The 60,753-nt window shown below is 39.6% G+C and overlaps 2 protein-coding genes and 1 long non-coding RNA gene across 3 annotated transcripts; 1 reads left to right on the top strand and 2 right to left on the bottom strand.

Moving 5' to 3' along the window:
* Positions 1-5,054: 5,054 nt before the first annotated feature.
* LOC110964436 (carboxyl-terminal PDZ ligand of neuronal nitric oxide synthase protein-like) lies at positions 5,055-25,919 on the bottom strand. Its single transcript, XM_022213163.2, has 10 exons — positions 25,442-25,919; positions 24,247-24,318; positions 21,036-21,128; positions 20,892-20,950; positions 20,665-20,773; positions 14,400-14,529; positions 13,815-13,942; positions 9,439-9,600; positions 8,544-8,712; positions 5,055-8,039 (listed from the first exon to the last, which is right to left on the bottom strand). Exons 1-10 carry the CDS (start codon positions 25,544-25,546, stop codon positions 7,507-7,509), a joined length of 1,560 nt encoding a protein of 519 aa, XP_022068855.1. The 5' UTR covers positions 25,547-25,919; the 3' UTR covers positions 5,055-7,506.
* Positions 25,812-29,147, top strand: LOC110964583 (uncharacterized). The gene is made up of 2 exons (XR_002596605.2): positions 25,812-25,934; positions 27,998-29,147. It is a non-coding gene; the product is annotated as an uncharacterized LOC110964583 (long non-coding RNA).
* A 13,820-nt stretch (positions 29,148-42,967) lies between these two features.
* On the bottom strand, positions 42,968-44,551 carry rgs5b (regulator of G protein signaling 5b). The gene is made up of 5 exons (XM_022213327.2): positions 44,397-44,551; positions 44,200-44,280; positions 44,041-44,102; positions 43,775-43,938; positions 42,968-43,681 (listed from the first exon to the last, which is right to left on the bottom strand). The coding sequence occupies exons 1-5, from the start codon at positions 44,438-44,440 to the stop codon at positions 43,505-43,507; spliced, it is 528 nt and encodes a 175-aa protein (XP_022069019.2). The 5' UTR covers positions 44,441-44,551; the 3' UTR covers positions 42,968-43,504.
* Between the last annotated feature and the right edge of the window lie 16,202 nt (positions 44,552-60,753).

Here is a 60,753-nt window from a genome sequence, read left to right as displayed (position 1 = left end):
ATCTGAATCCCATTGAACATATGTGGAAGGAGCTGAAACATGCCATTTGGAGAAGACACCCATCAAACCTGAGACAACTGGAGCTGTTTGCTCATGAGGAGTGGGCCAAAATACCTGTTGACAGCTGCAGAACGCTCATTGACAAATACAGAAATGGTTTAATTGCAGTGATTGCCTCAAAAGGTTGTGCAACAAAATATTAAGTTATGGGTACCATCATTTTTGTCCAGCCCTATTTCATTAGTTTGTTTTTTAAAATAATTATGTTAATCAACAATTCAAAAGTGATGGCTGATTTTGATTATTTAATTTTCAATAAATTTTTATTTATTGTTACTTTTGTGAGTTTCAAGTGATTTCAGTGAGAATTGTGGGTTTTTCCTTCTTTAACTGAGGGGTACCAACAATTTTGTCCACGTGTGTAGACATTTTTTGAAGTCCATTTTCCACATCTGGAAAGTAATTGTGAACACCTAAATTAACTCTGCACACCTTTAAATCTGAAGTAGCAGCTATTTTATACAGACAGATAAGAAAGTAAAGTTGTCATCTGCCTTGTTTATATATAAAATATATATGTAAAATATACATAGAAAACTACATACATAACATGGATGCATCCATTAGAAATAATATTCCACTCAACCAAGCACTTTTTTAGTGAATCTGATGACCAACACTGAATTTGCAGAAATCGTGCACAATGGGGGAGACAGCAAACTCCAACTTAGTTAAATGTAAAAGTTCTAAAGCAGTGTGGAAGTACTTGAAATAATCCCACTGTGCAGAGTTTTGATGGCAGGCCACAGCAGCACAGCATAATAAATGAAGACCTGAAGAGAGAACACACTATTTGCTATTAAGGAGCTTTACGTCTTTTAACTCCTCTCCTGCTCTCTGTGGTCAAATGTACCACAATTAATACAACTATATTCCCAATAAGACTGTTCCTGTTGACATATTTTTCTGTTTCTATTGTCTGACTGCGGAACGAGTACGAAATAGTAACTGAAACTTACCTCAGTAAGAATATATGTTAGCCATGTCACTTTCAGGTGCTAAAATCCTGCTTTTATAGCCTCAATGTCGTCCAACAAGCTCATGATACATGAGTTAAGGCTGCCATGTGAAAGTGGTGATATTTACATTGAATTTAAAGCCACAGCCAAAGCAAGAAAACAATTATATATAATAAGGAAAAAAGGAGTAGCTGTAGATGCTCTGTGTTTGTAAAATATCCACTCTGTATGGAACTTTGCTCTGAATACAGTCCAAAACTTTTTATTTTGTTAGGCGGCTTGATAGAAACTTGAATTTCTTTTGTAGTTGTCACGAACGAGGGAGGGCTGGACCAAAGCAGAGAGCCACACTACCAAGACCAGAGGGAATTTAGAATGATTTATTGCCGGGGATGAATAATGGCAGGGATGTGCAGGAGCGGCTGGTGTAGTGGGGGGTTTTGGCCAGGAACGGGGGGGTCCAGGCAGGGACAGGAGGGGTCCAGGTAGGAACGGAGGGTCCAGGCAGGAGGAAACCGGTGATGAGTTGCTGGGGAAAATGGACGAGGGTTCTGGGTGTCTGGATCCCGGGCAGCTGGGTCTGAGTGGAGGCAGGAGAAAACAACGTAAGAAAACAAAGGCAGGAACTCAACAGAATATGCAGGAGGCTAGAGAGCGAACTGAACTGCGTGGTCTTTGTTCAACAATCTGGCAGGGAGTGGAAGGATGAGCCGGTTCTTATTGTGGAGGTGAGTAATCAGTGTGATGATCGTCAGCTGTCCGGGAGCCGTAGGGGTGGTTGATTGCCTGAGTGGAGTCAGCTGGGAAGCTAGACTCCACTCAGGCACCCAGCTGCAGGGGGAGAGACAGGGCAGAGTAGCGGATGGGAGACAGCAAGACAGACAGGGCAGAGGAGCGGATGGGAGACAGCAAGACAGACAGGGCAGAGGAACAGGAGAGGGGGAGAGGAGCATGAGAGGGAGAGAGATGGGGAAAAGGGTATTTGGGATGCCAGATGGGAAAGACAGGGGATGAGAAGGGAGCTCTGACAGTAGTTGTATCACTGGCTTAAATAATCGGTCTTTTTATTTATTTATATCATGTTGGAGTTAGTCCTACAGTTTTACATTTTAATATAAATCTGTGCTGCATAACACAATGACATACAGTTTTTTTTTTAAAAATAAAATGAACTTCAATGAAATGGTCAGCTTGCTTTTTTGGAGGAAAATTAATCATTTAATCGACTAATCCTTAAATTAATTGATATATTCATCGCTAATAGAGCTTGTCAGTGGCAGCACGGCAACACATAAAACAAGAAAATGAACCAGACAAGGTGGTTCCACTGTTAAAGTCTTTATACTAAGCGAATATGAGTTTACTTAACAGCTAAGCATAGTTAGCTGTTTCCTTTGTAAAGTCCTTCTGCTAAGGTAACAAGATGTACATACATATTTAGCATACATTAGCTGTATCTACGGATTAATTTTGTTATTTTTGGACACGGTTGTGTTAGCTGATTTTCCCATTCTTAGTCTTCATGCTAAGCTAAGCTAAGTTGTTGCTAGGTCCAACTAGCCTCCAATATTTTACTGTAGAGACCTGGGAGTCAGATTAATATTCACCAGGGAATGAATGAAGCAAATAATTCTATTTCATAAGCGAACTGCTCCTCTATTGAGTGTTTGCTAAGAAATCAGTGTGTTATTAAATGCGACGTCAGTGTGAAAGCGGTGGAAGCTGCATCATGTACCCGTGGAGACATGACGCACAGATCACCCACATCAGTAGGAGAGTATTGTTATGATTCACACACATGAATAATGACTAATACAATGATGAAAGCAGGTTTATGAATGCTAGTCACAAACATGAGAGTTTGCGGCCATAATGGCTCTTAATTGTGCACTAAGATACAACAGCGCCTTGAGCTAAATGCTAACATGCTCATAATAACAATGTTGAAGGTTTCCTATGAAGTCTGTAACCTGTAGCGCTACATATGTGGCTGTTTTTAATCATATGCATTCTGTCTGTAGTTTCATATTACACTCATCAACAGGTGGAATAAACAGACCACTAAACATGATAAAATGTGCTGACGTGTGTTTAAAGCTGGAGTAGGCAGTATTTATTTGGGCAGCACTGGGCAAAAAAACTCACAATAACTCACACAAATCACTTGGTTTCTCATGTGGGAGAGAATAAAGGACAACAAAGTAAAAAAAAAGGAACAAAGCACAGTGGCATAATGAGGCAAACAGAAAAAAAGTGTAGAGTTGAAATCATCTATGAAGGTACAAATAAAAACTTCTACATTTCTGCCTTTTGCTGCTTTAAAGTATTTAAACAAACCGGCTTTTCAAATGTCTTTTGAAGAAGGAGCACATTTGTTGAAGCTCAAGGATTTCTTAAATGTAAACATGACAGGGTAGCATTAACTTTTTGTTGTTTAGTAGGCTGTACACAAACTGTATCTTGTGGACAAATATGCGATGAAGCACATTTTAAGATCCAAAATTCGTCCTGATTGGAGCATGAATGTCTGAAATCTATTTCATAGCAGGTCATCCAATCATGGTTGAGACATTTTACCACAAACCACAAACATCATTCTTCTAGGTCCCAGGGTTCCATCATCTGGTCACTATGAATTTCAACATAAAATTGTTTGCCAATTACTCTTAGAATTTTAGATATTTTCCAGAAGAATTTTTTTTTACCAACATGTGGCAATAAATGTTGACTGATAAGAAAATTCAATAATTGCATTGCATCTAAACCTAAAAATGGGTTCTTAAAATGCACGAAAATTTCCGAATTTATTTATTTTAAAAAGTAAAAATAAAAAAATGTATTGTATTTTTGAGTTTAAACTTTAGTGACAAGGTAGATAAATCATATATTAGCACTTAAACAGACCTCCTGCTGGCTGTTCTTTGTATTTGGATCGGATTAACAAAATACAATGCTGCCTTGAAGGTGTTAATTGGGTTGGCACCTTCTCATATATGTGAGCTACTACATGCTCCAGTTTTATGGCTGAGGTTGGCCAATCAGATGATCCTTAAAGTTCCCAGGTCAAGACTCAGAAACAGAGACGGCCGTGCCTTTTCTGTGGCTGCATTCAGTCTGATGAACCACTTACCTGTTGAAATTAGAATCACTCAGTCTCTTGGTACCTTCATGTGCCTACTGCAGACCTATATGTACTCTCTGGTTTTTAATTGCAATTGAGTGTTGACACTCGAATAAACGTTTTGACCAACTAGACCCTGGAGATCATTATTATCAGCACCAAATTAATGTAAACATGCCAATTCATCTAATCGTTGTCGAGGTATTTCAACATTTTCATCCCTGTGGCCAAACCAGGAGATACACCCCCTGTCAAAAGTTTTGAGACGGGTTCTAATTTATTTGAATGAGAAAGTGTCTCAAAACTTTTGACAGGGGGTGTACATGTAACCCTGCATGTACAGTAAAACAATGATTCATGAATTCATTCTACCTGCAGAGTACAAAGGAGGATACTTACATACAGCGGATTCAAGAGGGGGCGAGCAGAATGACACTACACACCATTTTTTCTTTATAATCAAGCAATTGAAAGCACAGGCCAACTCCTGGAGGCCGCCCACTATCTGTGTCGGCAGCAGCTGCGCTCGTGGAGCTGCAGGGCGTCGTGGCTGGATGTGGGTGGCTAATGGCCGATATTATTCATATTTTCCAACTTATCTGCTTATATCAAGCCGCTGCCGTCTGCAGACACTGAGCTTAATGGGCGCTGACCCTGTTTAACGACCACAGCTGGTGTATCTCTAACGATAATAGAGAGCCATCACCCTCACAGAGGACCTCCTGCAAGCCCACATCTCATTTTCTCAAGCAGTTATAAATACTAACGAGGAAAACATTTCCAAAAGGTCAGGCCCGGAACTGCTGTTGCTGCTGCTTATCGTTGTGTTAGATGCATCGGTTTAAATCGGCCCCGGACACATTTCAGCAATTTGTAAATCACACCAAATGGACTGGACATACCATGACACCAGATGGCATTTGCGAAAGGGCATTTAATTCCACAAGGAGACACATCAATGTAAGTGCACTTTCATTTTTAGCACACTTCTTGTGAACAGACATGACCTTGGAGAGAAATGCTAGAGATTGACAGAGTGGGGAAGAGGTGACGAGCTTCAGGGAGCAGAGAGGAGGAAGGTGAAGGGAGAGGAAAGAGGGCCAGGAAGAGACTAATCGATTTTGGAAAGAGCTCAAACTCACGTCTCCAATTCGGTGATTTAAAGAGTTGGCTCACATGTGTGACAGCTGGCCAAGAGGATATGGAAAAGTCCAAAAATCCACATCTTTCCCTGAATTCATACGTCAGGACTCTCCAAAACAATTCCTTTGAATGGTGGCGCAACAGTGACACAGCAGTTTATCACTGCTGCAATACGGCATTAATAAATAATACGTACAGTACGTGGTGGCTACATTTTTAAGCAGCAGAGACAAGACTGTAGCAGCACCTGCTCAGAGATATGCTCCCCTCTGAGACACAGAGTCATCTAATGAGAAAACGCTCTTCAACAATACAAAACAGGATGAAGAATAGCCTGAATAAAATCATGCAATGCACCAAATGTAATCCAAACTGTACACAATGTATTAAAAAAGAGAAAAGTCCTACTATGAGAGGTTCATGCTCATTTTTAAAGATTACAGATAAGTGTCATAGCAAGTGCAGCAAGGTTTTAATTCCCGCAATTTAAAAAAAATGTGTCAGCACGCTCACATGGACTCGGCAGATGGATTTCTTTCTAGAAAACAGCAAAAATGACTGCTCATGTGTCACAAATCCATAAGCACAGACACAACCACAGTGTAGTAAGCCAATGTAGAGGCCCACAGAGTCAAGGAGTCAAACAATATGTAAGGTACAACAATCATCAAACGCACAACACAGTATGCAACACACACTAAGAGACAGCAGAGATGAGAACAGTGTTTCTACAGTCTGACAGGGGTTTGGATAAAGCTGCACTGTACCAATGAAGCTGAGAACCAAATATATGTTTCAGTTTTCTGGATTACAGTAAGTAACGGTCTGTGTGTGTTTGTAGTGTAGAAAAAACAAAGTAACTGGACTGATAAATTTGGTCTCTGGTCAAAATTGAAAGGTGTTAATATCAAATACCTGCAAAACTAGTGGCAATCCAATGAACCCTAGCTGTGCACTGAGTGTAACACTGATAGTAAACATGATAACACACTAAACTAAGATGGTGAACATTATGTGCTAGAGCACTGACTTTATGTAAGAGGTGACGTGGCCACTGGATGTGATGTTATTCATTGGTTGTGGTCTTTTAAAACCAGATGTGATAAAACAAGGGCTGAGAATTTTAAGACAATTCATTGATTTCAAGTCCTAATCATGCTTTTGAAACAATCCAAATAAAAGATTGCCAAGGCTCTTATTTGGGATGTTCACGTTAATGGTCACTTCACCAGCAAAAGCCATATATGCTAATATTCCATCACATTTTAAATAACACAGTTAATACTGAACAAAAGCTTGACCTGAAAAAGTTACATTGCAAATCGATTTGCATTTGCAAGCTTTTTCAAGAAATGCAGTGAGAAATTTTCTTTGATACCACTCAACCTTAACAGTATTAACTTATCACTGGCAAAGTAGCCACCTCCTAAAGCATACCTGATTTATTGTGTATTTTACTCTAAATGGCTCCACAATTTGCTACATTAACATAAAGTTGCATTAAAGGAGACTCGAATCTACCAAATGAGACCATAAACACATTAGGATGATGTTTACTTAGCTAATAAGTTAAGTTAGAAGTAGGGTCATTTTCTCATCGATTTCCATACAAATGGAGTTCTTACTACGACCAGTGGAGTCACCCCCTGTTGGTTGTTAGAAAGAATGCAGCTTTAAGTCACTCCTGCATTTGGTTCATTTTTTAGAGGCAGAGGTTATGTCCATCTTTTATATACGGTCTTGGGGATTTAGACTCTTAGTCACGTTTAAAATGGTTTGATAGAGACATTAAGGGTTTGGCAGAAAAAACTTCATATGAAAATAATATGCTTAATTACTGTTCTGTAGGCTTTAATGACTATTTAATATGAACACTCGCTTGCTAATGTAATCATTTTTCATGTAGTCATTAATGATGTAACGAAGTCATTATAATATTTAAGATTAAAATGTATAAATGTAACTATATGTTCATTTCTATTCCTGATATTTAATGTGATGAGTTACAGCACTCATACATGTGGGATATGGTCTCAGTGCAAAGACAGTGACAAAACTTAAAGGCAAAATTTTAAACTTTTTTCACAACAGTGATGAGTGAGTAACACAGGTACGTTGTTCCAGCAGATGATGCAGTTTTCTGTCACAACACATAATTTCACATGTTTCCCATTGGGGTGGTGCATAAGAGCAGAGTTTCCTAATACAGCTTCCAGAGCACCACTAAACAGCCATCTCATCACTCAAGCAGTCCGGTAGGGTCTCTGCATTCAGAACATTCAGGAGCCGAGCGGCACCGTCGACTCCAGCCCCCTCCCCCTGACCCCAGCTGTCCCGGTCGTCGCTCTCATCTGTGTTTGACTCGTACTCTGATCCGATTCCCGATTCCCTGAAACGCAGCAGCTCCAGGGCTCCCAGGACCTGCTCTCCCAGCAGCGAGCTTTCATCTGGGGCTCCGTCGCTGGGAGTCTCCCCGGTGTCCTGGCCCTGCTCCTGGCTGTCAGGACCTCGAGATGAGAATCGGAAACACTCCAGGCGAACGCCGCTGCCGCTGATCCCCAGAGGGATGGTGTCGGTGCCGGTGGTGCCTGGAGAGCAGGGTCCTGGTACAGCAGAGACCCAGGCACTGTCACTAATCTGCAGCTGGGACGGAGCTGCTAACGGGCCTGTGGACGACGAAGGGGTGGGGGGCTCACGGGTAAGGCTGGGGGGCTTGGCACGGAAAGTTATCTCCAGAAGACTGTCCTGGGAACCCACTGAAGAGGAATAGAAAAAAATAGGGGCATCATATATGCACAAGATGAAACAAAGTACAGAAAGATCACATTTAAATTGGGATGAGGGACATATAGGAGGAGAGTTCCAAGCAAGACAGATAAGATTATAGAGAGTGGGATGATGTCTGTGCTGACAGGATTTGAGAATTCAGACTATAATGGCAGCGTATTGCCACCGGCTAAATGTAGAGAGAGGAGAACAGAGAGCAACGGTGAATCCTCTGAGAGGGCTGCCATGGGATAATTAATTGCGTGCCAGAAGTGGATAAGGAAAAGGAGCCATAACAACTGGAAGGAGAGAGGCAAGAAGGAAACTGATTAAAAGAAAAGAGATGAGGGGGGGAAAGGATTTTATGACAGCAATTAACAAAGGAGAAAGTAGAAATAGGGGAAGATTAAAGGCAAGTTGAAAAAAACTTAAATGTACTTTAAATGAGAGAGGACTAAGTGGCACGTCAAGGATAAAAGCGGATTTCCACTCACTTGATGATAACTGGCCTGCAGCTTTGAGCTCAAGCTCCTGGATCTGTTTGACTAGCAGTGAAATGTGTTGCAGCAGGTCGGTGTTCTGCTGCAGCAGCCTCTGGACTCGGGCCTGGGCCTCGGACCGAGCGCAGGCCTCCACCGACAGCTGCTCCTGGAGCACATGTACCTGAATGCACCAACATATGCACTTCATTAACAACACAGATGATGAAAACAGGCTCCAGGATCCAGTGACTACAAACGCTGCACTTCAAATAAACTAACACAGCATTCCACCTTTTCGTTGGAAGTCACTTTACGCACAAGAGGGTGAAACAATGAATCAGCGTTATGAACCAACCTCCATGAATGAGAGCATCCGAAGTGAGCAACAAATACAGAATACTCAGGAGGGTTTGCTTCAAGGCCACAGCACAGATGCATTCAGTTTGACGTCAAAATATACTGTAAAGGAATTTACTAACCCAAATATCACACCACATTCTATTTAACACTCCACTGACTGAAAATTTAAGTCAAAATAATCATTCCCGTGCTTACGTAAAACTGTAATTCCTGGGCTTTTGCTCATTTGTGTTTTTCCAGGAAGGTTTGTACCAAGTAACATAAATATTTCCAGTAATCTTACAGAAGATATTTGGATTGATGAAGTTATAATTGTGCTCTTGGTTGTGCATGAGGTGGATGTAAATGAGGTAGAAACAATGGTCTATTAAGATGATGGTTTGTTTAGGATGTGCAGTCTTGAGAAAACTGTAAACACTATGTGCAGCAGAAACCTCAAAAATGGAACAAAAAAGAAAAGACAGCTACATCAGGTGAGATTCCAAAGACAGAAAAAACAACATATGTCTTCAATGAGGTAGAAAAGGAAAGAAAATGCCATCAATACCTGCGCCGAAGCTGCCAGAGCCTGCTGTTCCTGCTGCTGCAGCTGCTTCTGGAGGAGCTGGACCTGATGCTCTGCAGAGCAGGATGCCCCCGCTACGGTCTGACCCGACACCGAGGCTCCGAGGACGGGAGAGCCCAGCAGAAGAGAGGGGTCATCAGACACCTACAGTAGAGATGACAGTAAAATGGGTTCTACTGCTTCTAATGGCATCTAAAAGCCACAGAGGCTGAAGCACTTTCCTCAGTCCAGTTCAAACACTTGGTGTCACTCACTGTCTGTGAATTATGTTCACCTTTTACTGGATACCTTGAGACACATTTAAGGCTGAAGACTGAACAAACCATACATCAAGACAGTATTCATCAAGTTGCACATTTTGTGAAAACAGTCGACAACACATCAAAAATTCCCTCAGTGATAGCAGTAGGTGAACGCAATGCCGGACACTGATTCAGGTTATCTATAGTTAAGCAGTCTATTCAGTTCAACCTGTATTTCAGTGCAAAAGTGGTCTATAAAGGACTGAACATCAGGCTAATAGGACAGCATGCTATTTTCCATAACCACATTAAGAGATCATATTGGTTCTGTTGGTTTTACTATCTTTATACTGATGATGATGATCTGTACAATCAGTTTACATTTATTGATAGCAATTTGTTCGCACTGAACTAAACGTCATTCCAGAAGAAAATCCTCCACTGTGATGGATGATGCCGCCAAACAACCAAAATCTCACGTCTTTCCATTTTAACTAAAGTAAACAGCCGAGTATGTATGCCTGTTGACGGTCTGTACAGTAGGCAGAATTAAAAGGAAAGTACAGGGTATAGGATAACCAACAATCCTAAATGATTGAGGAACAGTGGAAAGAAAAACATATGAATCCTTGTCTGTCTACAGAAGTGGTGTTAAAGCTGACAGTCTGCCAGTCGGAGCTCCTCTGGGAGGGAAACGCAAAGAGACAGCCATGAGCCTGTCTGCTTTCATCCCGACGGAAAAATCCACGCAAGGATTCTTAGATATCATCACCGCTTCACATTCGGGGGCTTACAGAAGAAATTTTGCAATAAACTCTTCAACTGTATGTATATTGTGTTTCCATTTAGTTTTAACATTCGATGCTGCGCTGAAGTGCAAGTGGGAGACATGGGAAGCTTTCAAGAAACAAGAAGGAGAGTGATTAAGGCTACATCTACCATGTCAAGCTGTGCAAATAAAGAAAATATCAAAGTGGGAACTATATTTCACAACACATGAAGATCAATACATGTTGCTCTATTGAGACTGCTTTTGATGGATAACTCTGCTGATAGATCTCTACTTGAATGAATGTTTGTCTTTGACTTTGATGGTCTGACGTCAGTACATGACATCTGATGTTTTAGACCTTTAAATCATTTCTGCTGCCCTCAGAAGCTGAAGAGGGAAATATCCTGAGAGAATGAGTAAGAAACAAACACCCACACTGAGGTTACTATTGTGGACAACATTAACATTCATTTGGAGTCGTGTTTCAGTGAAAGCGATTCATGTAATTTCAATATTCACTCTCCTTCTAGCCCAGCTTTGTTCTCCTCCAATCAGTGAGAGGATTACCTGCTTCTTTTAGCTGATAAAGATGTCAGATATTGGAGAAGTAACTGAAAGTCTTTAGAGCTCCTTCACTGTAAATAGCTGCTGGACATTTTTCAGATTATAGCAGTTTTTTAAACTGATTCCCAATAAACTGAATAAATTTAAAAATGTGCACCTTTAAATCTGATGCAGCTGCTGCTTTCTATCACCACACTGTGGGCTCACGCAATAGAAAAGTACCTTTTAATTAAACAGATGTAAAATATCAATAAGCAAAGTTTTGTTTTGTTCTATTATAAAATTTGACACCATGCTACAAATATCTGATTTCCTTGATCAATCCCAAATGAAATGGTTGACTCCTCCTTGGATTTATTACTAAAAAAATATTGTTTATGTTCGATAGTGTTATTTTAAAGAGGTATTTTGTCATTTAAATGGCACAACATAAGCACGATTACCCAGCTATAGTATGTCAAAGAACTCTCTTATATCTATCTATGAACATAAAACCAAGAGACATTATTTAATCTAATTGTCTAGATGGGGCTTTAACGGAGTCAGTGAACTTATAAATAGATCCATAGATTGATTGTATTGGCTGCTGCTGGGACGCATGACTCACACAGTTATGGTCAAGCACTTCTGTGGGAAGAGCAGCCATGAAGGACACGACTTCTCTGCCATGTCTCAGACAGCAGATCAATACGCCGGACTACATTGTCTCTCACACTTGAGTGTGAAGGACACTCGACCTTCGAATTGCACACAGGAGAGACATGTGAGATCTCACCGTATGGATTGCTGCTGTTTTATTGTGGCAGGATAAATAATGAAAAAGTAAAGATGATTTCCCCCGCTTCCAGGCATCCACACAATTAGACGTAATAACCACTCAATTCAAACCAATTAACTCCTCGACAAACCAGCACCGGGTTTATCTTGAGTAATGAAGCTGATGGGACCCGGGAGAGTCGATGGGAACCTGAGCAGACAAACGCTGGAAAGCAGACAGCGGCATGTCCAACGCTGCAGGATTAGCGGAGCAGCGCCAGGGAACCTTGCTGTGAATTCATCAATAAACCATACGATCCCATCAATATTGAAGAGCCTTGTGGAGCCCTTCTTCACAAACAACCCTTAAAGATGTGGTTGCTCGCTCTACCGTACACCCATCAATGTTGTTTTCTGATCCAAACTTTCAGCAATGCCCCCCCGTGAGCTCAAAGCTCTTGATTAGCGAGACATTTCTGCTTTTTAGATGTTTTTTCTTCAATCATTAGAACATATGCTCTGCCAAAGTACACCCTGTTTATCTTCTTCTGAAGGAATAAACATATGTAAATGCTTCAGGGACAAAGTGATTGATCTGCTTGGCCTGTGAAGTAATTACGTGGTGAATCAAGTTTAAGTGTTCAAGTTAGTTTTTTGAAGTGAAACGATTTCTCGGCTAATTATTCGAATTGTTGTTAGAAATATAATTCCTGATAACTTATTTCAATTTTTGTGCAATTTTTTGCAGTGAATGTATGCTAACTTTAAGTTTTGCATAGTAGTAAAGCTCTAAAAACATTAGGCTAACATGAAAGTGACTTAAATTTGCAGTTTTTAGGGATAGGGATAGGGTTAGTGGTTGGGGTCTTCCACAGGTTGAGCAGGCCTAAAGACTTGGTAGCAAAAGATCACGGCCACAAAAAAGCACGACAAGAGACTTGCTGAGTTTAACTCATTATGCCTGATCCCCTGTTGGAAGAAGTAACATCAGAGTCGATCTTTAATGAAAAAATTGAGACAGAAAAACTAAAAATCCCAGAAGCAGTGTAGGAATACAGCAGTATATTCAAACTATCACATATAGGGTTAGAGTTAGGGGACATTAGTGCATGTCAAATTAGACATGCTCAAGGATGGCACAAGTCTTTGTCTTGATTATTTTGTTTTTCTTTTTGATAGGGAAGCAAGCTGGGTAGGGTTAAACCTAACTCTAACAGCCAGCGAGGGTGCAACTGCAAAAATTAGCCTGATTGTATATGTTAACAAGAAAACAACCCAATTTCTCCCTTCATTTTTTATTGCAGTAAGCTTTTTAAAATGAATTTATGGTCTCAATCAGTCGTAGACTTTTTGAATACAACATGATGTTAACTTACTAAGCTATGGTCCCATTTCGAGTAAAAATAAAGCAGCTGTTGCTTGTAGTGTTTCAAGGTTTATGAAGCAGCGGTTGGCTAAATTCCAAAACATCAGAACAATAGTCCACAAACCAACTTCACAGCACCTACATCCATCTTTTAAACAGTATAAGGCCTCATCCCCAGTTTGTAAAGCAGATTTGCTGTCATAAATGTGTATTCTCCAAGAAAGTGCCGAGATGATAGATCACTAAGACATAGAAAGCTCCATCCACAGCCACAGAAGCATCAGTATTCTATACGTATTGTACAGTGTAGAAGTAGTAAGTTTCTGGACCACACAAAACCCGAGGGTTTAAATGGTAATTTAAGTTTTTTGGCAAACAGTGAGACGTATTTGTCATTATCTTCTATCTCTTTCTCGTCCAAATAACAAAGTTTTAAACAGTGAAAATGAATGTCAGCTTATTTTTAATGAAAAGTAGTCGTGGCTCTGCGTGTTAGTTGCTGTGTCGTGCAGAATGGTGCCATAGGCTTCAATAAATCACACTTTATTGTGCTAGCGTCATCTCCACAAGTTCTAGAAAGCCTCGTTTGTTTTAATGGAGCGAGAAAACGACTGCGTGAGCCGAGCTGAAAAGATGAAGGCCGGCTTCGGTACTCTACCTTCCCATCGCTACCGAGGGCCTCGTCCTTTTTGCTCTTCTCCAGGTCTGACGAAGACACACATTCAATGCTCTCCTCTGTAGTGGCTTCAAGGTCTGTCTCTTCTGACAATGCGAACCTCTTCTTTGCTGCAGAGAGACCAGATGCTTGAAAGTGATTTTCATGCTGTTATTTTTTTTAATACCTTGTGCTTTATACTTTCCAACATATCTAGAGGCACTGACGGCAGCAGCAGCAGCATCAGCAAGCAAAGAGCTGGCTGAACTCCACACAGAGAAAGGTCTTTGATCAATGGCTCTCACGACTCACCAAAACCAATTTGCAGCTTCAACATAGCAAATTGGGAAGAAAAGAAAAAAATAGGTGGAGGATAATGACATCTTTTCTCGGAAAGGTCTTACCGCTGTTTGTTTCTGCGGGGGTTTTGGTTTGCCTGAGAGAGAGGAAGCAGGAGGAGAGAAGAAAGCCTGGGGAGTTTGTGTGCTGTTGTGCGAGATTGACACTGAATGTGTGTGTGTGACAGAAGGAGAGCCGGGAGGCTTCTGTGGATGCAGTTTTTGTGCTTTGTGTGTAGGTGTGAGTCACCTGGCACTGCCTCCAGCTCCTCTGCCTTCCCCTCCTCGTCCTCCTGCTCATCGCTTTTCGGCTGCAGGGTCAGCTGGTGACACACATCAAAGGCCTGACCCACCGTCCGCACGATCCTCATGGCCTGAGACTGCCAGGAAGGACACAAAGAAGAAGAAGATGTGTGTGTGTGTGTGTGTGTGTGTGTGTGTGTGTGTGTGTGTGTGTGTGTGTGTGTGTGTGTGTGTGTGTGTGTGTGTGTGTGTGTGTGTGTTGGGGTTTTGACAACAGAAGGAAGCAGCAGCAGCAGCAGGAGCGCAGTAAGGGAGGATGCAAAAATGAAGGTGCACAGCAGGAGAGAAAATGGGGCGCCAGAGGAGTTTTGCAAGAAGACTGACAAAGAAAGCGTGTGTCAGCATTTGGTGCACGACTGATGAGAAAGACAATGAAAAGTAGAGAATGAGGGGGATGGAAATTATGACAGAGGGAAACAGGAGGGGAGATAGGAACCAAATTAAACGGAGAAGCTACCGCGAGCGCCTTCGCTGCTTGTCCTTGTCTGCTTTCTTTGTACACATTCTGCTGTCATGGTGATGCATCGGCTTATTTCAGCAGCAAGCAACTTTGATAGCAGAGCGACTGAAGATAAAACTTGTTATTGTAGGAGGCTCGGTAGGTGTGTCAGCTTCGTGCCATCAATTACTGTCCTTTTTTTTTTTTTTTAGCAATTTGCCATCAAATGCGGCTGCTCGTCTTCAAACGGGAAAAAAGGAAGTGTGATCAGATAGCACCATTGTTGGCTTCTCTCCACTGGCTTTCTTTTTGTTTCAGGGTCGATTTTTAGATTTCATTGTTTGTTCTTCAAATTTTAAACGGTCTGGTGCCACCTTATTTAGCAGAAGTCTTGCAGAAAACTGCAGTCGCCCAACCAGAAGCTCTTGGATGCTCCAAGCTCTATGGGGCGATGGAGCCCATAGCTGCTCCTAATCTCTGGAACATTTTATCTGTTCATGAAAGAACTGCTTCACTGCTGAAGACCCACCTCTTCTTGTTCTTCTTTTGAAGCTTGACACTCTGACTTCAGCTTTTACTATGTTATTTTAACTTTTAATCCTTATTTTATTGTCTTCTTTTATTCAGATTTGTCTTTTAGTCACTGCATTTTATGACCTGCAATTTTCATTCCACAGCGCTCTGGTTGAACTCTTGACTTTGACTGGGGACAGCTTCATTTGGATTAACCCCTAAAATCCCTACTTAAGACTTAAAATAAAGCTTTTGCTACTAAATATCTCATGCATAGTAGTAGATACATGCTGTTTTCTCAGAAGTAACATTTAGCGCAAAGGCATAGCTAATGAAAAGTTAGAGACTGACCCAAATACACTGAATAATTTATTTTATTTTTTACCTCCACATGGTGTTTTTTATATGCTAGAACAAGTATTATGAGTGCAATAAGCATTCAACACCACAGATGAGCATTTTCCATGTACAGCAGTGTACAGACAGTGGTCTCAAAGATGTAATTTTAGACTCCTGGGGTTTCAAATGTACATAAAAATATTTCATCTAAAAACTTCAAGACCGAATTCTGCCACCTGCAGTTTTGTATTTACAGACACGAACGTGTCAAAGCCTATCAGCGTATAACAGAAAGGCTCGTTTTCTTAGAGCAAAATAAGTTTGTTTCTTAAATATGTGTATGTTTCTGTTTCAGTTCTTGGTTTGTGGAACTGAATTGACCGGATGATTAACAGACACTCAATCTTCTGTTTCTATGCACATTTTTATCCACTGTGGACTCATTTTTCACTGCAATGTGAAGTCCTGTACCTCTATGGAAGCAGCCCAATCATGGCTAAAAGCACAGAGAGCTCTGTAATATTAACAAAGCAATATCGCCAGAAATCATAAAAAAGGAAGGTGCATTTAAATGATTATCCAGCTCAGAAAAATTGACTGCGTCTTGAGTCAACATACACACCATTTCTCCGTGGCGTTACCAATACTGGAAAAGCGTGACTTCAAATCCCATAGATATTTTACTACTTACATTTGTGGTTTCTGTACTTCTTTTCTACCTGCAGGTCAAGCCAGCAGAGCAGAAAACACTGAATTTTTAACAAAAATGTTGACCGAAGCTGAATTATTGATGAATTCTCAGTTGTGCCGAGGACTATAGAAGTTTTTGTTTTTTATAGAATCTTGTCAGAGCAAACCACATTTTTATTAAACAATTTGAAATAGCTCATGTAAGATAAAGTGATTTTGATGAAATATCTCGATTTAAAGCGTAGATTCAGTGAAGTTTCCTGGTGGAACGGCATTTCACAGATGAATTGTTTAAGGAGGATTAATCACCACTACTTTGTGAATAATCATTTAGATAATCGTCATTGCTTGAACAACAAACATGACTTAGTTGTTCAATTGTGCATATTTGCCAGTTTTCATGATCTTATGTGGTAGTAAACTAAACATCTTTGTGTTTTAGGCTGATGTCACATGAGGATTTGGGGAAGTGTGACTATTGTGACGACCCTCCACTTGGACACCAGGTGTGCCTGTTCAGAAGCTGAGGTTCGTCAGCTGATTGAGCCACACCTGAGATCGAATGGCTCAGACTGCATAAAACCTCCCTCACTTCCAGCATCTGGCTCTTTTTGACAGGAGCTGCTTCCCTCTGGAGCTCCAGAAGCCGGGTTTTGGTTTGTTGTCTGTAGTGCACCTTGCTGATTTGGATTGCATAACAATAAAACCTTTCTTTTAGTCACCACCCTGTTGTATGGAAGTAAATTGTCTCCCTGTTTTGTTGCAGCTTCAGAGCCGAGTTGTAACACTATTTTGTGACTTAATTAAATTGCCAGATTCATCACTAATGAAAATAATCCTGTCTTGCAGTCCTTGTGGACTCTACAAATCAGGTTCAGCACTGTTATATAAATTAAATACCGCTTTTTGTGTTGCTTCTTGGTGTCAGTGATTCTCAGGCTGAACACACAGGCAAGAAAACTCCATGTGGCCTTTAGGACACTAGCTCTTCCCTGATCAATTTCAGGGTTTCTTCTTTCCTAAAGCCCTAATATGCAGTCCAGTGGCACCATCCTAAATCCGCTGGAATTAAACTTTATCCACCATGTCCTTCCTCAGTCTCACTAAAGGTGATGTTTTCCATATTGAACACTGGCAGAAGCCACGTCGAAATAAATTTATTGCCATCTGCCTCGGGAGGATCATCCTGCCTCGAGGCGTTCAGTCAATATGTCAAGGTAACTCAAGCTTGAAAGTAGCTCAATCAGGTGAAATATCAAAATGCACCAACAACAAAAACATGGATACAGCGGGGAAATCGATTCTGTTGTCCCATCAATGCGGAATTTAATTTGGTTTGGAAATGGTCACGTTAAACTGGCAGGCCTCCCGGGGCCAGGCACAAAAGGCTGTGTTGATGCACTGAGCTGACATCTAAGCCTTGCTGTGCTGGAACATGATGAAAATAAATCAAATCTCCCCTTATCAGCTGGTCCATCTCCTCCTACTCAGCACACATGCTTGGTCTGCGAGTCCCAGATAAAGCTCAGCAGCCCCGGGGAGGTAAAGAGGCACCGCTGACCGTGTCCCTGGCAATGTCGTGGGTGTTTCATTCGGCGGTGGTGAAAATGTCTTTAAGTGTAAAGCAGAAAAGACCCTTTTCTTTTCTCTTCCCATCAGGATGATTAACATTCAGCTTCACTGTCTGTCCGGTATCCATGGTGAAGAGACGAGAGTCAACCTCACTGACGCTCCGTCTTTGTCGCGTTGGGAAAAAATTGGCAGATATGTGGAGAAGAACATGCCTCTCATTTTCATTTTGAGATTATGCACATCGCGGGTCTCTCTCAGATTCACTGGCAGGATGACAGCACATCACATTATCATGAGAAGCTGCACAAGGTGAAAATGAAATGCATCGATGGGCTCGCTGCGGTTCATGTCTGTTTGGGGCCCACTTAAGCAGGAGGAAATCTGTGCTTTCATTAATGTCAACGAAATCCACCATAAGACCCAAACCAACAATGTGTTTATCCGTCTCTTAGCAGCAGCTTCCAACTGTTCCGTTGTTCAGCCCCGAGCACATTCATACCCACTCAAGACGTGCATTTTGAAGCAACAGACATTTTGGAAAGCATTCTTCCAGTAACTGGGAAAGGGAGCTGGATGACAAGCTTGACAGAACTCTGCTGTCTCGACATTAAATCTGACACCACAGCGAGCAACCTGTCAACTTAGCTTTGCACAAACACTGAGAACAGGAGGAAACAGCTACCTACTCCTCATACACGCACTTCTACAGCACTCTTATTAAAACATTATGTCTCTGCCTGTGCAAAGCCTTAAATTTAACATCAGAGTGGGAAGTAATTGCACCTGGTGAAGAAATAGCTCTAATAATAAATCACAATGTGTCACTTTTACATTAAATATGCTCGAGATAAACTGAAAAAACATCATAAGCTGATTGGAGCACTTCAGAGGCTGAATTTTGCTGCGTTTGAACAGAGTTAGTCTTCTTGTTTCCCCTTTTATCCCAACTTTGCGCGAGGCGGCTGCTGCTGGCTGTAGCTTCGTGTTTACCGTCGAGATGTGAAAGCAGCATCGATCTTTTCATCCAACTGTCAGCAAAAAAAGTAAACAAGCGTCCCGAGATTTCTGACGATTCCCTTAAAAAAACAGGTCACAGATACACATGTTCATAAGGGTGAATAATTTACAACCCTACACTCCTAGAAAGTATCTTGCCTCAGAAAAAAATAGCAACAAGTATGCATTTGTGGAAACAGAACTGCGAGCAGATAAGCTGAGATAAAGTTGCAGATACTTTACTGATGCCTTACACACTTTGTCAACCTCATCAGTATCAAACCGAATGTGAATATAGTCACAATCTGTCTTCTTTTCCGGAGTTATAGTGTTGAATAATGGCCAGAAAAATGTGTTTAGCAGGACATTATAATATTACAGAGAAGCTGACCTATGACCTTTTGAATATTGCATGTCATAATTTTGCTCTATTAGACATTTGCGTAAATTTAGCGTATCAGTTCTTGAATTATGGCCAAAAATGAGGTCTGTGACGTCCCACTGGCCTCAACCTTTGACCATCAAATTCCAATCGCTTCATCCTTGAGTCAAAATGAATTTCATAATGAAATTCCCTCCAGGTGTTATTAATACGTCACAAGATAGAGACAGATGTGAGGCCACAGTGACCTGAGTCTGACTCACCAGATGTAGACTGGTTATGAGGCTGCTGCTGGTCTCTTATTTCATGCGACATTCTTCTCTCTTCTCTGTTATTCGCACGTTATAGTTATCAAAATCACTTCACACTCTGGAAAACAACACAAAAAAACCTCCAAGTGGCAACTTAGCATGCTGAAAATGTCATGTTTTGATGAAGATCTCCTTGGTTCTGATCCACCAGTTGTCGAGTTTCATTTTCTCGTACGGTGTTTTGCAGGGACACCAGCACTGCATCCTGGGCTTAGCAATGCCCAAGATGATTGTGATTGGTTTGAAGTGCATCAAAGTTGCATAACTACAAGGTTTTTCTGCCTCCAAATGGCTTAAAATGTTCCATCTAAAATGTTGTTGCCTGCAGAATTGGTCTCGTAGCTCTGTTACATATGAAACCCTGGAAGTCCGAAACCATGTTTTTGAGACAGTAATGGGTGGAAATGCTCAGCCATGGTGTTGACTAGTTATTTTGCTCATGTTACATCTTAAAGTCCATAAAAACACCATATATAAATGTCATAGAAGTTAAAGGTTCAACAGCCAAAGAGCTGGATATGACCCTCAGGAGTTGGCAGTGACCAAAAATAAAGCCACAAAAGTAAATATTAGACATAGCAGCGGGTTTTTACCCTGGCTATGTGGGGAATAAGGTTAATGATGGCAGTGAAAGTGGAACAAAACAGTAAAGTTGTGGGTAGGTAAAGCATACAGATGTGTGTTAACGTGGTAAAAATCTTCACCAGAGGGTGTTTTTAAAGACAAGCCAGAGTGAGCATTTATTTATTTTTTTTCTGCTTTGGTAGCAGAATGATAATGGGTCTAACGCTAATGGACCATTCTGTAGCGCTGACACAGCACTGATGAGAAAGGTCTGGCTATGCAAAACTACAGGGACCTCAACCTTTGACCGCCAAAAATTTAATGAGTTCAGTTTAAGCTGTTAATGAGACATCATGCTCACGAGAGCAGGACAGACGGAAGGACAGACTACAGGAGTTCGACCTACCTTCCTCTTTGACTTGAACACATTGCAGCGGAAAATGTTGCTCTGTCCGTCTCTTGCTATGTAGCTGAAAATCTTCAAGTCTTGAGCATCATGTGAGACATAGAAGATCCTGTTGAAGCAAGGAAATATATCAAATCAAACCAGTGTGTTTTGATTAGGTTGCAAGCTGCCGGCATATTTGGCTTCAGTCTTCTCATTTTTGATTGAACTTAATTAAAAGGACTCACCTATAAATGGGATCCTGGGTCACCAAGATGGTATTCTCATCCCATGACCACCCTTTTCTCTGTCACAACAAACAACAGAAACATTATATATAGTTCAAGGTTTAAAGTCAAACAAAATCAAATGCAAGCCTGCCCAACACTGACCTTCTTCTTTTTGCGCAGAATCACTTTGACAAAATCAGTGGACACAACGATGTTGACCTTCTTTTTCTTTATGTTCTTCAGCTTGAATTCATACTGTGGAGGAAGAACGAGAGCCAAATAAACCCTCCTGTTGTCTTCATTTACGGGCACCGAAAAATATTGCTTCCTTGTTTGAAAAAATTCCCCAAATTTCTGAAAATTTGCAAAACCTTCAGGAAGAAAGTTCCAATAATTCCTTAAAAATTGTATTTTAAAAAAAATTCCCCCAAATTTGGCAAGAAAAGTCTTGTAAACATTTTCAGAAAATGAATAAAAATCTTCAAAAAAAGTCCTAAAAATATCTAAAGTGATTACACATATATCAGAAGAACTTTTAATAATTTCTTTAAGAACATTCACAGAAAAATCAACCAAAATCCAGCGAAATTCGCTGGATTTTGGTTGATTTTTCTGTGAATGTTCTTAAAGAAACATTTTTAATGTTTCTTTTTATCTACCAAAAAATGTTCAAAAATTTCCCAAAATTGTTGAAAATGTGGACATCAGAAGTTTCACTGTGAAAGTCAGTTTTTTCTCCACATTTTCAAACCTTAAAACGGGTCAATATGACCCACAGGGCAACACGAGGGTTTACATTCAAGGTTGGCGCCAAAAAAATAATAAAGTTAAATCAAACCAAATTGATTGACTGGCACTGATGGAGTTCCGTACACAAGATAAGCAATGTACAGCAAATCAGAAAAGAGATGGGATCCTAGAGACATGGGGGATATTTTTGAACATCTTCGTCTAAGGGGAAATCTGAGATTGAGTAAACATTGAGAAACTGTCAGTTTCAGTTTCTGGAAGCTGTTTAAGCGCTCAAAGGCTGACTTCCCAGAGGGAGGCAGACATGTGTGGGACACTTTCATCCCTCTGCATGATTAATACTACAGCCTGTACCCTCGGCTTTTTTCCACTGCGGGCTCCGAATATTACGGCTCGGAGATCTATGAACAAGCGAGGATTCATACGCAATAACACGCCTCGCTTTGAAAACACAAAGTCCAACATCAGATGATTAATTGATCAGACGAAGTTCAGTGAAATCACCCATCAGCGAGCGAAACGTCGCCCACTCTGCGCTTGGATATTCTCTTCATCTTGTCTTTTTTCTTTTCTTAGGGTTTGTGTAAAAATAACAACCCAGAACTGTCTTTTATTTTCCGCAGGATTGAAGACGTCTTTTCACTCTTTCTCTTGACATTTCAGAACAAACAAAACTGTGAGCTTAGCCCTCCTGTTGTCCTCATTTACAGGCCCCAAAAAATACTTTCTTTGTCTGAAAAAAATCGAAAAATTCAGTAAAAAAAAATTCTCCAAATTTCTGAAAATTTGCAAAACCTTCAGGAAGAAAATTCCAATAATTCCTTAAAGGTTTTATTTTCTAAAAAAAATCCCCAAACTTGGCAAGAAAGTTCTTGTAAATATTTTCATAAAATGAGTAAAAATCTTCAAAAAAATCCTAAAAATATCTGAAGTGATTACATATATATCAGTAGAACTTCTAACATTTTCTTTAAGAACATATACAAAAAACATTTTGGTTGATTTTTTCCTGAATGTTCTTAAGAAACATTTTTAATATTTCTTTTTTTCCACCAAAAAAATGTTCAAAGATTTCCCAAAAATGTTGAAAATGTGAAAATCTATATATTTTTTTCCCACATTTTCAAACTTTAAAACGGCTCAGTTTTGACCTACAGGACGACATGACGGTTAATATATGTTTTGTTTTGTCTATACAGTATAAACCTGTGACCTTTGTTCTTGTCACCTGGGTTTTATTCCCTTAATCCATCTTGTTGCTGTGTGGGGGTTTTCTCCAGATGTGGACTAGATTGTAGATGCAAAGGTGAAGGACACAGATCCTTGAAAAGTGTGTGTGTGTGTGTGTGTTACATCCAGATTAATGCAGCCCCACATAAACTGGGACGAGAGCACCATCCATCTCGGCACACACCGCTGTCAGGGGGAGATGAAGTGGAACGCAGGAAGTGTTCACGCCACATTTTCATGCACATCAACCCCATACTAATTCAGAGTAACGCCGCCTCCAAGCGAAAATAATGCTACAGGTTGTGGCCTGCTCACCTCTCGTCTTATCTCTAAGCCACTGCGAGTAGTTTAAGGACGAGGAGGCTTTGAATATTCAGCCCTCGTCTCCTCCAGAAGCGGAGACTCCTAATTACCGAGCCATTACTTGCTTTTATGCTATCCATTTTAATCTCACCCACATTTACCATCAAAGTATTTTCATTATTTGTCTCTTAATGCATTTTCTCTTCTTCCATTATTTATGGACTCAGCTTTATTAAGTTTGCTTTAACGCGTTTTACAGTGTCTGCTTTTAGATGAGAGCTACATAACGAGGGTATTTCGTTAGTAATGTTTGTTTAAGCTCACATGGAGAGGCTGAAATGCACACATCGAGCCAGCAAGGTCTTTGGATGACCTTGTGTGGGTTTCTTTTCACTATCTGAGCATTGATCATCAGCTTGAACCTTCACTAGAGCGTCTTTATAGTTTATCATAAGGAAATCTGTACAAATCTGGAAATCCAAGCATACAGCGCCACTAAATCTATGCCAGTACAATCAAATGGCCATTATCCTGCACTGAGCGTGAGGGATCAGGATTAAGTCTTCGCTGGGTGTCACTGGGGACGCAGCCGACCTCCGAGTGACACAATAACTTGGTTGTTAGATTAGATCCAACAGCTGACAAGCAGCTAAATCCTCTCCTCCCAGCGCTGCTGTGTAAAACTGCAGTGACGGGCAATGACAAGGCAGCGCAGTGTTTCCAGGTCTAAAGGAAGGGAGGCTCGGGAGATGCTGGTTCCTCGAACGGCATCGCATTTAGACCTGCATGCTGTAGCTCCCCTCAGCCAGAAAATCCGAGCTGCCCTCTGAATCCTGCTGTGATTTAAACGCCTCCTGACAGCCCAATGAATCCGGAGTTTTACCGGCAGGTGATTTAAGCATAAAGACGACGGAGAGGATCCTCTAAGCAACTGCACACAGGGTGATGCATAAAACCCAGCAGGGAGGTGTTTAATGTGCACACAACAACATTAATTGCCGGTTTATAGCTAATGTGTTTGCGCTGTTGGGGTCACAGGGGTCAAGTTTGGCGTCTGGTTCAGAGGAGGTCACTTAATTAATTGCCTTACTCTGATTCTCCTCATCGCGGCGACGATCTCCATCCGGCTGCCGGGGCGACCCACCTCCAAACTGCCAATGTACTGCAGAGTGAGAGAGAAAGGGTTAAGTATTGGCTTTTTGAAAGAATAAACACTATTGATTGAGTGAGGAGCGCTGGAGTGTTAAAGTTGTTTATTTCTTTCTTTTATTTTTTTTATTTTTTTTACAGTTCTGAGAGCTTTTCACACAGTTTGGGGGGGAAAAAATCCTCTCATTGCACTCCAGATGTACAATCCACCAACACTGATCTACAGTACACATTAGACTGTAACATTTATGATTTCAGCCTCTCATATTTGAGATTTTGCTGCTGTCTTTATGATGTTACATGATATTAAACTGGATATGAAAGGACTGCAGATGGAAATTAGCTCTGTGCTAAATCTGGTGCAGGCATCTTTTTAATGTTACTGCACATTGTCCTTTTAAATAAACTAAACTAAACTAAACTGTGGCATAGGACTGACATTGAGATAGATAGATAGATAGATAGATAGATAGATAGATAGATAGATAGATAGATACTTTATTCATCCTTATGCAGAAATTAAAGGCATCCAGTAGCTCATGCATGCTACATTTAAGAAAAATAAGGAAACAAACATGCAAAATAATATGAAAATCGTGCCAGAAGAAGAAATAACGTGGAAAGTTGTGCTGGCATTTGCAATAAAATGGGAGTTTATAAGTAGAGCACAACAACAGAAACAACAATGCACATAGAAGGTATGGAAATAATAATAAGCATAAAGTATAATGACTTGGGGCTTCTGCAAAATTATGCTTTGCATTATGTTTTTGCTTTATAGTGCAAAATCAGTTGCTTGCACAATCATTTTTTGTTGCAGCCTTATTGCACTCAGACTGATTTTACTGTATGCAAGAAGCCAAAGAGTTCGGCTTTACAAAAAATGTAGCAACACTTTAACAAAATAAGTGAATTCAAAAGAGCCAAAGCCATGCAAAAATAAAAAGTAATATATTTACTATGTCAGAAAACATAAATGTAGCATAAAGTAGCAGATGCAATTGAAGAAAATAAAGTGATAAAGCCTTGCAGTGACAGGAGTAGCCACCACATCAGTGTTCATATGATCCACTGGTCTCCCAGCCTGAATTTCTTCCTTTCATCCACTAACTCCAATCTGTTGCGGAGGCTCCTACCTTTGCCTCGAAGCACACCCCATGTTTGAACACCTCCTCGTTGTGCATGGGGATCCTCAAATCGTGCGCGTCATCCACTAGATTGTACTTGGTTACTCCTGGCATCGCTTTAAATGACAGCCGATTCGCTCCCCGACACTTGTTTTACGACAGCGCTAGAGACCTGCAGATATGCGCATCTCCCTCCGCACCCTCTCCACGGAGAGACGCGTCACTCCGGAGGTCACATGCGGGTTGAGGCGCTCCGGTCGCGACCGATTGATTGGTTGACGGCGCTCAGTGAACGCGCTGATCGGCTGATCGGTGAGCTTTAGCCGTTTTACTCCGGTGTGGTTTGAGTCAACGACGGAGGAACAGTTACGCGCCGCCGCCGCCGCCGGGGTCCCGATGACGCACGGACCTCAGCGCATGATTGGTTTTCTTTTTTTTCCCCTCACAGCGGAGTTAAAGTGAGAGTGAGCGGTCACGATTGAGCAGCAGCAGGATCTTAATTGTGAGTAAACTGAACGTAGGATGTGGTGACAGATGAGGAGGGACTCTCCCTGGATGGACTCAGCTGCTGCTGCTGTTTGGTTTTGTGACATCTAGTGGCATCACAGGGAACAAACACCAACAAATATTTGTTTCCATGTGGATTCCAGGAGCCCCCAAGGCTCCCTGAAGAGCTCCTGGAAATAGAAAGAAAGAATCTGAGAAACTTATTCATCTACAGAAACAGAAAACTAAAATTCTCTGGCTAAAAAGTTAACTTGGTGGAGTTCCATACAAACACCCTCTGAGCTGTCAGTTCTCCATGTGTGAACACACAGACAGGTTGACCTTAAATTTCACGCTCAAACTAAACCTCTCACCATTATAATGAGTAAAGTTAACAAAAAGTAGAGCTATGAGCCAATTAATATTGGACTATACGTAAAGATATAAGTTTCTTTTGGGCACAGATTTGTTGCGAGTTATAAAAACCCAATTTTACAGATAATGGTTCAGTGAGCTTGGCTTTTAGGGCAAAAATACAGCCATTTTCTCTAGGAAATTTGCTACTTCAAAGAAAAATCACACAAAAAAAGAAAAAAATTGTACTGAAATGGTTCTTGTTTTTATTCCCTCTTACCGATCAAATTTCAGTTTTAACCCTGTAAAACCCACTGTTGCAGTGTCATCTATCTATCTATCTATCTATCTATCTATCTATCTATCTATCTATCTATCTATCTATCTATAATTAGAATTTTGGCTCTTTTTTTCTTTATTTGGGTCTTACAGAAGTAACTGTACCTGATCAGATGGGGGCAGCAGTCACAAGCTTCAAAAACAGCGCTCATTATTTTAAAGTTGCAGTTGCATTGATATTCTTGCTAATGTCACAACAGTGTGACAGTCTGAACGGGGCTGTAGACTACTATTACAGAGAACTATTACCTGAATTTGCAGCTCATCATTTAGAGCTTTATTGTGCCTAAAGTCTGTCTCTGCTCTTTGAATCAACCCCTAAAACCGTATCGCTGTGTATTAAAGCTACAATTTTGGACTTTTTCCTCATGAAAGTATTCCCTTCCTGATGTAAAATGGTTTACATGCAACCACACCAGTGCTTGCTCGAGCACACCAGCTCACCTCCAACTCTGCTCAAAAAACTTTAAAACTACACTACACGATGGCAAGTTGTGAAATAAATTCAGCCAAACATGTTTGAACCCAAAACCATTTTAAAAAAAAAAGGATAACACAGAATGGACAGACTGGCGACCTGTCCAGGGTGTCCCCTGCCTTCGCCCGAGTCAGCTGGGATAGGCTCCAGCACCCCCCGCGACCCTAGTGAGGATAAAGCGGTGTATAGAGAATGGCTGGCTGGATGGATAACACAGAATGCTGCATTCTGCAAGTTGACAGGTTTAGTTTTGTTACGCATGACACCCCAAATCTGAATCTGTGTTTCTCATCCTGACATCAGAACACTGAAGTTTCAAGGTGGAAAAGCCATGATGACTGCTTATTTCAATTCTGATGTGTTTTCTTATATATGGAAGACACCATGTGGACATATTGTGAAGGTAAACACTTAAGATTCAATAGCTACAAAGCTGAATATGTCTCTCAGGAAGTTGGTAGTGACCAAAAAGAGAGCCAAAAAATGAACATTAGACATAACAGTTGTTGTTGTTTTGTTTTTTAAGGTTTAAAAAGCACCTATGTCTTGCTGTAAGAAGCAAAGTTAATGAGAGAGGACCATAACAGTGAAGTTGTGGGCCAGGAAACCAAAAACAATGAACTGTAAGATATTAAAATGCTGCATAAAACCGGCGATAATTATCTGTGAAGTCATCACTTTGAGCTGCATCTTTCACGCACCCATCATCTTTTGATGCAGTGTTCATAAAATATTAGCAAATATAATAGCAGCTTTAAGCCAAATAGAGTCTTCTCCACAGAATATAGACAATAAATTCTGTTTTCCCCATATTTAAAGTGATGTCTTTGCTTTTCCCTGACCTGCCGGTATAATAATAGCACATTTGTTCTGCTTCTGGTCTGACTTCACTCATGTCGTCTCTCCAGCAGGTGGCAACAGAGCTCTTCACACAGCGCAGGATGGAAAAGTTCTAACAGCTAAAGCCCAAGACGTGGAGCCAAAGAGAGCCATTGACTTTATACATAAAGCATTCACCATTTTACTCTCCATGTCCTTCTTTATCTTTTTGTCAGCTTGTCTCCCATTGATCTGTGTCAGGAGCCACTCAGTGTGATTACTGTACTGTCAGTGTGAGACACAGAGACTCCACTGAGGTCCAAATGAACACAGTGCTCTCTCACTTTATCAAATCACCCCTCTACACACACACAGACACACAGTTTGTATTATTTTTTTGTGATACAAGCGTCTAGCCTCTGTTTTCTGGGTACAATGTGTACCAAGAACAGACTTAAGGAGAACAGAAATACTTCAAGAGGTGCTTCAGGACACTATCTTCTGTGAACCTCCTCGTTTTCAGCATTTGAGGTCTTGCTCTGTGCATCCAGTTCCTGCAGCCAGAATGTTTTTCTGCACATGATGTCTTTTTTTGAGCCCGTACAGAGGCTGGTGACTTGGCTGTCACGTGCTTTTGTTTCACCGAGTTCATTTTTAATGCTGGAAAACTACAGACAGCAACCGAAGATTCTTGTGTTCCAGTGAGTTTTATCGCGACACAAGTACGAACAGATGCTTGTGCGTCAGATGTGTTGCATCTTCTAACGCTCCTGTCACCTCCATTCACATGAAAGGAGAGCGGATGAACTGCTCCCACTCATGCTAACTCACGTGCTTCACTTCGTGGTTAATTACCCTTTGAACTGAACACGTCACAGTTTTTTCTGACACAATCTCAATTTATTTTATTTTTTCTAGTCACATTAGCATCTGCTTATACTGCATGTTATTGTGAAAATACTAAAGGTTAAGATCTGCAGTAGAGTCTTTGTGAAGCTGAAAACATGGATGGACGACCCTCCCGGGGAAAACCAGTGAGAACAATTGCATTTGGGTCTCTGATAACCCCCATTATGTGGCATCTTTATTGTATCTTTGGACCCCCAGGAACTGAGCAGGGCTCTATGGATAAAAATGATTAGATATTATTAATTGTTAGCTTAATAATGAAGTAATCATTTGGGATATTTGAAGTAAACAATGTGCAAAATGATTTAATAAAAAACACTGAATGAGAAAGTGTGTCCAAACTTTTGACTGGTATCATATAAATACATTCACTTGGATATTTTCCACTGTTGTCTAATGCTTAAAAATCAGTTCATTATTAAGTAAACACAAATATTTGCTGGTAGTACACAACTCAATGGGATTAATTCCACCCACAATGCATTTATTAGCTGTTAGATATTAACTCTGGCCCATAGTAGTGGACTGACATTGCCACAGCTGGAAAAACAGACGAAGAAAAAGCACGTTCTTTAAACAGACTCCTGAACCAGCGCCACTGTGCTGATTGCCATATTGTTCACCGTTGCACAGAGCAGTTCTGTTGCTATACTCCATCCCATGGGCAAATAGAACTCAGGTGTTGTGTTGATTTGTACAAGCCGGCACGTGACCGAGCACGGACTGATACGACATCAGCTGCTTCGAGACATTCATTGCTCTTCATAGGTCAATAAACACACAGACTGCTGTGTTTGTCAGAGCGGCCCGAGTAGAAAGCTGACCTTCCCACAAACCCAATTACCGTATCACTGTGGAAGCCACTTATTGCCGCGCACATTTCCCATTATTCCCGTGGATGCGGTCACCGGCAGTGTGTCGGTATACGTCACGCTACTTCCTCTGTCTGCTTCACGAGGAAACAGCCTTATGTGCAGCGCCGAACCTCGTAACTTCCTGCTGAGTTTATGAAAAGCTACGAAAATATGTGAGCTGGTGCAGTCAGGGTTCATGCAAACTGCTTATTCATCATTACAGCCATCTTTTTTTGGCTTGTTTCTACATCTAAATACTTCACTGTAAACTTTGACCTCGATCATAGTGTGATGCTACTTGTCTCTGCGGGGAATATTTCCGGAGCTTTCCTGCGTTTGCTGAATAGAGAATGACATAAATAAGTACCAACTGTGGCACATAATGACACTTTACATTCACCTGGATGCTGTTACAGTGCAAAAGTAATCATGTAGAGCCAGCAGATGATTAGACGACATTCTCAAAAATATTCTCATTTGCTTGCTCGCTGAGAGTCAAATGAGATGATGATGCCACTCTCATGCTCTGTATAATAAGTAAGAACCTTCATCTACATCTTATACAGATTAAACAAATGAGATACATAACATGGTAATTATAGTAGGAACCTTTTGGACAGTCAGGTTGGCAGTTTCTCTCTGTTTCCAGTCTTAATTCTGAGCTAAAAGGCTGCTGGCTGTAACTTCAAATTTAATGGACACGGCGGTATCAATCTTCTCATGTAACTCTAGGCAAGAAAGTGTATTAAAAAAAAGAAACTATTCCTGTAATGGGCATGCTGGCCTCGGCTTTTGCACATATTTACTTTGTGGCTCGCTCTCACTTAAATAATCTGCTTAAAAGGGGCACTTTGATCCCAGCTGTATCAGTTATTGTCCTGTCAGGATTGGCCCGACATGATACTATAGTGACTGCAGAGATTTTTATGATTTCCTCATTGTTGTCTGAAGTGTCTTCTCATCAGGGGATTACATTCAACATATGAAGAGTAAATAACCGCATAATAAACAGAACAGACAAATAAGTGGTGGGAAATGCTGCTGCAGAGCTTAACAGATGACTTAGCGTAATATTTATTGGCTGTGTAATTTGCAGTCAATCTGAAGTGTTTCTTGTCAGTGTGATTGTGGGAAAGAAAGAGGGTCAGACTTTTATGTTTTGCGACTTAAAGTGGAGAGACAGATAGTCGACTCATTTCCTTGAGCTTTAATGCACCATGAGGATGTTTCCTGAAAGCTACATATTCAGAACATCTGGTCGGGTCACAGTACAACACCACAGAGGGGGTCTGTTACGGGCCAAGCTCTCAGAAATAGACTCAAATAGATGTTATGTTTTGCTTCAGTCAGTCTTTGTTGTTGTTTTAAACTGCTTTTAATTTGTTTATATTCACATTATATTATCCTAGACAGGCTTGAAAGGTGAAAATGACACCATTTATCTGAACAAGAATCTATCAAAACAGAGAGAAGGGTTAGCTTTTCAATTTTCTGACCATCCTTGAAATTGTCATGTCATTGTGACATGCAGTTCTGTCTGCAGAATTAAATAAATCTAAGCTTGAAATTGTGATACTTTATCAAAAATACCTTTTCTCTGCATGTGTCATTTAAGCATTCACCAAAAATAAACAGTTTGCAGCCATTCCCGTACAAACAAAAGCATGTAGACACAAACGTTGAAAGCAAAATCAAACATACTTGATCAATTAATTAAGTGTAGGATGGGTCAAAAACCAATATATGGAGGACCAAGGTGTTGGCAAGCTGTTGGAAGAAGCATTAGGAATGGTTTCTGGAGTTGATGTGCAGAGTAGAAGAATAAAAAAACAGAGAGATTGCAAAAATGTAAATGGTTTAATTGATCAATATATAATTGCAGGACTTTGTGTATCTTAGTTCACATTTTTGCTGTTTTCAGGCTTAAAATCAACATGACCGCATAAAACCAAACACCATGCGTCATTTTTAGAGAAAGATTCTTCTAAATATTATATATACAATGGAGTAAAATTGAATTTGAAAGTTATTCATAAAGATTTTGTAGTAAACCTGTTGACATGCCATAAATCCACACTTGACTCCCACACTACTTTATATTAAATAACTAATAAAGTCTTGCCAGTCTTTTCTTCAGGAGGAAATGACATCATGTGGAGCAGGTCATGTGATCTGGAATTAACACACTTCCTTTAGAGGTGTTTTTGTAACGGGTAACTTAGCTGAAAGTGATTTGTTGGACACATAAAATTTCTTATTTTCCATATAAAATTTGATTTATCGCCAAAAAAGAAGTATCTGTCATGATTATCTCAATTTCATTAAAAGAAAACAATCAAAACATTTTAATAAGTTCATTTTATTATAATTTAGCTAATTAGAAGGTGGTTGTTATTAAATTCAGACAGTTATTTGGTTGACATTGTAGTGCTATCTAGCGTGACAACTCTCCACTTGGAGACCAGATGTGCCTGTTCACGAGCTGAGGGTCGTCAGCTGATTGAGCCAAGTGGCTCAGACTGCATAAAGCCTCCCTCATTTCTAGCATGGGGCTCTCTCTGACAGAAGCTGCTTCCCTCTGGAGCTCCAGCAGCCTGGTTCTGGTTTGGTTGGAGGTCTCTAGTGCGCCTTTGTTGACTTGGTTTGTACTTCAATGATTTAGTTTGTACTTCAGCTTTGTGTTTAGTCACATATATTCACAATATGTGATTTCATTCTGATAATACAGCCTCAAACTAATGTTAATTGCTAACTTGCCATTAGACGAATCTGCTAGCTGTAATGCTGCTGTAGCTAATGTTATGGTGAATTGAATATTGGAAGCATTCTAAAGCTGGTATTTGTGGTCAAAACATAATAAATTAATATTGATCCATTACAAAGAAGCAATAGAATCAACAGAATAACCAACAGACCAGCTAGATAATGAAATGTTTTTGTCTTTTTCTTCTCCCTTCTCTCTGCCGTGTGATTTGAAGTTCAAAGTCCCTCTACAGTCATTGATTAAACGCCTAAAAACTCATCTCTCTGTATCAAAGTCACATATTAAGAAGTTTTATTTCCACAAAAAAAACTCTGCTGTTGCTCTCTCTTGATTGTACAGATCTAAAGCCTCTCTAACCACCACTTCAACTCTGCTCAAACACTTTAAAGCTACTCGACATTACATCATTTGAAGTTGTAACATTGTAGTAATTCAGCTAAACATGTTCAAACCAGTAATAGATTCTGAAGAAGAAGAATGATACAGAAAGCCCTCTTTGAGCTAGCAGAACTGGTTTAATAAATGGTTATGAATCAGCTCCCAGAAATCTGTGTTTTTTAGATTGTCATTAGCAAACTGCAGTTTCAGGGTCAGGAACGCTCAGCAATAGTGTTGACTGCTTATATAACTCATATGTCTTTCAGCATATTAAGAAAACAAAACAAAACCATATGGCCATGTTATCAAGATTTTGACCCAGGGGGGATTCTTTAATGTTTCCCTAGAGCAGCTAAAGACAAAAATACATCACTTACAGCAAATATAAGATAACACATTATGTTTGATAACATAAGTACTCAGGTCAACAAAATTCATGGCATTTCCATAGCTGCTTTTAGGCATTTTAATGTGAAAATGTTCCATATTAAACCTCTAAAGTCTGGTGTACACATTATGGCCTCCTTGGAGAACATGCAATGATGCAAAAACATCATATAAACTCCACAAAGACATGCTTATCAACATCTGCATCATCATCCCTGGAAATTTAGACTAACAGCAAACACATGTGCTTTACATCACTGAGGTGAGTCATCATTATTTGCTGTATGTGTCTCGACTCCCTGCTGACTTTATATACATCATGTGGAGAAGTAATGAAGAGCACATGTTGAAACAAGAGTAAGAGTCTCATATCTGTCACTGGTTTCATATCACCTATTATAAGGTTTTTAAGTGTTTACAACGATTTGAACAAGTGGACACAAAGGCGTACATCTGTAGCGGCCTATTTTTGCCTACTTTGCAAACCAAATTAGATGAAAATGACTTTAAGCTCCTGTAATATAATTATTTCAGACCGAGCACTCGAATGGGACCGCTTGGCTGTGCCGGGTCTTGTTGCCTTGGTAACTTGGTAACCATGACTGCGGCTCTTTGTTTTTAAACCACTCCACCAAGTTCAAGCTCTGCTGGCGACGCTATTAATCACCACTCACACAGCAAATATGTTTTAAAATGAGGCGGCTGACTCATTTCCACCGCTGAAGTAGGTACCCCGATGAGCCAGATCCACCGTTCAACTGAGCCCCGCCTCTTTTCCTCTCAAGTATGTTTCCACCTTCCTGACATTTAAAGCTGTCCACTTAAACTGATCCATGTTTGGGAAAACGGCTTCAGCCTCTCCCATGCCAGCTCATCCAGGTGTGGGACCTGTCTGTGTTTACAGTTTGCACAGTAACAGAACAGTATCCTGGAATATAATTAGATCTGCTTGTTTCTTTCTCTTCTCATCTTTGAACAATTACGGTTATTTCTGGCTAGCCAACACGGAACAATGATTTAAACTTGAAACGGACAAACTTGAGGTTATATAAAAAGACATTACAGCAATAAAAACCACGCAGTCTTACACATAAACGGGCTGGGTAATTAGTCAGTAATTTTGCAATGGCGGTTAATTGAATCCCATTTTCCAGTAGAGCTTGTTTGCTTTCTGGGTTAGTGTTTTATATTCAGGTTTTTTGTTGTGTAACAAGTTGGATGGAGGTTTTATGTAAAGGTGAGATGCAACACTCATCTGTATTTCCGCTGAGTATTTTCTTCTTCCTTAAGTAAGGAAAGAAGAGAGAAAGAAGAAGGATGATATGCAACAGTGGTTTCTTCCTGGACTAAAGTCAGGGATGCTGTGTTCACCAACTGTAGCTTTGTGGAAAAGGAAGAGAAAGATTTATATTTCCAATTTTGGGTTTTAAAGATTAAAGTCCCTCTCCACTCAAAAATGCGTTTTGGTCCGAGCTGCTTCTCTCTCTGGTGTTTGACCTTCACTGTGCAGAATGATGAATGCTCTGACTCTGACACTTGTCTGACACACTGTTCAAATTAATCTGCCGAAAGTGGGAAGTTTCTCTGAGCTCACCTCAAATCTAAAGTTCAAGGTGTGTACATGGGAGGATTTATGAAATCAAAACTACTCCAAGCCAGTCCTGGTTTAACAGGAAACTTACACCCACATAATGTGGAAACTTGAAACCTGCGTTGCACATATGTTCTTCAGTGGGGAGGAGGGTATTCTAAATAGTTGGTTGATAGAAGGAAAAAAAACACACCAATGACAAATTATTATTCAAAGCAGAGTATTTCTTATTGATCTTCAAAAAGATCTGTAGAGGTTCCCTAAAGAAAACTAGAGCTTTACTCATCATGACACAACAAAAAGACCAAATCTCCTTCCTTAAGATCTTGTCAGCCGTGTCCCACATTATTTTTTCCGAGTTGCTTTAAGTGGTTGTGAAAATCCTTCGGTGGTTTTTCAGCTTCAGAGTTTTCATAGTAGGGCTTGGCTGGACTTTTCTTGTTTCTCTGCCAGAAGAAACTCCAGCTGTTAAAATTAGACTGGTAAATTTGTACTCCCTACCTGGAGATTTCCATGATGTTGATTCATTTTTTATGTCTTTTGGTAAGTTTGTGTTAAAATGACTTGAAAGACTTGATAACACTGAAGACAGTTTATGTTGTCAAAGTGCTTTGATTGATTGATCACTGAAGTCACTTTAGTTACAGTGGACTAAAAGTCAATTTTGCACTCTTTTCATTGAACACTCCAGTTTGCGACATTTAAAATTCGCTTAATGAGGCTTTTTTCACAAATTAAGTTACCGTTCTTTCCTTCTTTGGGTGGTTTAATTGTTTCTCTTGCAGCAGTTTAGATTCCACTCCTTGTATTTGCCTCATATTACTGTCATCACTCACTTTTCCCACATGTCTCACGGTTTCCCCTTTCTTGTGTTTCCTGCTGTAGCCTGTACAATGAAGCACATCAAACACACCCAGGGTATTTTTTCACTAACTGGCTTCACTAAACCACAGTCTTGCTGAAATGGTCACACAAAACTGGGGAAGTAGAAGAAATCTCAGGGTTGGTGATGGGACCAGATCAAATACAATACAGGCTGAAAGCAACACATCTGTCTGGTTATGTGGTTGCAACCAAAACACAAGAAGAGAGGCTTTCAAAAAAAAGCCAAACTGTGCAAACGGGAGCTAAAAGGGTTATAAATATCACTGCTTCATATAAGGCCCGATCTAAGTATGCACAAGTTGCCTAGAAGTAGGTTTCTTATTCAACATTCAGTTAAATTATCTTCATCCAACATATGATTATACATCAAAAAATAGATGTTATCCTTTTACTCTATTCACAAAAACAACAAATCTTTGAAAAAATAAATTTCAGGTATTTAAATTAAAACTATTTACGTTATGATGTGGAGGACAAATTCAATAATCTTGCATTCAGTGGAATATTCCTATTGAGTGTGAGACACTTTTCACCTTAATCGAGCAAGTAAAGAACAAAGATGAAAACACAACTAACACCTATAAGTAAGCTGAATGCCAATCTTATAAACCCAAGAAGGATTTTGTGTTTCATAAGTCTCTGTTTTAGGATTATATCTCTTTACAAAGGCCTATGGAACAATTCAGTGGCTTTAAAAATCCAGTTCGAAAAACTCTTTCCTACTCTACAAACTATTTCACAGCGTTGTCTTTGCATCAAGCTCTGTAGGATTAGACATTGGAGAACTGATTGGTTAGTAGGTGATGCTTTATTATGCAGAGCAGATTATGTGTTCAGTGCAAGTTACCATGACAAAGTAGGAAATGAACCACCGTCATAAAACTTGGGTCAAACCTAAAATTATCTCCTTATCAAATCCTGCTTCGTAGCAGTCTTTGACCTCAGTTCACCTCCCAAACCAACCTATAACTATTCCTATCTTTACCAAGACAACAAGATTGATACTGCTCTTATATATATAGTAAATATGAGCTAGCTTGGTAGTAATTTAGGCCTGCAAACTTTAGCAAGCAGCTACTCTGGGTCTGGGTTACACACATTTTATTTAATTTGTGTGTTGATTTTGAAAAGCACAAGTTAACATTATGTGTGGGAGAATTTCTTAACATTTGAGATTTTCCACAATTCTATAGTTTCGTTTAGCAGACACTTTTATCCAAAGCGACGTATACCTGTGAGTAGAAACAAGGTCTTTGTAGGTGGCTCCCAGTCTTTGTGCTGAGCCAAGCTAACTGGTTGCTGACTGAAGCTGCACAATACATTATGACCACTGACAGGTGAAGTCAATAACACTGATTATCTCTTCATCAAGGCACCTGTTAATGGGTTTGCTATATTAGGCAGCAAGTGAACATTTTGTCTTCAAAGTTGATGTGTTCGAAGCAGGAAAAATGGGCAAGCGTAGAGATTTGAGCAGGTTTGACAAAGGCCAAATTGTGATGGCTCGACGACTGGGTTAGAGCATCACCAGAGCTACAGCTCTTGTGGGGTGTTCAAGGTCTGTAGTGGTCAGTATCTATCAAAAGTGGAACAAGGAAGGAACAGTGGTGAACCAGCGACAAGGTCATTGAGGGACATGGGGAGGGAAGGCTGGCCTGTGTAGTCTGATCCAACAGATGAGCTATTGTTCTTTAAATTGCTTTTAAAGCTGGTTCTGACAGAGAGGTGTCAGAATATACAGTGCATCGCAGTTTGTTGGGTACTGTCTTCGCGCCAAGTCCAATGGACATGAGTTGGACCATGGAGCAATGGAAGAAGGTGGCCATACCAAAGTAAGAAATGATCCACCGTCGTAAAACTCAGGGCTAAACCTTAAATTACCTCTCTTACATCAAATCCTGCTTCGTAGCGCAGACCTTTGACCTCTGGTCCTTGGTTTGTCTCTCTCTTTGTTAGCATTTGTGTATGTGTGTGCGTGTTTGGGGTACTCCATGTCTTAGTATTTCTAACCCGGTTATTCACTCCAGTCTCCAATAAATCGTCCACTTTGTAATCACAGTACAAACACAATAGCCAATACTGTCAAGATTATTTTGTTCTCTGTCTATTCCTCACCTCTCCAGTAACGTTGTTGTCTTTGCTCCAGACTTACTTCCAGACATCAGCCAACACCGCCAAGCTTTCGCCCACTAGTTGCCCAGCTCACGAGGCTCCAACCCCCACACCAAGACCAACCAAACTGCTCTTCGATTGCCAAACCCCGGACTCTTCGCCAAATCAACCAGCCCATGAACCTAGAGGTGTTAGCCTGTCTTCACGCCAAGTCCGCCCACCTTCATTCCTCTATGATCAGGAGTCTGCAAAAGAAGACTCAACTGTCTAGTCTGAGTCAATTAAACTGTTTAACCTTTCATCTTTGTCTGGTTTCTAAATCTCCCTCCTGAGCCTAATTCTACTCAACCTTAACAATTGCAAAACAATTGAATTTGAAAAGCATGATAATTATCATTTTTGTCTATTGATTCCACAAAACCGCGAAATGCCAGTTCACTCCCTCGATGCCCTAAATACAATAAGAACGACTTTGTTTTTTATTCTTGTGTAATGTGGGTGAGAACATCAAGTAGACAAAGAAGAGTTCAATCCTGCTGTCACCTTTATTGAACTGTGTGTTCGGAGGTGGAATGTAACTAAGTACATTTACTACAGTACAATTTTGAGGCATGCCACGTGTACTTTATACTTCTATGTTACTGCAATTTATAGACACATATTGCACTTTTTTAAAAACACATATTCAACAGCTTTTTGATTATTATTAACTATTGAATTACTATATTTTATTATAAATTCAGGCACCTAACAGAATACAAAGTGGCTGCATTGAGCCGAAGCAGTTTCAAGGTCAGAGAAAAAAAAGAAAAATTCTTGGCTGAATGAGACACTCTCTGCCATTATATTCACCATGATTCACTTGTCAGCTTATTTGTCTTCCCATCTGCAAGCAGTTAAACACGTCACACCAAAATGCTCTATCTGGCACCACAAAATTCCTCTCTGGATACAAAGTAGAGCTGAAGCACACATTTATTAGTTTCTTCTTAGGCTTTAGGTTTTTCATTTTCTTAACATTAATCCAAGTTGTTGCTTTGGTGAACCAGATATAAACCAAATATTAATCTTGATTTTGACAGCTTCTCTCGATTTATGTTGCGTTGTTGTTTATTGTGTTGTTTTCATCTCAAAACCCTCCAGACTTTCCACACTACAACTCCTTTGATCATATAATATCTAAAAGGCTGTCCTCCCACATGCTGCCACGCCTGATCAGGTCTCCACATGCTTCTCTGTATAATCTGGGATTTGGTTGCTGAAATTAGATATGAATCATGAACATCTGCTCAAACAGGCCGCTGTACGCAAATACTTAGGGCTCTTAGCGGTGCAGCATAGCAGGCAGCTTGTACAGCACAGGGTAAGCAGAAAGTCATACTGAGGTAAAAGATGGTACAGATTCAGTTTGCTGAGCCAAAAAACAAATCAGTGTTTTTTCACTTAATCTCAATAGTACGCTCAGAAGAGGCCTCTTAACTCATCACTTCTGGGTGAAAACGACAGCGAGAAAGAGCGATGGAGTGGAGAGATAGCCTCTGTCATTTTCCAGGAGTGTCAGAGTGCCGTGAATGACTTTGCCCTCGTCTCTTTAATGGCTGAGTGTTTGAACAGGAGTTGCGGCGGTTGAGCGTGGGATGGTGAGGAGACGGCGATGATGGAGGGCGGAGAGAATGAAGAGAAAACGAGGCTGATTTACAAAAGGATGGGAGGCTTCTGTGACTCAAAGACTGAGTGGCTGCCGAGGTAGTAAACAAACCTGAGTGTGGAGGTGCACAGTAGGCGGCTGCTGTCTCCATGGTGACAGGCGTTCACGCTCATATGATTCCTCGCACAAAGAACACATGTTCACAAAAACAATATTTCACAATCTTTCACTTGTGAGCTTCCCATTTATAACATTCAGACATCTAGCCTCACATTAAACCCTCAATCTGTGTGCTGAAGTAAACCTACTACAAAGAAATGGTTCAGATGAGAAGATATCGCTCTCTTGTTTTGATGCTAAACAGGACGCTAAAGACAGTCTGTTGCACCTCTTAAGTTCACAAATGAACCTGCCATAACATTATTGTTTCATATCAACAACAGGTGAAGGTAACAACAAGCTAGACTAATTATGTGTATTAATTTGACATCTTTTTTAAAGAGCCTAGCTGCAGTTTCTCCCAAGTTCCTGTGTTTGTGGAAAGCTAAGCTAACTAGTTGCTGGTTGTAGCTGCAAAACTTGTATGTGAGTGATATTAGTCTTTTCATCTAACCCTGACGTGTACATCCCAAAACTTAGACATCTTCCTGTCATCTTTACCAAGATAACAAGTTTGCTATCACCCTAAATATGAGCTAGCTTAGCAGCCAATTAGCTAAGCTTAGGCCTAGAAACACGAGTAAGCAGCTAGTCTGGCTCTGAGTTACACATGTTCTAACCCATTTTCAAATGGTTCAAGGATTCATAGGCTCTATTGTCATACAGCAATAAGAAGCTATCAGTACAAAGACATTTTATAAATCTCTGAGTCACTTTTTAACCTATTTACAGAGTACATTCATTGACAGTCAGTCACATCTAGGCTACTCGATCATGCTGAGGTAACAAATACAATTCTACAATAGCAGTGCAAAAGGCTTTATACAGAAACAAATGTATTAAAGAAGCATGTGCTATATTTCATGTATATTTTATGTAACTCATACGTGCATTATATAAACAAGAAGCTTTGGTAGGATATTCATCTTTTAGCAGAACCTGTTTTTCCAGTCTTTATTGTTTTTCTAAGCAGATGAGTTTGCCCAGTAATATAATTATGGTTGTTCAAATTTCAGTATGAATTGCCTTTAGATAAAAGGACTGCTATCACACAGTTTCTTGGCAGTCAATATGGAGCTATAGCCAGGAGACAGTTGCACCTCTGTATCCTGCATGAATGCTGTATTAAGGGGAAGCAGCGTGACTCTGTCTGATGGTAGTCAAAACAAATATATACTTAGAAACACAAACCCTCCAGCTCACAACATAACATATGAGTCTCTATGGTAAGCAAAAAAAAAAAAAAAAAAAAAAAAACATCTTCTGACTTTCTTAGAATTTATCATACAGACTTGTGGATGATATCAGTTTTCTGTAAACAACTGTGGTGTTCCTCAAGGCTCAATTTTAGGACCTATATTTTTTAACCTTTCAGTGAAGTCCATGCTGATGACACAAAACTTTTGCCTTTTTCTTTGTGACTGATGGCCACTTAAAACCATTTTAAACTGCGTTTTAGATTTCAAATCATGGAATATCAAAAAGTTTCCTGCAGCCTTGCCGAGAAAGAAAAAAAAAACTGGAATTCCACCTTTGACTCAGATTTTAGGTGTGAGCCCCACATACACCTACTAAGGCTACATTGCCAGAGTATAGCTGGTTTTCTCTGAAACAAATACAAACTTTTATTAGTCTACTTCATGTTGTTGTTACCTGCAGGACTGACTGTTGTAAGGAAAAAAATAAGAATATATCTCAACTTCAGCTGCTTTAAAACTCAGCTGTACAGGTGTTTTGACTGAGATCAAAAGAAAAGCACTTATTACACAGATTATACAGTCTCTGCACTGGCTACATGTGTGTTTTAAAAACTGATTTCAAGTAGGTTTTTTTTGATAGAAACTCTTGATGGTCCTTTTTGTCAGATTAGTTTTAATCCCATGAACCCTGTGAACCCTCAGATATTCTGGTCGTGGCTTTATAACATTACCTAAAGGTAGAACAAAGCCCCACAATGAAGCATCCTTTTTTTCATATATCATTATGGTCCATGTCTCTGCATGAAACAGCCATCCTGAGGGCCTGAGACCAGCAGTGTTGATGTTAAAAAACAACTCAAAACCTACCTTTTGAGCCTGGCTTTTAAAAATATATATATTTCTACATTTGTCTATACTTGTCAGTCTATTTTCTGTCTTTTAACACTGAACTTTTTTTTATTAATGTCATATATTGCTATTGTAAATTTTCATACTTATCCTGCCTCTGATATTTCCTTATTGCATTTCATAGCATTTTATCAGTTCTTCAGCAGGTTTTTCTTGAGACACTCATTTATAACATAATGTCTATGGGCGTATGAGGAAGTGGGGTTGCTGTTTTTACAGTTTTTATGTTTTCTTTCGTTCTGTTAAGCACTTTGTCTTACATTGTATTTGTATGAAATGTGCTTTATAAATAAAGCCTGACTGATTGATCACTTACTATATTTTGATGTAGTTGCTTTGTGGGTTTTTGTGCACAATTATGTCCTTTAAAAACATGCTCAGGTAGTCAGTCTTTTATATATTGTCTTATACCTTTAATCTGACCTGTATTTGCTATTTGGTACTGGCCAAATGTTCCCTTTTTCGAAAACATACAACTAAAAAAATAATCTCTTGGTTAAAATACAAACAGATGGTGAACACATGCACTCATAAGTTTAAACATCTCTTCACCCTAATGAAACTGGAGGAGGATGGAGACCACAAAAAGTACTGAAAGACACACAAAAACAAATGGATCTGATTATTTGACGGAGGTAGGTTTAGATGGAACCGTGCTGTTTGTTCACTATCAAAGACTCCGGTGAAGCAAAATTAACGTAAGGGCAAAGTGCAAACAGGCAGACAGGTAGTTAGAAATCATCTCATGTTGACTGAATGTAATGATTGGAGGAGCTTTTTACTGGCCTGTGACTGCCACAGATAACAGATTTTTCCTCTCTATTTTTAGAGCACTTGTTTTATTGGTTGCTGTTAGGATATTAAAGAGCCTTGGAACAAATCTCAAGAATGACTCTGGAATAATGGCAACCTCTAACTTGAGCAAAGACATCTATAACCCTTGTTCATCTAAACTCAAAACCTACTGCACTCCTCACCTTTGACCTCTCAGTAAGGGTTAAAAATGTAACTGTTGTATTAATAATAACAAGAACTGACACACATTCACACTCGCGTCTTTCAGTGACTGTAGCCTCAGAGAAACAGGAGTCATCTGGTCACCTACTTGTGAAGTGAAACCATGAGTGAAGCTACTGAGGCCTCAGATTAGTTAGCAGCTAAAACGGAGTGCATGAGTAAGTCTTTTTCTTCCTGCGTTCTTTTTCCAGCCCAGTAACAACATCCAGTGTCTACAAACGCATTTTCCATGGAGCAAAACAGTAAGCTTTTGTCTCAGGAAAGTTTTTATTCTTTACTTTTACATACAGTACTTTGGATAGAAAAACAGCATAAATACAAACAGACATTCAACAAACAGTTGGACAGCAGAAATTCACTTAACGAGCATTTATATTTAAAATAAATAAAGAATAAATAATCAATAATGCTTTGAAGAGGCGTCTGCCTCTCAGTGGTAGTTTTGTTGTGTGATAGCAACTCAGTCATGTTTCATCTTTGCATTTTTTTGAATTCATGCTGCCGTCTTGAGAACAGAACACGTGTCTCTTTCAGGAGCAGATGTCGCCTGTAGCTCTGCCAGTTTCTTCTTACAGCCTCATGTGTCCTTTAGCTTCCACCTCGGACTTCGTAGATCTGAGTGGAACCTCTGGAGATCTCTTGTCTCTGAAATAACTCCACAGTCCAGCAAGAAACTCCTTGGACTGAGGCATTTCTTCCATCTGAACCTTTACTGTGCGTTCCTAAGCTTATGTCCCTTTGAGGAGTAATCACATTGTGTCTGCTGCTTGCAGGAAAAAGTCTGTTAGCCTCTCTTGGTTTTTCTCGTCAGCTCCAGGTACATGGAGGATTTGAGGAAGCGAGGGTAGCAGTCTTTCTCCATCAGGGTGTAGATTTTGGCTTGGGCCAGATCGAAGCAGGACTGGGTGGGCTGCTCCACGTTCTCCTTGGTGATCGCTTTGGTCACATGGTCGAGATTTACCTGAAGGATAACAGAGGAAAAGGACATTTAATCACCATCATTCAACAGCAAAATGAGATAAATCAAGAGAGCATCTAGTTGTTTGATATTTACCTCTCGTGGTGCGTCAGAGCCGATGAACTCGTCGTAGATTTTCTTTGCTTTGGCTGCAAGTTTTGAGGGTTTCGTCGTCCTGTAGTCCTCACATGCCAAGTAGAAGGCGATGTTTTCCTCACTGAACTCTGACACCAGGAATGCTCTGAACAGGCACAGTCCATCTGAAGACAGCAAAGAGAAAAGAGAGCAGCAGTTAATATCTTTAAACTTTTGGAATAACTGAAGCAGTTGTACTGAGGTTTCATCTGGAGGATGGGACTTACTTTGGCTGGACAACAGTTTTTCAAATGACTCCTTCCATTTCAGGGGCTCGTTGACGCTAAACCTGCAGAAACAGAGCAAAAATCATTAGGGAGAAGTTCTAAAAATCCACTGCAATTTCATAGAAATGCTTAAAAAGAGAAGTTGACTGAATGTCTTACTTGAGTTTGTCATTTTTCTTAGCGATGTTGTGATCTGACTTCTGCAGCAAACTTCCAAACAAAGCTTTCAGCTCCTTTGCCCTGGAAAAATAACGAAAGAAAACGTTACAAACAGACTGCTTGAGGGTAACAAACTCAACTTGATTATTCTAAACAACATAATAATCTGTTGTTCAAAAAGAGAAAAATAACCTCACCTCTCCAGGCAGGTGATGGGCAGCGAGTCGAGTCCTCTGCACATGATGAGATGTTTCCGGCTGTCTGGTGGATTAGTTCCAAAGGTTTCCACAAGAGTTTGCAAAGTGTGTTGTCTTCCTGTCGTCCCTGTTGTGAGTGACTGAGCTCTTAGCTGGTCTGCTGTCTGTGTGGGAGAGCAGCTGTTTTATAGGGTTTTCCACTCTGTGACGTCACGTCTCTCAGCCAATGAGGCGCGACATGTGGGAGGATGAGGAGACTCCTCGACGCTCATTTTCCTCCAGACAACTTCCTCACCAGCGAGCAACATGTGTGACAGATAGTGAATGAATTGCTTCACAGCTCTTAAATGTCTTTGCAGTTAATCAGGGTGTGTGTGAGTGTGTGTGGTGGGAAGTGTTCGTGTATTTCAGCAGTTCTAAGAAGAAGCAGATGTTGCCATGAGGACAGAAAATCCCCAAAAGTAGGAACATTTTGACACACTTGCTCTAATAAAAGCTGACAAGCCATTATGGGGTTTTTTGAAGTAGAAGCTGCCATAAAACAATGTAAAAATACTTTGTTACTGTCAAATATTGTTCTTGTACTTGTGTAGAGACAAAAAAAACAACAAAAGATCACCCTATTATAAATAAACAGAGACAAGCTTGTTTCAGCTTTGTTACATGGATTTGTAATGTGATTCGAAGGTCTAAGGAGGGGGATTCTAACTTTACTTCAGTTTTTTCTTTATTTAACACAAGGCCATGTTGCAATTGTATCATCTAAATATACTTTAGATATTCCAAACACATTTTAAGATGATTAAAATTATGTATTTATTGTATTGCTTTTACTGCTATTGGCATATAACCAGCATATTCTTGTTGTGACTGGTCAAGATGTTGCTCATTTTAACAGCTTTTGTTTTACCACAGGGTAAGCAGTAAATCTTATTGTAATTACATGATATATAATATAATATTATTACACCATATCTTGTAAATTTATCATTTGGCAGTACATTTATTTATTTATTTAAGTATTTTTTATTAGCTGTAAAATATCCAGTAGCTACAGGTGTAAAATATATATTAGAGTAGAAAGTTTACTGAAGTATCTACCAAGGGTCAATAATCAGCTGTCCTAATAATTGTGGGCCAGTACTGTAACAAACTGCAAGTCATTATTCAGCATTTTTCCAATTCCTGGAATTGTTTTTTTTTTTTTTTTAAATGATTCTCAATTAAATACATTCATTTAAAAATGCCCATATGACTGTCTAATTGGTTACAAATCATATCCATCAATTATCTATAGACTGTTTAATCCTCACTAGGGTCGCGGGGGGGCTGTAGTCCATCCCAGCTGATGTAGGGGACAGGTCACCAGTCTATCACAGGACTACACATAGAGAAAAGCAATCACACTCACACTCACATCTACAGACAATTTTAGAGTTACCAATTAACTTTAGCATATTTTTGGACTGTAGAAGGACGTTGGAGTACCTTGAGAAAACCCACACATGCACAGGGACAACATGCAAACTCCATGCAGAAAGATCCCGGGAAGGACGGGACGCAAACCGGGATCTTCTAGTTGCAAGGATAAATGCTGAAAAGCTTTAATTAAGCAAATAGAAAGCATAAATAAAAGGGGAATTCCAGGTAAGTGATGGGTTACTCAAAATTTGGACAATAAGGTTTCTGTTTTCACTGCAAATGTGTCAGTTCCAAGAATCTTTCTTCTAGATAACTAATAATCTGTGTTATATTAGCATTTCTGTGGCTTTACAACTGGTAAATAATTTTTCATGTGTAAAACAAACCCAGTGCTGGGGAAGAATCAGAAACCACTAGATTGTCCCCAGTTGATTCATAGCTGCTTAATTGCTTTTATAGTTCCAAGATTTATTTTTGGTCATTGTTGCGTCTAGTTTAATAGAGACAATGGAGGGGAGAAAAGGAAATGTGGGAAAGAGAAATGCTTCCTGGACCTGATATGAATCAGAAATCCCCTCTTCAGTAGAATATATCCTAACCATTTAGCCACGAGGCCGCCAGCCCATACTTTGTTTTTACTTTAAATTCATAACTTTGTATTGTATTCATGCAGCAGCTTTTTTCCAAAGGCCTTAAAAAAAACCCTGTTCTCTCTATCATCTTCTAACTATGAGAACATTTTCTGCTTGAGGTCAACTATTTTTCTCCCCGTTTTGCTCCCGTTCAAAAGATTTTTGCAACATTAAAAAAAAAACACACAGTTGTGGGTGTGTTACCTCAAAACGTCAGTCAAATGTGCTCAAACCAAACCCACACAGTCCTGATAGAGCACGTTAGCTGATTGTTCAACTTTTAATGAAGTCGACAAAGACAACACAACACATAAAAAAGAAATGGAAACAAACAGAAGCTCAGAATAAAAAATGAAAACAAAACAAACCACTTAGGAGTGTTACGAAACACGAAAAAGAATAAACTCTTTATTAGATTCCCACTTAGCTCACAGAAAAACAACAACTTTTGGTGCTAAATAATTGAAAGTGTTGCATTTACTTCTTCATGTACCTCGTTATCTTTTCCTCCCTGGAGAGACCAGAGTTTAAACTTAGTTCTTACAGACAGAAAACTATGTGTTTCTGTTGCATGTGTCACAAAGTAAACTTGGCACCGCCGCCATCTGGACTGTCCTTTCCTATCAAGGTATGACCAAGCCAAGAGAACTGTGCCAATGTTTAGCCTCAGGACTGAGAAAACAATTGTTGATTGAATCTGATGAAGCTATATTTAGTCTGGACTGAGAGCCAGCTGACAGTAAACTCTGCTGCTAGTAGGTTCTTTCTCAGCGAGTTCAAGAAAATGCACAGGAAAAGGGAAATCAGGCAGCCGGATGAAAAGCTCATTGATGGTGTCTGAGCCGGTTTCCTCCGCTGGTGGCCTCGAACAATACTTTCCCTCTAACTGGCTGCTTTGCCCGACACACGGCTCTGAGTGTCGATGCTGGGTCACCTCGGCCTAAAATAATGAGCTGCTCCCTCCGCTTCCTACAGCGAAACACAATCTATAAGCGTGACAGGGAGAAAGGAGCTTCTTGTAAAGGGAAAAAAAAGCTCACAGGTGAGGAAGAAGAGTCAGTAATGCATCTTTTTGAAAGAGAGTAGAAAGGTGAAAATCAATTTTAAAAAAAGATTTAAGAGAAGGAGAAGATGCAACTCAAATAACACTTGATCAGAGCAAACAGCACTCTTAAAAACTATTTTATCGTTGTATTTTTTTTAATAGTACAGGAGAGAAAAGTGGTGTTAGAGTAGATTTTTAGTCCTTTGTTAAAAGTTTCCATTCACAAAAGTCCTAATATTATTAATTTTGGTGGCACAGTCTCACATAAAAGCACACAAACTGAACCCACCTTTGTCAAATCAGGTGCTGTAATGTATCACACACTGAATTTACCATAAAATCCATATACTGCAGTATAAACAGTAGCTGCTTCTGAGTCTCTTCTTTTTCACTCAACACCATGAGCCCATAAACTGGAGATTTAACTTTATCCTGAAAGCCAACCTCCAGCCTCTCAGTGCTTCATCAAATGCACAATATTTGCGAGTCTCAAGCAGGGTGAAGTTCAGTGCATGCTCGTCTATTTCCACTCTTGGGTCAATACTTTTCAGGACATCGTGGCTTCAACATGTTCCAGTCCCGTGCAAATGGAGCTTTTCCTTTTTGAACATACTTGACTTATTGTAAACATGTTTTCATTGGCTCTCCGGGACAAATTATGGTCACATCTTTCAGCCAAAACATGTTATTCTCATCCGGTGGTGTTCTTCCCATTTATCGACGAAGTGTTTGACCACTGCACTTTTTAAAGAGAATCATGAGTTACACCTTGCTCTTTACTCGTGGAGCTTGCATGTATTTTTCACAATGCAACAAGAAGATCAGCTTCATATTTAAAATGCTTCAGACTCTTATGTAATGCTTTTGTTGTCTTAGTTATTAATTAGAAGAATAATTGCTTTTTTTTAATGTTTAAGTGTCACGTAGCTTTCCTTTAAGAACCGTAACCCAGAAAATCACATACAGGCAATTCACGCATTTGTATGATTCACACTGAGTGACACAAGTGAAGACATAATTGCTGTTATATCACCCAAAAAACCCTGTTACTCAACGACAGAATAGTATCCTGATGTGTACTCCCACCTACTGACCAGTGACACAGTCTCACCAACCTTTATGCGCCTGATGAGTATTGATCTTTTTTGCAATCTAGGTTAGAGAAAATTGGCTCACTCATTGCATCCGTGTATTACATGAAAATAGTCGGCAGAAAACAAATGGCACACAGATGTCATAACAGTCTGCAGTTCTCCATAACAGGCCATAAACTCTTGTTCCAGAACTGGGTCATTTAAACAACACGAACATGACATTCAGTTCTTTAGAGCCCCTCTTCGCCATTTATCTCTCACAATCAGCAAGTTTGTCCCAGAAAAGTCTTTTCTTCATGAAGACGAATGAATAAAAATATGATTTGTAAGATATTTAACGCCTTTGCTGCTTCTGACAAACAGAATGTGATATTTTATGAAAGTCTCTTCAGGCCATAGTGCTATTTAGACAAAAATATCAAGCCGCAATTTTTTGCTTGATGTTTTCATGCTTTTGTTGTAATCAGAATTTTATGGATCTCATGGTTTATTCTTAGTTTAACACATTTTTAAACAAGCAAAGGAGTTTTTTAATATTGACAGCGAGTTTCATATAACCCTGTAAAACCCACTGTTGCAGAAATACAGTTGTATTATTTTAACCATATACATATATATTATAATTTTGCTATTTTTTGTCTATATTTTTTTTATATATAAATATATGGTTTTTTTTTGCTTCTTCTATATTTGGGTTTATGTAGTAGTATCATTATTATTTATATTTTTAGTCTTTTATTTTTGCTCATTTTTTCTATATCTGTGTTCATATATGGATATATTTCTTTTGCTTATTTTATTTTTGGTCTTTTTTTCTATATTTGGGTCTTATGGGGTTAACAGTGTATAAAACAGTTACTTTTAGATATTTTTTTGTTTTAGTTACAAAGCTCTAAAAACATCAATATGGCGCCTGACCAACACTAAATGTTATGAATAAGGGTAAAGTGCAGCTTTTAGCAGCTGAAGATACAGATATTTTTCTTAATAAGTTGAAACCAAAAACTGAAAAAAATAGGAGACTGGATAATGGTCAGTCAGGTACACCTACTCAGATTAAATTCTTCCATCGCCACGAGATCAGTAATTAAGCTATCTCTTCTTGAGGCCAGACTTCTGTTAAATTGTAATCGTGTACATTTCAGTTCTGTTTTATTTGGCAAAAACCCATCAGCTACTTGGTTTATTTGCAGCTTCCATCTAAAACTACAGATCAAAGAGTTCATAGGGAAACAAATGCTCCTTAAGCAGATATTCTGTCCTAAATACTACAGAGGAGTAGTTTGTGTGTCCCCAGAGGAAAGAAATATTCAAAACAACATCTTTTCTTTGTCCAGCCCATTTCTCCTTGACAGAACTGGGCTCAGCTTGACAATAATATGAGATTTTGACCATTTTCTCTTAAATTCAGAGTCTGAATTCCTCTTGTCACAGCCTGACTCCAATTTAAGACCCTAAAATGCTCTTCTTTTCTCAAACTGCACTGATATTTGTCTGAAATAATCAGCTCGAGCTAAAAAAAAAAAAGATACAAACAGCAATGAAACTAAAGACTCCAGTATTTCTCGGTGTCCTCTATCTTAAATTATTTCCTTTGGGAATAATAAAGCTTTATCTCATCTTGTATTAAAACTTGACTGGCTTATAAATGAACCTGCAACAACAGATTTTTGTTTTGTTTTCAGTGAACAATGTCAAGTGTATTTTATTGTTTTCAGAATTCTCACATCTAACATCTACACAGAAACTTCAGTTTGTTCCTGGTTTGTCATAAATCCCACTACTTAATGCAGGGAAGCTGTGTGTCTGATCAAACTGCAACCGTTTTATCTGATTCTGTGTTGCTGGGAAACCGAGGAGTGTTGAGTTTGAAGTTGTTGGAGATTTTAACCTCTGATTGTGACTTCTAACATGCTGGTGAGTTCTTGTGTATTACTTGTAGCTGTGGTGGTGATGTTTCTAATGGGATGGTGCATCACAGATCACTAAATATGAAGGAAGCACTGCCAGTATGTTCAGCACATACGGTTTTATTTCCTTTTTTAGTGCATATACACTCAACAAAATTATGAACGCAACACTTTTGTTTTTGCTCCCATTTTTTTATGAGATAAACTCAAAGATCTAAAACTTTTTCCACATACACAATATCACCATTTCTCTCAAATATTGTTCACAAATCTGTCTAAATCTGTGATAGTGAGCACTTCTCCTTTGCTGAGATAATCCATCCCACCTCACAGGTGTGCCATATCAAGATGCTGATTAGACACCATGATTAGTGCACAGGTGTGCCTTAGACTGACCACAATAAAAGGCCACTCTGAAAGGTGCAGTTTTATCACAGCACAATGCCACAGATGTGGCAAGATTTGAGGGAGCGTGCAATTGGCATGCTGACAGCAGGAATGTCAACCAGAGCTGTTGCTCTTGTATTGAATGTTCATTTTTCTACCGTAAGCAAGGCAAAGGCGTTTCAGAGAATTTGGCAGTACTCACATTTGTCTTTGAATTGATTTAAACCAAAAAATGAGGAAGCAGCTTTCAGTTTCTATGCTCCACACATCTGGAACTAACTTCCAGAAAATTGCAAGTCTGCTGAAACTCTCACTTGATTTAAATCAAGGTTAAAGGCCTATTTATTGGCTGTTGCCTTTGACTGACCGTCTTTAATACCAGCACTGCACTGTTACTTTAAAAGTGATTTTATTCTTCTTTTTTTTTAAATCTGAGTTTTCATTTCTTTGCGGATATTTTATGCTCATGAAATTTCATACTGATTTTATTGCTTAAATTATGCTTTATTTCTATGATTTCAATGTATGCTGTATGTCTACCTTTTAAATCATCTTTGTTATTTATTTTCGTTGCCACTTTAAAGCACTTTGAGTTGCTTTGTGCATAAACTTGCCTTCCCTTGATTTATAATAAAGATGTTGTGCATTATGATAGCTTCAGTGGGGCGGCGTGGTGGATCAGTGGTTTGAAAGGATCTGGGTTTAGACCTGCTGGCTAGTCTGAGGCCTTTCTGTGTGGACTTTGCATCTTGTCCCTGTGCCAGCCTGGGTTTTTCTGCGACTTCCTCCCACAGTCCAAAAACATGCATGATCAGTTTATTGGTGACTCAGCCGGGAATTTGCTCATATTTGCTTATTTATTGCTCAAGAAGCTTATTAAACATAAAAAAGTGGTAATTTTCCTCTTATTCTCGAAGTAGACAGGTTCATTTGTCTTTTCAGTTTTTGCTCCTTATGTCTCCTAATAAGTGGATGATTTAGGTTGGAAATGAAAACAGAAATACTGAAGAGCAAAATTTTCCTCTGGGTCTGTTTGCAGTGTGGTGGAAGCGGCTCATGTTGCAGGTAAGTGATGGTAGACAGTTGAAACCTCGGTTAATAGAGTGTCAATACATTAACAGGCCATTACTGAAATAATAGCAGCGTAAATAGCACCATAAACAAGCTTTAATTAATCACATTCCTCACGTCTATTGTGAAATCATGTTTAGTTGACTCGACTGCTGGTCTCTGCCCTTTACAGGATTCTCTCAGTGAATAAGAAACACAAGAACTACTTCATTTCTAATCTTATCGGCTGCCACACATTTGCGTAAATATACTCTGTGCAGTTAAACCCACTTTAATGTCCAAGGACAGTCTTCCACCTTACGGCATATAGCATTATCTACTTGACTTACACACACTACATTAGAAATGCACAGTCAGTCTGAGCACTATCTTTATCTTGAGTATACCGAGTGTATATTAAAGTTAAAAATATGATCCTCCTTTCTGGCTCTGTTATCGGCTTTCTTGAAGTGTATTTTGCCGTAACACTGGAAATTCCCCGTGGGATTCATAAAAATGAAGTGCTCGAAAGTGCTCGACATTTGCAAAGAAATTGCATTTATTTATGTCAGTCAAAGTAAAATTTTACTGGAGGTTCTTGACTGTGGTGGTCTTCAGGACTCATTTAGTAAATGTCGCTGACCCTTTGCACACTTCCTGATCGTAAGCACTGGACAGACAGTGAATCAGCAGAGATGCAGTTTGAAGCGACGCCACAAAAGTAAGAAAATGCTTTCCCCTTTAACTGAAGTACGCACAGTAAGATTTCACCTGTTACCTTTCAACAGGGCGAGTTTAGCTCCACATTATGGAGTTCATCTATAATATGTCATATTATAGCCATAAAACTGTACTTAATGGAGAATCAGTAAGGCTGTGTTGATCTTTCAAAGACTGTAATAATGAGGCAGGTTTATTTATTTATTTTTTTGGCTATTATATAAATTAAATCTATGTTGTAATCGCTACTATATTGCCACACAGGGGACTGACATTGCTTCCTGTCTCACTCTGACTTCAGTGAATTTCATCCGAAGGCGGTGTGGCTTCTGGAAGGCTCCTTCGAATGCGGGAAGTACACGGCAACATGGAATTCCCACATAGCCTGTCCGTTTCCCAGACGATGTGACCCCGGTCTGTAGTTGGAAGACTTCCAAAAACAAGACTGCTTCCTCCTTTTCGACCACTTCTTCTCCTCCCTCTCTGCCTCCTCAGGGGCTCACATGTTATAGGTTTTTGTTTTGAGATTGTAGGCAGCATAATTCAAAGTCAAAGCAGAGTAACAGCAAGAAACCCGAGGAATTGTTTGGCTCATCTCTTGCTTTGGACAGACTATTTTTGCATTGTGCCGTATGCAGACTGCAGATACAGTTTGAGTGGCACCATCTGGCAGTGGACAGAGAATCCATGATCTGCATATTCACTCAGCTGTCCATCTGAAAGAGCAGGTGGAGGCTCACCTAATGCATCCCAACTAAGATGGCTACTGGCCACCAGTGGTGCACATGACCCTATCTGTGTACGATCAAATGTCAACTGGCCATCAAGCGTCTGGAGATGCAGCAGCAAGGATGACAAATCAATGTTAACTAGCTCCCAGCTTCAGTGGAATATCAATGACTGCACATGAAAAAGAAGGTCGACTGTATCCAGCGCTGCAGGATACACCCATCTGTCTCATTAGCTTTCTGTACCTGCCAGCCACTAAAGCTGAATGTATTTTTAATTCTGACACACTGGCTTTTATTAATACATGCATGAGCTGTTTTCACCCATCTGGTATGAAGCCTCACGAGTGAGTTTGTAATCTGGAGAAAATATCGTAGTGTGTTGACAGAGTCGCATTTAAATCGACTAGGTTCGTTCAATTAGAAGTGTATCTCCCTCCCTGATCACACGCAGGTTCTTTTTAATCACACTGAGAACATGCTTGGTCTGATATGCAGAGCTCCTCTTTCTTCTTGGAATAATTACACAGAGCAGGCAGGGGGAAAAAAAAGTGACTCTGGCTTTCCAAAGAATACTCTGCAGGAGGCTAATAAGTTTGCACTCGCCAGCACTAAAACAAACACGCCTGCAGCAAGGCTAACAATGCACCAGCAGGACGCCGCTAGACACACGGCTAATTGGGTACATTGCCAGAAATTCAGCAGCGGCCAAGAGAAATCCGTTTTAAGGGAAATGATCAGCGACTCTGTATGCCACTAATGCACCTTCTCTTATTCTGAAATATGGCGGCATTGTGAGACAATAGGGTGAGTGGGAACAGAAGGTTAATGAGGTGCCAGTAAACAAGACAGAAATATCACATCAGTGTGAAGAAGGCATGTTGTCTTTTCCATATTTAGTACATCATTTATCAAGTTCAATCACACAGGCCAACAGGTTAGGTAACATATCAGCATGTTCTTTTCAAGATCAGGCAAACAGAAAAAAAACCCTAATAATGTAAATATTAACAAATCAAAGAGGAATATTACGATAGAAATATTCATAATTAAGCACCTTATCATTTTCACTACCGTGTCCACATATTCCTTTGTAGTTTTAAATTTCTGTATATATTGTGTTATATTTAATTTTATTATTACTATTTTTATTTTCCTCTCTGTTCCTCTTTCTATTGTTTCTTTATTATTCTCTTCCATTATCCTAGGGTGACACCAACAGCCGAAACCAAATTCCTTGTATGTTGTGTACGTACTTGGCGGTACGGATCCGTATCTGTAGACACTACCTTAAAGTTAATCATAAAGAATGGGGCTGGAAATAATTCTGCCTGATTCTTAAGCTTACAACTAAGCAAGAGGAAATGTAATGAGATACTTTACTACAAACTTCAACATAAAAGGAGCGCACAAAAAAAAGTAAATCCTATATATTTTACCATGAAAACAACACACATCAGTGACATCAATTTCAACCAAATGGCCTCTGTTTTTTTTTCTTCCCCTTTTTCCATGACAACATTTGGTAAATGTTTGTGTGCCTTTAAGCACCAAGGTGCTGTTCAGGAGTGAGATGAAAAATATTAAGGGACAAACCTGTTGAAAGTATCTTAGCAAGTACATCACTGAGAGCCACGTCTGCCGGGCAACAGTAAAGTGTGGAAACATCAGCTGAGCTCTTCTCAGAAACAAGCTGAACGTCACAGCTAATGGCTCCTTAAGACTGGAGGCTGAGCCGCAGCGGTAAGATGAGCTAAACGCTAGTATTAGAATGCTGAAATGCTCCCAATAACAACGCTATCATGCTGAGGTTTAGCAGGATTAATGGTTACTATCATAGTCATCTTATGCAGTCGTTAGCAGGCCATCATTTACTATTACTCACGACAAAGTAACAGTAAACAGCATTACATTTCACAAACTAAGGCATTAGGGTGCATAATGTGATGATAAGGGCTGCATGTTTTTACACACATTTTTTTGAACAAACAGTACATCCCCAACAGGAGGGGGAAAAATAGCAATAGAAAAAAACTTACATGAAAACCTTTACAACTTTCATTGTACTGCCTTCTCAACAAACTTTCCCTCAACTCACTCCCAGTACACTCATATATATGAGGTAGAGAGCTTATCTTCTCTGTTTAAACTGACCAATCAGGACACGTCTCTAATCCAATCATATTTGAGGTCCCACCTACTCAGGGAACCTATAAAAGAGCTGCTTTGGAGGCCTGACCCTCCTTCAACCTCCAGGACAAATGGCTGCCAAAAATTTTTAATTGGGTGTCAGCATTCTTGGCAGAGAGACAAATACAGGTAAGGGTAGGTGTTGAGCACTCCAGTATATATAATATTGAAAATGGAACTCCACAAGGAAATGTCTGCAGTCCAATATTGTTTAACATTATGATAAATGATATTTTTGATGAAGTAGAAAATACAGTAGGTAAGTCTTTATACGCAGATGATGGAGCCCTTTGGGTAAGGGGAAGAAATCTTAAGTACTTAGAAAAGAAAATACAAAAAGCAATAGGAAAGGTAGAGGAATGGACCATAGGCATTTCTAGCCCATTTTTGGGGGTGCTCAAGCACCCCCAAATTGAATCCCAGCACCCCTAAAGTTTGAGAAATTTTTTTGTATTGCATGTCCTTTTTTTTTTTTAACAAACCAGAAAAGTGTAAAAATCACACAGTACTTGGTTGATACGTAATGTTTTAACAACAAAAATACAGTACTCCTCTCCCCCTATCTTGCCTCAAAAATGGTTTGATCCCGTCCAACTTTCCCGACTGGGGCTCTGAGCCTTTACCTGCAGAACTAAGCTGCCTCCCACAGAAGCACATGTTCTGTAGTAAGTACCCGGTTTAAATCAGGATACGTGGCACAATTCTTAAGTTCTACCACTCAATACCAACACATTATTATCATTACAAGTCCTCGTTTTTGCTGCTTTTAATCGCAGGTTACTGTTTATGTTGTTAGGTAGGAGTTAGCTGACGTTTTTGGTGGTGTTTGAACTGGACCGAGACAAGCTAGCTGTTGTGTCAGTGCATGTGTTAATATTAAAGCTAAGGTTCTACTGACTAGCTAACTGACTGGATGCCCATTAACATTATAACTCCTATTGTGTGTGTGTGCCTGTGTGTGTACAGACAGTCAGCCTCATCATGGAGATATAACTTTTTCTTTTCTTTTTTTTAAAGAGCCAGGTTCAGGGAAGAGTGTAAGATCAAATGGTTTATCTATCTTGAGTAATGTTGTAAGTTGTATCAGTGTATATATCTCTTATTAGATATAAAATGCATTGCTTGGTTATTTGCCTTTAGGTTGACAGTACAAAGAGAGAGAGAGGATTTGATTTATTTGTGTTCTTATTGGTATTTTTTCATATTTATGTAATTTTTCATCTAGTTGAATGCAATCTATTTGTGTGTGATTGTCAGTCCAAAGAGGGAGAGACGAAAAAGGGGAAGGAGAAGAGAGAGTGCAAGGTCAGGAAGAACCAGGTAAGAACACAAACAGAGAATAGTGGCACGCAAAACAGCACCTGTTAAGATGATAAGATGACAAATAAAAACATTCCATTCACAATGTAATTTTACAAATATGTCATGGAAGTTATGTGTTCTCCCCACAGTAAATGCTTTCCAGAAGCACGCTTAACAGATATCAGTGGACTTCATTTTAAACAGGACATCTTCATTACATTTTCCTAATTATCTGTATGCTTTACTATATGCTTAATTTCACTGTACAAGGAGGAGAAGAACAGGGAGAGACTCGGGAAGATGAGAGAGAGCAGACCAGGGAAAGAGATGCTGTGCATCGCATTTCAAATAAAAGTCAAAAATTAAGTCCAAGGTCCATTTTTGGTGTTTTTAGTACTCAGTATAGGGGGCTGGTTTACTCCACAAACATACATGCTATTTATGTGTATGTTAAGGAGCTGCTGCATCTAAATTAGTCATCTTTTCCCAGAAATTAGGGTTGTGACAGGTTTCTTTTAAGATTCCAGAGCATTCCTCCTTTGCTGTGACTTACAGTTGTGCTCATAAGTTTACATACCCTGGCCAAATTTGTGAAATATTGTCCTTTATTTTTTAGCAAATATGTTTGTTAATGGAAACATTTTTCTTTCATTTAGGGCTGATGTTCAGACAAAGCTATTTATTGTCATGCAATTGTATTTGCTCTGATCATTCATGTTTTCATGAAAGAATGGAGCACATTTTACAAATTCTGCCAGGGTATGTAAACTTATGAGCACAACTGTAGCATTTAAATACCCTTTATCAGATTGGATGGTTTAGTCACAGATTTTTTCAAAAAGGGTTATGCTTTTCTTTGACAAATGTGGGAATGAAATTGTGTTAAAATGTACAAAACAGTGAAATTTATCTTGCCTGGCCAGGCACCTCTGGGTGCTCAGCACCCCTAAACCTCTGATCCTAGAATCGCCCCTGGAATGGACTGTTAAATGGAGTTTTAAACTTTTAGTGTCCAAATCTCAAGTAATATGTTTTGCAAAATGACATAAACAAATATCATTGAAGTTTTACGGACAGGCACTAGAACAAGTAAAGGAAATGAAATTTTTGGGATTAATATTTGATGAAAAACTCACATGGGGACAGCATATTGAGAAAATAAGAAATAAATGTTAAAAGGTCAATAACTTGTTCAGATGTCTTTCAGGCCAAGACTGGGGAGCTAATAAAAGATCACTTTCAAATATTTACACAGCACTCATGAGATCAACATTTGATTATGGATGTTTAGCATATATGTCTGCATCTGAAACAAATTTAAAGAAACTTGACATAGTACAAAATGAAGCCATTCGTATCTGTACTGGAGCGTTTAAGACATCCCCAATCTCAGCATTGCAAGTAGAGGTGGGTGAAATGCCTCTGGAAATAAGTAGAAATAAGATCATGCTGACATATTGGGTTAATCTGGAGGGGCAGAGTTCAATACATCCAACTAAAGCAGTGTTGCAGGAGAGTTGGGAACGTAGTAAAAGTAAAAGTTTTGGGTGGAACAGCAAAGAACTAGCACAAAAATTAGGATTAACAGGGTTAAACATCAATAAAACGGTTCCTGTATCAATCATACCCCCTTGGAACTTTGTCAATACAACAGTTGATACTCAGTTATTGGTATCTGTCAAAAACAACCGCAAAAAAGCACCAGTGTGGGCGATGCGGCAGTGGCATTAACCGTGGCACCGCTGCGGTGCCACAAAAACTGTCACTGCACAGTGGCATTAACCGTGGCACCGCAGCGGTGCCACAAAAAGTGTCACTGCTCGCTGCCAGTGCCACAAATCGGACCTGCTGTCTCTCACGAAAGTTGCATATGAAGTGCATTAAAAGCAGTACCGATAAGAAAATAAACATTTAGCCGACTTACCGAACTTTCAGTGTCTGCTGGTAGAATCAGCCGAAGGTAGCAAAATGGTTAAAACAAGCCAACAGGCAGGAAAAGTGTCTGTGGAAAAGGTTCTGCTTCTTCACCGATAAACCACCAGTGACCATATCAGAATTAATCCAATCCAGGAGAGCAGAGTCTCGGCTCCATCCTCCAGACTGTCAGTCATTCCAGACAAACTGTCAATCAGGTTACCACGCCCCCTTGCATCGCAAAACTTAATAAATAAAAAAATCGATGTTGGTTTATTTTAAGATCGGCCACTTGATCTTTCATTTTGACCATGAAAACTAACAAAAAAAACATTTATTTACAGTCTATGTACCGTACTCTGTTTGGCTCCACCCTTGCTGATGACCACTTCCGGTCTCAGAAAATGAAAAAATGGACCTTTTTTCGTTTCTGTCTCTTGCTTATTTTATTTTTTGTTATCGTAAATAAAAAATGAAAATCAAAGCATTTTTTAAAATTCGTATATCCCTTTGTGATCGTGAAAAGGAAAAACGCCTTGTATTTCAATTTTACTTTATGCCTTTGAAAATGAAAATCAAATAACCACTCGTTTCTTGTTTTTCAATACCTGCTTCAGAACAGAAAATCCAATTACCAAAATATACATGGACCGTTCCGGCACACGAAGGAGTAGAAGGAAATGAAGCAGCAGATATATTAGCCAAACAATCAATAAAATCCAGCACAGTAAATATTGAAATACCACTAAGTAAGGATGAAGTAAAATCTATCATTAAGAAACATATGTACAAAATATGGCAGGAAAATTAGGACATCACAATCACAGGGAGACATTTATATAACATACAACCACAAATCAAAAAGAGTGAAACAAGGGGGAGGAACAGAAGAGAAGAAATTATCATAACATGTCTTAGGATAGGGCATGCAGGGATTAACCAAACATTAAATAAAATAGGGAAGCATCCGACAGGCCTGTGCCCAGAGTGTTCACAGTTAGAGACAGTTCAGCATGTGTTACTGGAGTGCAATAAGTATAGGGAGGAGTGAAAGAGGGTGATACAAATGTTGCAGAGAGGAAAGCAGGAGTTAACGTTAGGTAGTCTTTTAGGGAGTGCATTACAGGAAGGAGTAGGTGTTTTAATGAATTATTTGAGGGTAACGGGGTTAGGAAATAGGATATAGTTTTTTTTTTTTTTTTTTTTTTTTTTTTGTTCTTTCTGACCATCTCTTGACTCACACTCCAGTCCAGTAGGTGGCGGTAAATGCACCTAATAGTTGGGTCCCAACCGCCAATAAAAAGAACGAAAGAAAGAAGGACATGGCTGCCAAAAGGAAGATAGGTGAGGACTTCTGTAAACCTAATGATCTTTTTGAACAGCTTGCTGGCTTTAATCTGACAGGGAAATTTTTTGATTAAATAGTATAATTTTCTCTGTGTCTGCTGCATTAAATAAGCTGAAAATGGTTATCACCTCTCTGCACAAAAGTTCTGCATGTGGTCCGGTAGGGAGCTGGTGCTTCCAAACAGGACTGCCACCAATGAAAATGTATCTACTGATTAGTCTGTTTTATCCTCCAAAAAAAGCAAAGTTGCAGTTTCACAATGCAACACAGTATGATACGTAAAGAAAAGGCACAGCTTCAAAACCAGAGTTAAACTGAGAGCTATACAAAATATCAGCCCTTTAAAGGCATTATGGAGGATTTTTTTTGTTTGTTTGTTTAATTTGTCTGATTCACATAAAATGAATATACTGACCTTTAGTGGACTTGTATGTATGGTCTCTAAAAGAATAAAAAAAATAAAATAAAATAACTGTGGACATGGCAGGACATGAAAAACATCAGCCAATCAATGCGCTTGGATCGAGGTGTTTGGTTTGCTCCCTTTCCTGTCAATCAAAAATCTTCCGGCTCAGGCCTACTTACGTAGATTACGTACGCCTTGGACTTACGTGT

Source organism: Acanthochromis polyacanthus, chromosome 9, assembly GCF_021347895.1.
Source record: "Acanthochromis polyacanthus isolate Apoly-LR-REF ecotype Palm Island chromosome 9, KAUST_Apoly_ChrSc, whole genome shotgun sequence".
NCBI lineage: Eukaryota > Metazoa > Chordata > Actinopteri > Pomacentridae > Acanthochromis > Acanthochromis polyacanthus.
This window is presented reverse-complemented; position numbering and strand designations above follow the sequence as displayed.

Coding starts and splice junctions, on each gene's coding strand:
- rgs5b (XM_022213327.2), bottom strand. CDS start 44,440: ATGTGCAGAGGACTCGACTCGCTGCCCATCACCTGCCTGGAGAG. Junction 44,103..44,199: donor AAGAAAAATGACAAACTCAA/GTAAGACATTCA, acceptor CTGTTTCTGCAG/GTTTAGCGTCAACGAGCCCC. Junction 43,682..43,774: donor GCTCTGACGCACCACGAGAG/GTAAATATCAAA, acceptor GTTATCCTTCAG/GTAAATCTCGACCATGTGAC.
- LOC110964436 (XM_022213163.2), bottom strand. CDS start 25,546: ATGCCAGGAGTAACCAAGTACAATCTAGTGGATGACGCGCACGATTTG. Junction 24,319..25,441: donor GGGTGTGCTTCGAGGCAAAG/GTAGGAGCCTCC, acceptor CTCACTCTGCAG/TACATTGGCAGTTTGGAGGT. Junction 8,713..9,438: donor CTCTGGCAGCTTCGGCGCAG/GTATTGATGGCA, acceptor TGGTGCATTCAG/GTACATGTGCTCCAGGAGCA.